Source organism: Malus sylvestris, chromosome 7 (assembly GCF_916048215.2).
Source record: "Malus sylvestris chromosome 7, drMalSylv7.2, whole genome shotgun sequence".
Taxonomy (NCBI): domain Eukaryota; kingdom Viridiplantae; phylum Streptophyta; class Magnoliopsida; order Rosales; family Rosaceae; genus Malus; species Malus sylvestris.
The window spans coordinates 27983644-28040979 of NC_062266.1; the positions used below are offsets into that span (position 1 = coordinate 27983644).

A 57336-nucleotide genomic window follows, 5' to 3' on the forward strand; every position below is an offset into this window, starting at 1 on the left:
TTAACTGCCACCTATTTCTAGCAATTGGCGGAGATCCGACCATCAGATCGCAATGAGAATTTAGTATGTGGTTCTATGAGTATAATATGGACTATGGGAAGTTATGGATCAGAAATCTGATAAACAGATCTTCCGAATAGAATTACGTAGGGTTGTAGACCCTACCGTTGATAGAGAGTTGACTTTTGGTCAACATGTCTCGAAACGTTTTAAATACTAAATCTAGTACCATGGAATATTAAGTGAAGTCTAGTGGGACCACTTTAGTCTGTGAGTGACTTGAATATATGTGATATAGTTATTGCTTTGATTTCTTATATTAATATCATATGTGAATATGATTTGGGTTATAAATGAAATTTCTATTGAAATGTGAATATTATATATATATGCCATAGATCTATGGCTATTAAATGTGAATTCTATTGAAGTGTTATTTTTATTTCTGGCTATTGATCTATTTTTATTAAGTATGATTTGACTTGTGCATTGGAAATATGGTTTGTATTGTATGATTGGATTGATGTGATGAAATGTGAGGGATGGTAGTGGACCGTTAACCCATTGTCATGAGGTTTGTTGCTTCGAAACATGTTTCACCCCTTGTGTCATTATTTCATTTCTCGTTTCGTTGAGTCTTTGTAACTTGAGTAACCTAACTTGATCCATGTCATGTTTCATTGATTGGTGTTGTACATTGTACTTTACAATTCCGTTGAGTGATGATCCGGAATCGTATCCGCTTAGATTTCGTTGAGTGATGGTCCGGAATCCCTTCTACTTCGCGATTCCGTTGAGTGATGGTCCGAAATCGTATCTTGGTTTGGATTCCATTGAGCAATGGTTCGGAATCCCTTTTACTCCGCGATTCCGTTGAGTGATGGTCTGGAATCGTATTCTGGTTTGGATTCTGTTGAGTGATGGTTCGAAATCCCCTTTGGTGTCTTGGTTCCGTTAGGTGGTCCGAAATCCCCTTTGTCAAGAGATGTAGGCTTCGGTCGAACTGTGTTGCTCTAGCCCTGCATTTCAATGTGTTGTACGTGTTATTATTTGGTGTGATTATTGGATAATGTTGGATGTAATTGTTATGATTATGATAGACTGTTGACCATTATGGCCATGGATTATTATTGCGCTTCGTCGATTGCTCTTTGAGATGTTGCTCGTGCTGAATTGTGTATTATGTTGAGACATGGCAGTTTATGTGAGGAATATTCAAGTGTAGTGAAAAGGGTGAACTACAAATGGCTTGATCCCTATTGAGGGTATGTAGGCAGTCTAACAAGAAGGTTAGATGCAGCCAAAGTATACAAAAATTACAATGCAATTCAAGTATTGAATTAGGCTTGTACATATCCCGGAGGTGAGGTATGTTAGAGAAACGGGAATTTGGTTATGTCACGTGTCGATCATGGACGTATGTCGGGATCAGGGCATGACAATCCCTTTCCCTTTTCTATAATCTATAATTTTGCCCAAAACAAAAGAATTATACTTTGAACCACATTATATCTGACCTATTGTAAGACTTAACCTAGATAATATGATTGTTAAAAAAAAAAATCATACTTGGATACATTACCGTACAAATTTATCCATAAACATAAACAGACGAAAGTACGAAATTACCCCGAAATTACGCGTAAACTATTAGCGCCAAGCGGACGTGACCCCGAAATTAGAAGAAAATTAGAATTAATATTTTAATTTGAGATCCGCCAGAAAACCACGTTCGTTAATATCAAATCACCCTCCCCTCCGCGCGTATAAATACAAATCCGATGCGGAAGCATTCTCCTCAACCAAACGTCATTGCACAGCTCGGACCCTGACGGATTAACCGTTAGGGTGGAAAGGCAATACCACTAGCGCCAACTCGCTCCCGGTGACCCGGTCCCCACACTCGTCAGAGTCCCAACCCGAGCAACTGCGGCGACTCCCTTCGCGTTTTGATCTGTTGAGATCCGAGGTAATTCAGTGCTCTTCGGGCGTCGATTCGATCGGACTTTTTGGCAATGTGTTTGGTGTCGGTTGGATTGAATTGTTCAAAAAGTTGATTGATTTGATTGCTTCGATTCGCATGTTTTGGTGAATTTGCTTGGGATTTTGAGCTTTGAATTCGTCGTCGAAGTATTTTTTAGATTAACTTCATGTATAATGACAGATCCGGTGGAGTTTCTGTGATTAATTGCGTTGGTAATGTCAGCACGTAGAGTTTCTATGATTTCTGTTGAATTTTTCCGGTTAAAGTTGCTCGAGCCGTGTAATTTTGCGTAATTTATTTGGTTAATGGGGAATTATTTAGGTAGAAAGTATGATTGTGTCTTTCTTTAGATTTTGTTGGTGTGAAATTTCTGCTTTTTAGCTTCTTTGGTAGCTGAAGTTTCGAGCTTTTCGGATGTCGGTGAACGGGGAATGTGAATTTCTGTGATGATTAATGTGTTTTTTTTGGGGGGGGGGGGGAGGGTAAAGAAATGATCTGAACTAAGTTGAAGTTGCCTGTAAGATTTTCTGACTGTACTAATATCCCAGGGAAAGCAGAGGGCATATCAAAATGAAGGCACTTATTCTTGTTGGAGGCTTCGGGACGCGTCTGCGGCCGTTGACACTCAGTTTTCCCAAGCCACTTGTTGAGTTTGCTAACAAACCCATGATCCTGCATCAGGTACAATTGCTCTAGCAATTGAGAAATGTTTTTTTTTTAATCCGTTTGTTGGAGTGGATTTCCTTTTGTTGATCTTGAGCCTAAACAGTATTACTTTTTGTATAAGAGGAATTGTCAAAAACCTCAAAATATAGTGCTTACCTCAAATCCTCACTCCGTGTTTTATGTACGCATGCTTTTGTGATCATATAAATCACGAGTTGATACAATTTTGTTGTTTTTTGCTTTCAGATAGAGGCTCTTAAGGCAATTGGCGTGACAGAAGTGGTTCTGGCTATCAATTACCAACCAGAGGTAAGCGAGGCCATCGTTTTGCGAAAAGTTTGATTTTATACTTGACGAGATTCATGCTACCGAAGGTTCTTTGAATGCTTATGCTCTTTATCATTTCTGCAGGTGATGATGACTTTCTTGAAGGAGTTTGAGGAAAAGGTTGGCATCAAGATCACATGCTCACAAGAGACTGAGCCCCTTGGCACCGCTGGACCTCTGGCTCTTGCTAGGGACAAACTGATTGACGATTCTGGCGAGCCCTTCTTTGTCCTTAACAGTGATGTTATCAGCGAGTACCCGTTTAAGGAAATGATTGAATTTCATAAAGCCCATGGAGGAGAAGCTTCCATTATGGTGACCAAGGTAACATTGAGATGTTATTTTGCTTATACTTTGCACTCAGCTTCCTTCCAACCTTGATATCACTGAAAATAACTTCTTCTTTTCATATAGGTGGATGAGCCGTCGAAATATGGAGTGGTGGTTATGGAAGAGTCTACAGGGAAAGTTCAAAAATTTGTAGAGAAACCCAAGTTGTTTGTTGGTAACAAAATCAATGCTGGAATTTACCTGCTGAACCCCTCGGTTCTTGATAAAATTGAACTCAGACCAACCTCAATTGAGAAAGAAGTATTCCCAAAAATCGCAGCAGAGAATAAGCTCTTCGCAATGGTCCTTCCAGGGTTTTGGATGGACATTGGGCAACCAAGGGATTATATTACCGGCCTGAGACTATACCTGGATTCGTTGAGGAAGAACTCTTCATCCAAGTTGGCCAAAGGCGCCCACATTGTGGGAAATGTTCTGGTGGATGAGACAGCCAAAATTGGCGAGGGATGCCTGATTGGACCGGATGTGGCAATCGGTCCAGGCTGCATTATCGAGTCGGGAGTCAGGCTCTCTCGCTGTACAGTAATGATTGGAGTCCGCATCAAGAACCATGCATGCATTTCCAGCAGTATAATCGGATGGCACTCCACCGTTGGACAATGGGCTCGTGTAGAGAACATGACCATCCTCGGAGAAGATGTGCACGTGAGCGATGAGATTTACAGCAACGGAGGTGTGGTTTTGCCCCACAAAGAAATCAAGTCGAGCATTTTGAAGCCGGAAATTGTAATGTAGGGTGGACGCTGTCCCTTAAGTTCAAATTACAGAACAGAATTTGGTGTCAAGAGATGTAGTAAGTAAGTTATGTTGTTTGATATGTATTTGTTATTTTAATCCTTCCCGTTTATACAGTGCAGGGGCTCTGCTGCTCCTTCATTTGTGATGTTTTTTGAAGTTTTGGGGCCGTTGGTTGTCCTCTGTGACTTGGAATTGTTGTGAATTGTGTATTGTTTTTTGGTGTATATAGGAATAAATTTATCAGTCACTCTGGCTGTGTAACTTATTAATCAAGCTTGAATTCTTTTTTATTAATATTAATAATATTTTGTTTTTTGCATTTTTTAATTAAGTGGGTACTTTGCTTCCAGTGTTGGTATCTCTACTAGATCTGGGAAGATTCCATGACCATTGATCAAAAGTGTCGGCAGCATAGATTATGTGAATTATGTCAGCGGGTCAAAGTAATATGCAGCGTGCCTGTCTCTTAGTTTGAATCGTTTTTCCGGCGATTAGAGTAGTTTTATTCTGATTCCTGTCAGACTACAAAGACAATGCATTTCATGGGTGTATCCCAAACGTTTATTTGTTTGTCACAAATGATACCAAGAGAGGGGAAACTTAAACACAAGATTTCGAGTGCATGAGTCAGTGTTCTCAGCTCGTTCCTTTGCGGATTTGAATATTTTGCATTTTCTGGTCCAATCAAAATGAGAATGTGAAATCATGGACCCGTTGTCATCCATCCCTATTTCCTGCCACACAAGGCAAATCCTATGACGGGCTTCGTCCACAACAGCATATTATTCTACTAAGTGAGTGAGACTGAGAGGGACATAAGCAGAAATATCAGCGATTTGAAGAACCAAACAAAAAGGTCTTAGGTGTTGTAATTATTGTCACACATTTATGCGTGACGTGAGTGAGCACCTCAGCCATCTTTTATCTCCCAGAAGTTGACACTTTGACGGACAATGAAGGCTTTGATTATGTATCACTAGTTAGTGATAATTAAAGACTTGTTTGAAAGTGTTTTTTTTTTTTTTTTGTCCAAAGAGTCGGAGACGCGGAATTCATTAAAGATAAAACATATTACAAAACCAACAACAGATAAAAACAGTGGGAGGCCCAACCCACACCGACAAAAGCCTAGAACAGAAAACAAACGACAAAAAGAAAACCTAATCTCTATCAAGGAGGAGCAGCCTGCCGCCACCAAATTCTCGCCAGCAACCACCAGAGTGACCGCCATGTAGGAACCAAACAGAAGGTGGATTCGTAAAGAGTCCTGCACAACCAAAGTAACCCATAGAACCAAGTAGACACAATACCAGGGGGGGGGGAGGAGGGCCAAGGGGATGTGTAAAACACCCTTACTACGATGGAGGCCGCATAACACTTCGCCCAAATTTTCCGGCATGCCGGTAAAACAAGGGGCAATGGGGTAGAGATCTACATCCCAAATCGAGTCCAAAACTCGAAGATTTTATTTTTGGTAGGTATAATGGGGAAGTGATGGAGAGGTTGAAGGTGGAGGTGCCAGGGGAAGGAAGGGGAAATCAAAGAAATGGATGTGAGAGAAAACAACTGAAGAACTGAAATTTGGGTTTGAAAAAAGGGCAAGATGTAGGAGGAAAAGAAAGAAGAGCTGGTAAACGGCGAAAGACGCCGGACAAAGAGGTCTTGACCTCACAATCCGACAGCCATAGACAACGGAAGGGCAGGTCATAGACATAATGAAAGGAGAAGAGAAGAAAAATGAAGAAGAGAAAGGAGGACTGCTTGCCAACCCCAACCAAAGCAAGGAGTCGGCGGTGAAGAGTTGGGGAATTCGGGGGATCTCTACGAGAGAGAGAAAAAGGGGCGGCTAGGGTTTTTGCGTATGGAATAGAGGTATCGGAGTAGATTTGTTTGAAAATGTTTTTAGAGAAAATTTTTTTAGGTTTCAAAAACATTTGAAGTGCTTTATGTAGTCATTTAGCACTACGATCTAATAGTATCCGTCTTCACTTGTAAGTGAGAAATCTTAGGTTCGATTCTCGCCAAAGACAAATATGAACCACATTATTGCTAGTCCATTGTGAGGCTAAGCCAAACCTCTTCCCTCTTAGTGTAGATAATATTATTTGTTCAAAAAAAAAAAGTACTTCCTGCAGGAAACACAAGTGTTTCTTACCATAATCACTTTAAGTGCTTTTCAAATATTCATTTGTATTTTTACTAAGAATTGGTTCCAAAAACAATTTTTACCAAAAACGTTTTCAGTCATTTTAAAAACACTTACAATCGAGACCTAATTAAAAGAAAATGAAAGAAACAAGGGTAAAATGGGAAATTAAAAAATGAAACGACAAAAGGAAAAGCAACTAATCAAGTGTGGTCTACCATGTGAAATTCCACCAGATAAAATAAAGCAAAGCAAGAGAGCCAACAGTACAGCAAAATGATTACACTCTAGAGACAGCAGACCTACTTCCATTACAAAAATTAACACACATGATGATTTTCAAGTCATGGACCCCACACCTCTTGTCCCAATCAAAGGATGGAGCTGCTCAAGAATTTTGATTGACAAGTGGAAATCCATCCAGAAGATCAAAACCTTACGAACCTACAAGACGGAGAAGGATTTCCATGCAACAGGAATGCCATCAAAACAGTATCTCAAGCTAACTACACCTTGTGCTGCCACATAGAAAAGTTAAAATGTGTGACACTGCGCGGCTGGCTCGGGATACTGCTCTAGTGGCATCCCCGTAGTTGTAGATTTCTCTCCATATAGGGACAACAGTTCTCAGATGTATTTACAGGGGCAAATTGAAGAATATGTAGAATTTTTTCAAGCTCAGACTGCGCCTAACAACCGAAACATGACAATGGACGAAACAGCAAGGAGGAACCATGAAATGAAAGCAAAGGCAACGGCGATTTGGAACCTGCTGCATGGAAGATGAATTGGCCTGCTGCAGTAATTCAAATCTCTCGAGTACAGAACTGTCACCCCCGCTGATGAGCATGCAGCGGCTAATGACAGAGTAGACGTCACCTGCATTTTTCATTTTTGTTAAACATGAATTAGTTGATAAGGAAATCGCTTTGGTTTTTATACACCGAACCATAAACAGAATCAAAACTCTGAAGTAAACAATCTGTTAGTAGAGATAGTGCAATAGCTACAAGAAACGGTTAAAGCACAATGAAACCTTTCATTTGGGAAGGTGATACTTTCTTTCCAGAAAATTTTAGTAAATATCATGTTGTAGTCTTAAGTGTAGCAAAGGATCACCCGAAAAGCTTTATTCATTTCTAAGTTAATCAGTATCCTGAAGATCACACAACGGAATTGAAGTTTTCGACTGACCATGTTTTCTCAAACATTTTTCAGCTACTTAGTTGTCCCGATGATCCAACATTTGTTCCACGTGATCAGAATAAGTTTCAATTAATAAGTGCATAAATTCTCTGAAAACTTCTCCCAACATCTCCAGTCCATCAGAAATAATGCATAACCCTTAAAATTAACGATGACACACACACTTGTTTCTGAAAACTAAATGCGAAAAACAATCCATAAATAAATGAAGAAACTTACCCAATCCCCAACAACAAATAGGCTCACTAAAATGGGATTCTGCAAGCTTCTCTTTGACCTCAAAGCATGTAAATCAAGGCAAGCAAGTCCAAAACTCCAAACAACTTGAAGCCCCATTGATGCAATTAAATAGCTGCATCCAAATAAATGCAGGTAAGAATTATACAACTATTCAAACCTAGAAGCATGTAAACTTCAAACCATTTAGTGGAAAGGATAACAAGAACAATCTTATGCATGACAGAGGCAGCAACCAATAAATTAGCAGATTACAAGTCCTAACGCAAGTATGCACCAACGGACACATAGTGGACATATAGGCAAAGACATGCGACTCTATGCACCTTAAAAGTTAGGCTCACAAATAACACTTCCAAGTTCTATGAACACAACTGATCAATAAATTGAGGTGGGAAGGTGTTACTACTTATCAGAACACATACAAACTAAGGAAAGGCTTTATGAACCGAAAATCAATTAAACACACGTTAACACGTGAAAACTACATGGTCACAATATCTCAAGAAATTTCTTCAAACCTCTCTATAAGTGGGAGAAATGAAATCATCGTAGGGGAAGAAAATCATTAGCTACCAAGGAAGCAGAATGGTACGGAAATCCAGAATGATAGGAAAGACTTCATTGACTTGTGGTTATGTGATAGAGAGAAAGAGAGAGGGGTTATTGGGATGACGTTTAGGAATGCTGCAAAGAGAATTATAGCTTCAATTCGCCATTGTCACCGTACAAAGACATCTTATGATGTTCAGGTTTCTGCAAACAAAATAAGGTGGAATAACATACGATTTTTGATTCCTATGTGGAAGGATTAGGTTCAATAGGAGGAGATTCTTATGCTTAACATGTACAGATTTAAGCTCAGAGATCAACCATAGAAAAAGTCAAGAACCAAGCATACATTAGTAAGTGATTAGCTTAACATTTTACGACAATACCTTGGTAAGTGAATAAATAAGAGCGAAAACAAGGTTAAGGCCAACAACATGAAATTTGCTTTTACCACTTTCAGAACCATTAACCACATCTCTAAATACTAGGAGACTTAAATTTGTTCTCCTTTACTTCCTCCTCATTAATTTCTATGTAATTGGTGAAGAGAAACGCTAAGAAGACTCTCTCAAAAGTGGAACTCTCCGTACTCTCTCTCACCTCATGTTTTTCGCAGTATTTTATAATTTTTTGGCACGGAAATTGCGTTAAACTGTGGGGTGGCAGAGAATCAAGTCTCCTTAGCATTTTTCAATTGGTAAAACTTAGCAAGGGAATCCGATCCACACCACTTTCCTTTCTAATTAAACCCATTTTTTTTTTCCATTAATAGAGAATCCCAGCCGGGTTAAATTTTGCTACAAATTGAACAAATCCGAAATCGATCAATAAAAACTCAACCATTTCAAAATACCCACCAGGGGATAACAGAATCTACGAAAGTTTTCTTGTAAAAAATGTAAAAAAACAGAAAGACATAATAAGAAGGGGAAAACAAAATACCAAAATGCAGTGGCATTGAAGAATCCATGAGCAGAAAGCATCACCCCAATAGCAGCAGCAGCAAAACAGCACTGCCCAATTCTCAGTGCCAGCCCACTCACCTTCCCTGGGCTCCCAAACAGCTTCTTCATCCCTTCCCTTCACTCTCTCTCTCTCTCTCTCTCTCTCTCTCTCTCTAAGCTCAAGGGGACCGTTTTCTGAGTCCTACAAATGAGCCCTAACTTTCATATAATTCCACCATTAACGCAATAAGAGCTAAAGAACTCAACTTTTGGAGGGGAGGCTTAAAATGTGGGATCTTCAGAGATAAAGTTGAGATTTTGGGTTGAAGAAGAAAAAGATGTTTGACATGGAATGGGATGGCAGGAATGGAATGCTCTCATCATCTCTCCGAGAGGCTGCTTTATCTCTCTCTCTCTCTCTCTCTCATGGGTCTCTCTCTCATTGGTCCTCCATCAAATATAAAATATAGTTAGATTTGGGCCCTCAATGTGAAGAAAGTAGAAGAAAAGAATTGTATTCTTGGAGGAGCCCAATAGGTAGATTGCATTTTATATGAGCCCACTCAATTTGTTTTTTGGATATTATTATCTCTTACACATCATTGTTAATTTTTAATCAATTTTCTTCAATTCATCTGATTTGACGTCCAAAAAATAAAAGAGACGAGGGAGAAATGAAAATGGGCTTGTATCTTACCCTATTCTTTTTTTTTTTTTTTGTGGAGAAGAAGGAATCAAATTTGAGACATCAATAGCATTTTTACGAGATTGTAATCAGAATCAAATTGCGGAATTAGATTCTGATCACGAGATATACTTTCGTTTATAAACTTGGGAATTCAATTCCTCGTTTTGAAGGAATTGGACTCCATAAAACATTGGTCGCAAAAGTCTATACGATAGATGAGACCGCAGAGAACCAACACCCACCTCACTATAAAAGCCACCGACTTCAACGCATTTCAACCCTAAACCTCTCAAGGAGTCAAGAGAGAAAGCCCTGTTTCTAAAACCCTAGCTAAACCCTCGCCTCGCTTCTCCTCCAAACCAAATGGCTTTCACTTCAATTCTCCGCCGATCGGCCTCCTCCCTGGCCCCACTCGCCAGCCGCCTTGCTCGTGGCCAGCGGTCTTACCACGGCGCTGTTGTCACCGCCGTCAACCGCTTCAATTTCTCCCGAAAGCACACTCAGCCGACCCCTTTCGTTCCCACCCCTCGATACTATTCGAGCCACAGTTCGGACCAGTCTCTGATCAGGGTGATCGAGTCGGAGATCAAGTGCGCTGAGGAGACCGAGGATCTCGACAAGGTGAGGTTTTTTTAGTTAACTTTCTCTTGCTTTGTGGACTGTTTGGTTTCTGAGAAAATTTAGGGAAATGGGCAAGAAAATGAGGTTGTGGGTTGTGGTGGCTCTCTTGTGTTTGGTTTCGCGGATTATGAAAACCCCATCTCAATTAAATTGAATAATCGTGCTTGGGAACTGCTAGTTTGAAGTGAATTGCAGAAATTGAAGGGTTTCTTGAGTTAGAGTTAATATTTCCTTAATTTAGTTCATATTTCCTTATGTTTGTTTACTTGGTTTTGATTTGCCCCTTGAGATGTATATATTTCGAAAAATTGTTTCTTGTAAAAGAACTACATGATCTTCTAATGTTAGTAATGGATGTTGGATATTTTGTTTATGTTGGTATTTGTTCATGGATTGTGTGAGTGTTTTTGCTCGTGGTTCGATTCAGCAGTAGATGTTTGTATGTGTGTGTGAGAGAGACTTTTAATAAATTATTGTTCAGTTTCTCTTCTGAAGCAGTTGGGAAGTGCCGGATGTGTTAGTGATATTTGAATTATGTGAGATCACCATAATTATCGCCACTCGAGTGCTCAATTTGTAGGTTGAGGAGATTCCATCATCCTTCCCCTTTAAAATTGAAGATACTCCCGGAATCCAGACAGTGACGCTGAAAAGAACATATCAAGGTGAAGACATACAGGTTGAAGTTCACATGCCTGATCTAGTCACAGGTGAAGACGACAACGATGATAACCAAAATGATGACAATGATGAACACGCCAACCAATCCAGCATCCCGTTGGTTGTAACCGTCTCCAAGGGTAACGGACCAGTTCTCGAGTTTAGCGTCACTGCTTACCCTGATGAGTTTCAAATTGACAGCTTGGCAGTGAAAAATCCCGAAGATTCCGAGGATCAAATTGCCTACGAGGGGCCTGATTTCCAGTAAGCATAAATTACTAATACTTCTGCAGCATTAATCGAAGATTATTGTTTATGTAATTCTGTCGAATTCACGCAAATGTCTGCTGTATTGCAGTGATTTGGATGAGAACCTTCAGAAGGCATTCCACAAGTATTTGGAGGTGAGAGGAATCAAGCCCAGCACAACCAATTTCTTGCATGAGTACATGCTCAACAAGGACAGCAAAGAATATGCAAATTGGTTGCAGCAACTTAAGCGCTTCGTCGAAGCGTAAAACTTTTACCGTAAGATGTTACCTGCTAGAAAAGATTGGGGGGCATGGTTTAGCCTGCGTTTTTGGAACTCTTATTGAACTTTGAGGGATGTGGTCTTTTGTTGGGAGGCTTTTATGCAAACAATAGTTGCTTTTCATATGAAAATAACCATTTAGGCAATCTCTTGTGCACTCACTATTTCATCATAAGAAATGAAATGATTTTATTATTTTTCTTAAAAAAAAAAAAGAGAAAATTTTTATGAATTTGCTACACTTACATGAGTGGGGATAAACTACGCATCATAATTTAATAAGCAATAATACATGATAATTTATTCTCTCTCCATCTCTCTCACAAGTGACCACCTGGGAACATGGAGATGGGAGATGGACGGCTGTGATTGATGACAAATTTAGGGCTCAATTGGGAGGCCCTTGTGTGTGTAAGTAATCTCCTTATCACCGTCCACAATCTGTCCATTTCCTCGCAGAATCCTGCACGTCCAATCAAAATACTAAAAAGTCAATATTTTTGCTTTAGGCAAAGGGGGGAGTGCCTTCTTCAAGGTGCTTCTGTACTTCCAACTGAAAATGTACTGACATGAACTGAGGTTTCTTACCATCGAGTTGTTAACAATCCTTCTACTCCTACCGGACCCCGAGCGTGAATTCGACTTGTGCTTATCCCAACCTGTTGAGCAAGGGAAGATAGTTAGATACAGGACTCAAAACCTTGGCATGTAACTGTCTTCAATAATTACTGCAAGATCATCTTTCTACCTCTGCACCAAGTCCAAATCGAGCACCATCGCAGAATCTTGGGCTTGCATTGTGGAAAACAGCAGCACTGCCAACGTTTATACCAATCAACGTTACTTGCCAACATCACTAAAGAGTGAACAAGTAGGACCTTTTTTTCTGTCCAACCATTTTAGTTGGCCTGACTCTATGTAATTGCCTCTGATTACAGAATATTCTGATTGATATGGAAAAGCATAGATCCTCTGAAAAAAAGACCGGAATCATTCATACCTGTCGACTTGACCTAAAAACGCATCCACAACTTCTTGGTCTTCTGCAATGATGCAATCGGTATGTGCACTGCAAAATGGAGAAAAGATAAATGACAGCTTTATACAAGTGATTGACATGTAATCCCTTCAAAAAAGGAAACTTTGACGTGCCTTCCGTGTTCATGTATATGACCAATCGCTGCATGCACATCGTCAACAAACTCAACAGTGCAAGCCATTGAACTGTACTCATGATGGAATGAATGCGCCTCTGGAATCCTGAGCAAGGCACTTGCCCTTGGTCCACCATATAAAGTAACACCTGCAAATGATACCCGAGTTTAATTTCTTTAAATCCTTCTGATGGCATGTTTCCCTGAAACAATTTTTGTTGGCTTCTCTTTAAAAGTGTGTCCCAAGCTTGGGTGGGGGGTAACAGAATATTGTTCTGTTACATGCCCGTGATTTGAAATTTTCAGTAATTCTCGTTCTCAACAGGTAAAAGGCATATGAACAGTATCAAGTATCGTCAATTCTGATTGGAAAATTTAGTAACTCTCATCCACCTCAATGCCCTTGTTTTAAACAAAAGAAGTTTTTATGCATGAAAATTGTACCAGCAATGCAAAGCTCAACAACAAGATCATTAAACGCAGTTGTACTCTTCAAATCGTTATGGACAAGAAGTGTTTCCTGAGAATAACACACACAACAACAATGTGTTACAAATGATAAATTAGCAATTACAAAGTAAGTTCTCAACTGCAGTAGAAAGATTGTAAGATGCCATCAAAACATATTATCATCCAGAAATTGTAAATTACAGATAAATTACCATTGCATTACACGCTGCTGGATAATCTATTTTTGCATCCAAAACAATTCTCTTTGCCATATCCATATTAGCAGACTTATCAATATACACATGGCATATTCCATCTGCATAGAAAACAACGCATTTGTTCTCTTTACTATGGCAGCCGCCATCATATTCTCTCACAAAACAAGAAAACAGGAAAAATGGAGCACATAATGCAATTATTTACAAGTGAAGAATAAATTTAGTAGATCTAACCGGCATGACCGAGAACTGGAATCTTGGTCGAATTCTTGACTTGAGAAACCAGTTTATTGCTGCCTCTTGGGATCACAAGATCAATCACGTCATCATGCTGGAAATAATTTTTTAGTTAGTACTAATTATCATCTGAAATCGACTGAGTCGGGATTATCAGTCTATGCTCTACTCACCTTAAGCAAATCTGGAATCTCTTCTCTTGAAGTCACAAGCCCAATTAGTTTTCCACCAACACTCTCTGGGATGGCTTCGGCGATAATCTACATAATTTTTTATGAAAAATACTTTTAATAAAATGATTACTTCACTGACAATGCAAAAAGGGAATGCAAATATAAATTCTCTACATATTTTGTACAAATCATTAGATTAAGAGAAACAAACCTTGTGCAAAATTGCATTTGATCTCTTAGCCTCCTTTCCCCCCTTCAAGAGAAGTCCATTCCCACTTCGGATTGCTAATGAAGCTATCTATTCAATCATAAAAAAAAATACAAAAACCCTTAGGCGTATGATGAGGAAGAAATGCAGGTCTTCTCCAAAGCATAAAACTAATGACAGAGACTCAACATGAGCTTCGTGAAATATTTAAAATAAAGAACCAAAAAAATTCTTCCTCAAAGTCCTTGTCTTAAGGTTTTTAAATGAGATCTTATTTCCAAGCTGTTAGATTACAGATGGTATTGAGCTGCATCTTTCCCACTATGCATCTCAATTGTCCACATTTATTTTACACTTTCCACACACGACAAACAAAATTTAAATGACTTAAGATAACATGCAGTTTGATATTCCAAAGTTTCACTGTATACCTGTACTAGCGCTTCAGGACGAGACTCAAATACAATCAGAAGAACACCCAGTGGGCTTGATGTTTTCTCCAAGACAAGACCATCTGCAAGCTGGAAGCACGTGTTACCAACAGAAGCATCATTTATTAGTTATCAGCACAACAACAGATTATGGTGCCAAACTTGACAAAGATAAATGATTTCAGTTGCATATTCTAGACTATGTATTACAGAAATGTCAATAATCGCAAATATCTCTAAGTAAGAAATTGACAGTGGAGTTAATACTTTTGTATTTTATCTCTATCTATTGTTTTATTTGTTTGTCTTAAATCATTGTCCACAATCTTGAGAGCATTGTTGTGTAAGAATATCATAAGCCAAAAATAATGATCCTTATACCACATCCCATACCTCGGTTTTTTTCAAAACACGACCAATTGGATCTTCCATGTTTGCAAGCACACGTACAGACTTTGCAAGACTTGTAATCTGCAGTATGAGCACATTGCAGAAAAGAATTAGAGGGGACCCCAGTTTTCAGAAACAAATACACAAAGTCTAGTGAGCAATTGTACAGATTGGCATCAAACATAAACCAAAAGGTAGTGATTAGTAACAATAATACAAAAACGAATGAAACTAAACGTTTATCTAAAATAGCAAAGAAGTTGGCTCTCTTGCCTTCCCAGGCTTCAAAGCCAGCCGAGCTATAAGTGATTTTTCATATCCCGCTCGTTGTGCCTCTGAAACATCAGCTTCATTTTCAACGTTGATCAATTTTACATTTGTTTCAAGGGCATCAGCTACATCCAGAAGAATTTTTTTCCTTTCTTCTGAAGTCATGGCCTGCAGAGGAAGAGTTACCAAGTTACTTGTTTTGTTAAACTTAGTAGATATCCATTGCTAAATAATTATGGGAATAAGATTATCCACATCTGCAGAAGTATTTATGAGCAGCAGTAAACATATTAAACTTTGTAATCAAAGCAAACAAAGCTACCTGAAGGCGTCTGGAACTTTCCCTGGCTGCAACTGCCATCCCTCTTGCATCAATTTCTTTAACTGGTGCCCATAAGTGTGCATCTTGATGAAAGAGGGTACCAATACGTTGCCCTTGAAGAACTTTAAAGATGTTTCCAGCAGCAAACCCACTTAACAAAGAAAGAGATTAGTACACAGTCAAGGGCAGCATATCGAATTTAGATTGCAATGCCATTAAAATCAAAAACTACAAGTATTAATTTAGAAATTTGGAGTGTTTGGTACTCTTAACTTGTAAGAAGGATGTGAACCACATATTTCTTATTTATCATGAATTTTCACCAACCAGAAAACTAACACTGCCTTTGAGTTTTCATAAACCCTCCCATATAACCTCATTATCATAGACAAGTTGAATAATGATTTTTCTTTTAAACTATAACGAAATGATATAAACAATGACATTGAATTTGTATAGTTAAACTGATGCAACAGAATAGCGTAGTTTATCACTCTGATGACACAACCAAATATCAAAACACACCTCGTGATAACAACAGGGATGCCAGCAAAAGCTGCATTGACAGCAGCTTTTACTTTAGCAGTCATACCCCCTCTTCCCACTCTAGATTTGTCTCCAAAAGTAATTTCAGTCTGATGCTTCTCCTTTATGTATGTATGGATAAGCTTTGAACGTTGGTCACTTGGAGGCCCACTATATAGACCATCCACATCACTCAAAAGAATAAGAAGATCAGCCTTTAGCTCCAAAGCCAGTAGAGCTGCCAAACTGTCATTATCCCAAAATATACCAGAAGAATCCTGCAATGAGTGGAATACATATCGCATGAATACACTTAAATTCCTTAGTGTTTAGAAAAGGAAAATAAGTATGAGATAGTGTAGGTAACATATTGTGTTCTTAAGTAGTCCCAATATTTCTTTTCTTTCTTTGTAATCACTTTTTGATTCCCATATTTCCTTTTTTTCCATATCCATAATAGCAAGACTAAGATTGTGATAGTCCTGCCCACAGAATATCATTACCACAACAAAGTGATAAACACATCAACCATAGAAGAGTATTATACCTCGTATGGAGCTCTCCTTGTACTTACTGCGTCGTTTTCATTAAATATAGGAATAACCTTCAGAGATAACAACGATTTCATAGTTTCACCGAGTTGCCTTCTGAAATCTCTATCCCTAAAATCGCTGTCTGTTACAAGAAGTTGAGCTGATGACACATCCAACTGCAAGGCAGAACAAATGAGGCTTGAGAACAAGAAAAAGATAAATTGAACTGAATTGGGCAATAATTAGAAAACTCATATATCTGACGATCCAGCTTTGCTTGTAAGAACTTAAACAGAGGATCATTGTGTTCACCTGACTAAACAAGGTATCGTAGAGAGCCATCAGACAGTTCTGTCCAACAGCTGCACACGCCTTCCCATCAAGTTCAACTTGTGGTTTCTGGAGATCAGCAAAGCTGCAGCAATTCAATAACTACCGATTAGAATCGAAAATTTTCGGACATAAGAGCCTCTAAAGAAAGTATCTTTAAAGTTATCCAAACAAATGGCAGCAATGTCAATTAGGGACACGATACGAACCTGCTGTTAACTAATTTCCGGTATCTGAGCCGCTGTCTGCCGAGGCCCACAGCACCAGATGACACCAATATAATCTCATATCCTTGAGAGTTCAACTCCTTCAGCTGCATTTCATATCAAATTAACATTTTCAGACCCGAAAAATGCTCAATTGCATTAGCAACCAATACAAGGGTAAATCTAAGTGTATTGTTCCTCAATTTGCATACCTGCTCACAAAGTGCGCCTAATCTTCCAAGAGCAATTCTTCCGTCGTTTCGAGTCACAACGGCAGTCCCGACCTTCATAATCCAACCAAAACATCAACAAAACATTAATCTCATTACTAATCACACTACAAAAACTCTGAAGATATCAAATTTTCTGCTTCAAATCTTTGGGGAACTAATATTTCAATAAATATCTACCAAAAATACTTCAAATTTGCCAAAAATAAGCTTGTTTCAAGATCCATTCAGTTCAAAAATGGAAATAAAACTATCAATTTTTCGAAAAATGACAAAAAAATTGAATTCAGAAATGAATGATTAATGCGGGAAAATATGTACCTTGATAACGAGGCGCTTAACGTCTTTGAGGAAAGCTCGAGAATGATCCACTTCCTCCATTTTTGACTGGTGGAGGTCGGCAGCGGCGAGTCAAAACTCAGTCGTCAGAACGAGGCAACTCGGAAGCGCGCGGGTCCTTTTTTTCGGTTATCTGAGAGATATATTTTGGGGATATTTATAACAAAACTAATGGAAATGATCAAAGTAAAAGATAAAGTGAATCGAACTTGTTTTTGGTGTGATTTTTTATTAAAATAAACAGTATTTAGAGCTTTTCGTTAAAGTTCTCATATTTGCACTAGGCAAGCAGAGTTGGAGAGACGTTGTCATGCGGGTTGGTGTTTTTATTTGGGGTGTGATATTCACCCATCCTATTTTACTTCTCACACACCTTTATAACTAGGCGCTTAACGTCTTTGAGGAAAGCTCGAGAATGATCCACTTCCTCCATTTTTGACTGGTGGAGGTCGGCAGCGGCGAGTCAAAACTCAGTCGTCAGAACGAGGCAACTCGGAAGCGCGCGGGTCCTTTTTTTCGGTTATCTGAGAGATATATTTTGGGGATATTTATAACAAAACTAATGGAAATAGACAAGGTAAAAGATAAAGTGAATCGACCTTGATTAACTTTTTTGTGTGATTTTTTATTAAAATAAACAGTATTTAGAGCTTTTCGTTAAAGTTCTCATATTTGCACTAGGCAAGCAGAGTTGGAGAGACGTTGTCATGCGGGTTGGTGTTTTTATTTGGGGTTTGATATCCACACATCCCATTTTACTTCTCACACACCCTTTTAATTTTTGGCCATCGGATCAGATGAATTAAAGAAGATCAACAGACAGAAATTAACAAGAGGTGTGTGAGAAGTAATTTGGGGTGTGTGGATAGCACATCCCTTTCCACACACCCCTTTTTATTTTTGTCAACCATGAGCGTTGGTCGGGTCTAGGAGACGTTGTCAATTTCGCTACTATACGTGATTAAAATTGTTCTAATTCAAAGCATATTATCAACCCTATAACCTATTAAAATATGTTTTTTAAGGCTAAATAGCTAAAATGATTCATGAGATTTGCATAACTCATCACTTTGGTCCCTAACATTTCAAATCGATAAAAGTGGTTCCTAAGATTGTCCACCATCCATCATTTTGGTCATTCCTAAGATTGTCCACCATCCATCATTTTGGTCATTCCATTAAGTGTCCCAGAGCTCTTGACCGGAAGTTTGGACAATTTTCAAAGCTTCGTAACTCAATCCTTTCTTAACCAAATTCGACCCATAATATATCAAAATGAAAATAGGAAAGAGTGAAATAAGATTATACCAATTTGAAAGCCCAATGTCTGCCGGAGATAGCCGGAAAATAGCCTCAAAGTTGACCGGTCCAAAGGAAAACTAGAAAACTCGCCGGAAACTGGATAAACTTTAAACGTTCATAACTTCTTCAATACTCAACGAAATCAAGTTATTAAAAAATGAAAATCATACTTCTCGATGATACGAAGAGAATTGTACCTTTTTTGACGGCTAACTCACCGTGGTTTGTCCGAAAAACGGCTCGAAATTGGCTATCTTGGTCTCAAGTTGACCAATTTCGAGCCGTTTTTCGGACAAACCACGGTGAGTTAGCCTTCTAAAAAGATACCATTCTCTTCGTCTCGTCGAAAAGTATGATTTTCATTTTTGAATCACTTGATTTCGTTGAGTATTGAAGAAGTTATGAACGTTTAAAGTTTACCCAGTTTCCGGCTAGTTTTCCAGTTTTCCCTCGGACCAGTCAACTTTGAGGCTATTTTCCGGCCATCTCCGGCAGCCATCGGGCTTACAAATAGGTATAATTTTATTCTACACTTTCTTATCTTCATTTTGATATATTATAGGTCGAATTTGGTTGAGAAACGATTGAGTTACGAAGCTTTGAAAATTGCCCGAACTTCCTGGCCAAGAGCTCCGAGACACTTAACAAAGTTTTTAACCGAATGACCAAAATGATGGATGGTGGACAATCTCAAGGACCACTTTTATCGATTTGAAATGTTAGGGACCAAAGTGATGAGTTATGCAAATCTTAGGGACCATTTTAGCTATTTAGCCTTAAAAAATAATTAACGTAACCCTAGACACATATTCTTAATTTAGTATTACGGTGTACTTATTGTGTGGTTTAGCTCAATTTCATTCTTATTATGGTAATTATAACCCTCTCTTTGTATCCAAAAGCTATTTCTTATCCCTTTTGATAAGTGCATTATTTGATATTATTTTATATCATTTATCCCTATGTTTTGTTAACGAATTGGTTTTAAAAGAACCTCATTACTTTCCTTTTTTCAGTTTCAGCCAATCTGCGCACACATGACGTTTTTGGTGATAATTCGACTTTCCGGATGAGTTTTGATGCAAGGCCAATTGGAGAAGGAAGCTAAGATGATGAAGATCGTTGTGTCCAAATTTCATAATTTTCCATGAAGCCAAACATTCTAGTTTTCAAAGTTAATCCAGCAAAAGTAGTTTTCCCATCAGAACTGCACAGCTGTGGGAGAATGACGAGTTGAAGGCTTTCACGATTTTGCCTAGTGGTGTGCGATGTATGTCTAGAAAGCTAAGAGATAAAGCTACGTTTTCCATATTTTTACAGAATTTTCCAAAAGAGAAATCGACCTCAAACTTGGCGTGCAAGTCAGATGACGTGTTTCCCAAGCCAATAAAGATTCTTTCCTAGTTTCTCTCATTGATTATTTAGGAATTTGTTTTCTTTTAGGATAGTTTCTACCAGACTTTTTAGGGCTTTACGTGCTTTGACCATTCTCTTCCGGGTTTTATCTTCTTTCACGACTTATTTTGTGATTTTCATTATGACTATGTGTAACTAAACTGCTTTTCTAAGCTTTATGATGAAACCATGACATGATTATTTCTGAAGTATCTTGTTGATTATTGTTCGATTACATTCCATGTTTAATTCTTAATCTTTGTGTTTAATTTGTTCTAGTTTCATATGTTCTTGTGACTGGCCATCATTGTGAACTTGTTTCTAGATATTTAGATAAATCTAAGAGGATGACCAATCAATTAGATTTATTGGAACTAAGATTAAGAAGAGTAGACAAACTAGTGAGGATCACCAATATCAAAGTAGTCCTACTTGGTTGACATGATTCTTCAGTACTTAATGGGTTTTTATGTGTTTAACTGTATGCCTAACCAATAGGATATAGTTGTCACGTATAGACACACAAGTTGATGTCTAACTATGGATTAATTCATATCTTATAAAGAACAACCTTAAATATTGGCATGGTAATTGGATAGTAATCGACTTGAAGAAAAGGGAATATGATTGTTATTGGTGGATTCATGACCTTAGGCTTACATCATATTAATTTGTTTAAACCTTCATTCGTTATGTTTTCATTATTCATATTCCTGATTTGATTATAAGTTGGAGTTTTAATTATTTTTCGTAATCAATTAATCAATCATTTGTTTCTTAATTAAGTTAAGTTTCGCGTAATCAGCTGGTTGAATTGGTATTAAAAGCAATTCCTGTGGGATCGACCTCGTATTTGCATATATTTCTACAATTGATTCATGCACTTGCGAGTTTAATTTGGTTTAAATTAACCTATTGTTTAGGTTAGTTTAAATATACATCACCTTTCATTGGAAGAGTTCAATTTTCGTGAATGTTAAATTACTAACGAAAACTAATCATGCTTATGCACCTTGTTACGGGTTCGATCTTCATCAATACTCTTTTCTCCTATAAATAACTGTTTAATCCACTAACACCATTATTCTACTAAGAATATTAAAATGATTAAGAGTGACCTGATACAGAACAAAATAAAAAAGAACCATTCTAAAAGTGCTCAGGAATTGACATCTAAGAGCATCTTTAGATGTCAGAATTTTAGGTGAAATGTCACTGTACATATTTGACATCAAAAGTCTATCCAACCCAAGTATTATTTGTTGAATGGATTTGAAGGCTCTGTGATTAGGAGTCAAATTGGACATCAATGTCAAATTTATTTTTAATTCGTTTTAATTCTGGGTCTTTTATTCTACTAACATTTCAACTAATAAAAATTATGTTTCAACAATTTGTTAATAACTACAAATCATTTAAAGGTCTATTTAAATAAGAAACTAACATTTAACAATTCGATCGAAGAAACACAAAATTGAACATAAAACTTTAAATTATCATATAGCCATCAATTATAATTTAACTTTTATAATTTAAAGACGGTCTAAAACATGCATCGCCCACAAAGACACTTCCGTTGTTCTACTCACCATCTCAAAGTCATGAAAGTGGGTTCTTCCCATTGACATTTAAGAAAAGTTGTCTCCATCAAAATTTTAAAAACCAAAAGAAACAACGAGTCAGGAGCTCGAAACTCAACCCAACCATGTGTAAGTAACTGTGTACTAATCAAACCATTAATTTCCAAACATGGCCGAGTTTCCACATCCCACCTCCACTCTATTCGGTATTCCCTTCCGAATAAACTAGTTTACGTAATCGATTCGACCTGTAAACCATTTTTATTTTTATTTATAACCAAACAAACACGTAACGATTTAAAAGGGGTTTAATATCTATGCAAGTGCGGAGTCGACACTTGACACTCGACATCGACAGGGAAGGGCAGACAGCACGTTGGACGGTGGCACGTCTTAAAAGACTCAAAGACAGCATAGTTTACCCACCCTTCGAGTTTTAACTTGAACGATTTGTATTGTGGGTTCATCTGGACGTGTGGTAATGTAGAAGTGTGACGGATATCAGTTGGTTTTTTTTTTTTTTAGGCGACGACAATAACGATAAAATTTTATTTGATTAAGTGAAATTAGATATATGAATTCTTAAACGTTGTTGCGCTTAAATTTGCGCAAAGTCTTTCGTTAGTTTTAAGTACTTCATGTCTTTTCTTAAACTCTCTTTTCAGATCTTCATGGATCTTCCTCTACATTTTGCCTTGAGCTTTTGTTTTATTTTCACATTTTCTACCTGAAGCATCTCTTGGTCTTTGTTTCACATGTCAAAATCACTTTAACTGGTTTTCTCTTGTCTTCAATTGCCGCCACTCGTGTTTTACCTCGGATATCCTCATTTTTAATCATGTTCTTTCTCGTGTGCCCACACCATCCAACGTAGCATTCTCATATTCGTTACACTCATCATTTTTGCATGTGTTGATGCATGACGGCCCGAGATTCCACATCGCAAAGCATGCTAGCTTTAATGTCATCCTACAAAATTTTCCCTTGAGCTTTAGGAGCATACGACAGTCGCACAAACATCCAATACACTCTTCCACTTCATCCATCCAACTTATATTCCATGGTTGAGATCTCTATCAAATTCTCCATTCTTTTGCAAGATGGATCCAAAATAACGAAAGCTTTCACTCTTTGGTACTTCCTGATTTCGTTCGGCATTCTCAATAAAAAATAATAATAAATACTTGAGGAAACGATTTTCGCAATCCATCAATGGATAAGAAATCTACCTGATGCAAAGATACTATAATAACCTCTCTAAAGCAAAAGACACTATTCCATATTTATTTACAAACTCAGGTTTGAAGGGGAAAGTTAGAAGATTAAGAAAAGCGTGACGTACAAATACAAGCTTAGTCCTACTCGTCGGGGCCAAAGTTCTCTCTTCATTGGACTACAATACAACCGAGTGAGTAATTGCGGAATTTGAAAACACACGAAAATCTCGACTCTAGAGAAGTACCACTCTGGCCAACATAAAAAATAAATACCCGAAATCAAGTAAACGCAGTTGGTTGAGGTTCGTAATTCAAAGACCGAGCGCACTTGGTAACGCTCATGGAAAGAAGTAGACCTTAAAGAAGATTGCCAGGGCCAGTTGCAAGAGAAATGCAGCAACCACCACAAGTGAAAAATCACTCCCCTCCATATTGGAACTGAGATTGAAGGCAACAAAGCAAGCAGAGTAGCCACCAATGAGAACTATAATGATCCACCGAAGAGCCTCAACTGGGATAAGCAGCAGAAACTGAAAATGTTGCCGGAAAATAAGTATCAGATGACGGAATAATAGATTGTATGATAATAATTAATAATATTCCGGCTAAAACACAATGTTCTGCTTGAAAATGAATACAAACATGTGGCCTGGCAGGAAAGAGAAGTCCCTGCCGAACATCATTTCCCCGAGTGTCAATTAACTAGCATTCAATAATCCCCAAGAACCGGGAACATGACACATTGTACCCTAAACAGATATTTATTTCCCCTCAATTTGAGCTTAAAAGATAGTACTTGGATGAGTCCAGTTCAGCACATAAATATTTGAATGTATTGAGAGCAACTCATCCAAAAGAAGATTGCTTATTTCTGCTTTTGGCCTTTCAATGATTATCAATATTCGAATGTAGAGTCAAGAAAGGGGGAAATGGCAAAACACAAAAACTGACATAAAGGCAGAGGAGGCAAGTACTTACAGAGGCTGCAACGAAAATGAAGAGAGAGTATCCCCACATACACCAATACCGAACTAGGCTGGCATTTGCAGTGCCCAGATACCGTATCAAGAAATAGAATGCCAATGGCACCAAAATTGCATAACCGTAGACTGAATAGGCTGCCAAACTCATATAACTGACATTAAACTCCCAAGAGTTACTGCTATCTGTGCGCTTGTCCATGAGGTAGGTGGCACAGTTACCAAGTGCAGCAAGCACAAACACCAACGTAGTGGAAATCCAGATTAGCCCATATCTACACATTACAGAAACTCACGCGAAGAAAGCCAAATGTTAGATGCTCACGTTTACATATTGCTATGCACAGATAAAGAACATAATGCCTTAATATTAGCCTTTTTCACAAGTAGCTAGATTTCCTTCTTGTGATTAACATAAATTTTGCAGATGAGACGATGCAAACCTAAAAATCAAAATCCAACCTTACGATGTTACAGAAGAGGACATTGTGTATGTATTTCTCAATATTTTTTATGCACAATATGACATAATCTTACCAGCTATTTATTCTGAATAAAGCATAAAGGTGTCAGCGAACTCTATTCAAAAGCCTACATGAGAATATCAAACTCTTCAACTGAAACTGAGAATCATGATTCTTTCTTTTCTTTTTTTAGTAATGAAATAACATGTACATAAAAGAAACAAAAGGAAAAAAGGGAAATAAAGACCAGAAACTCACAGATCAGGGTTGGCATCAATTTTGCTGAAAAAATCTCCAGTATGGGGATATAAAGAACTAAGCAATCTGGTTAAGACAACGTCTGTATCCACATTGAAGTATTGTGTGTATGATGCGATATTAAATACTCCCCTCCAGTTGTTTGCTGGTTGTTGCTCAAATGTTTCTGCATGGATAGACAGAACGAGAGATCATCAGATACAAAGCAAATAAAGTAGCAGGCATTGCAATTTGCAAATGAAATCAATAAAGAGAATTTACAGAGTTAAGAGAAACAAAAAGGCAGATTAAATCAACATAGAAAGAGAAGAAAATCCACCAATAATCCTTTCGAAATTTGATTTGATGTCCCAAAAAAGCAATAGGTTAACAATGCATTTAGCAAGCAGATAAGGTCAAAGACATTTCTTGATCCTAAATTCCTAATACATTAGTATACCGGGCTCCTACTACCACTCAATCCAAAAGAAAAGTGAAAAAGTATGACACTCATGAAAATCATTTCATAGAACATAACTTGGGGAAGATAATATGCCAGCTACTTTATTTGGGGTAAGAAAGCATAAGAACTTTGATAATGTACATAAAAACTCATGTGCAATGTTACAAAGACACTAATATTAACATCAATCTGCATTATTCTGCAATGAAAAACTCAACTCGGGGTTGGAGGAGGTTCAAATTCTTCCGCACTCCCCAAAAACGAGGTACAGTTCAGGAAATAGAAAATAACTCCAGGATTTGTTCCACTGCTGATTAATTAGGTTTCATGCTTTTACAGCACTCAACTTTAACACTCTAACTCTAATCTGGTCTATTACACATTTATTATAGTGTCCCTAAAAAACAACCAAAATACTAAATTCACCAGAAAATAAATGAGGATGGTTGGTTTTTGCTGTTTTCTTCAGAAGTAAAACTACATATAAAGCACATGAATGTAAATTATCCGTTTGAATGCCATACCACTTGTACTTCCAACAGTTTGATAACCGCCCCCCTTCTCTCCTCCATTAATATTTGGCGGGAAGATTTGCAAATTCGCGTCAGGTGCTGCATGAGTTCAAAGAAAATTCTTCAAAGCAGGAAACAAACAATGATTCCGGTGAACCTTCACAGGACTTTTACTTTGAAAAAGAAAATAAAAAATAATTTAAAACACAGTGAGCAAGTATAATACCTTCATAACTTGTGGTACTCTTTTCTTTATTTTCAGTAACAGCCTATCAAGCCCAAAAGGGGCAAAAGATAGAGCAAAGATAAGTGATTTATTCGACATTTCGAAGGGAAAACAACTTTCATAGCTTGGGTTCATATCGTTAATAATTCTTAGTAATATAATTAAAAATTGCAACTACTACTTAGAGAATGGTTGCCTAAATTGGAAAGTAGTTATATTTAAATGGAAATGCATCAAGAAATATAAATAATTGTAAAAATCACTAAGAAATTCCTCAAAATCTCAATTATAACTAATTGTAAGTAACACTTTGGCTGCTCCGAAAGGGGGCAAAAATTTAATCAAACACTGTCTAAGACATTGACTTTCCCTCATTTTCTCGGAAAACAAACAAACTCTAAGATCAGTCAGCTCACAAATTACATTCATGCAACGAAATTACACCTAGTTGTAAGAAATTATTAAGAAATTCCTCAAAATCTCAGTTATATCAAACTCTAAGCTTCACATTGGCAGCTCGGAAAGGGGGCAAAAGATAATAAAAAAATGTCGAAACCACTGATTATCCATAACTCCAAAATTTTCTTTTCCTTCGCTTTCCCTCATTTTCCCGGGAAACAAACAAGCTCTAAGATCACTTAGCTCACAAATTACATTCATGTACAGAGAATCTAGACGCACCCAATCAACCATGTAAAGTTCTACAAGTTCGATTCAACGATTCGCGAATTGGTGGAAAGAATTACATAAAAAATAAAACTCAAATCGATCAGAGAACTTACAGGGACTGAGCCGAGCAAATGGCTGGTGGCGAGGCCAGCGTAGGTCTCATCCATTTGAGACGGAAACCAAAACGCTGCGTTTCGAAGCTCAGAGAGTCACTGGGTTGAGATTCCGAGTTCGAGGGATCCGAGTCGGGAGCTGGAACTGAGTCAGAGAGAAGAGCCCCAGGAAAGACGTTGCTTTTCGTAATTTGGAAGGAACACAGCTAAAAGACGACTGTACGGTATTAACTTCCCTCCACGCGCTTTTTCTGTGCGCGCGTTTACTTTGCCTTGCTTTCCAACTGTTGCACGTGACTGGATCATGGATATCACGTGAGCTAAAAATATATGGTAAAAAATTAAAAAGTGTCTGAGCCCGGGTTCGAACCGGGGACCTCTAGTGTGTGAGACTAGCGTGATAACCGACTACACCACCCAGACAGATATCCATTAGTTACAAAACAAATTATATGGACAAATTATAAGCTCTTTGGGTTCAAGCATTTTAAGATGATTAAAAGTGTTTTTAGAGAAAATATTATTGGGTTTCTAATGCACTTCAAGTGCTTTTTCTAGATTCACTTAAATTTTCATTAATGATTGATTCCAAAAACATTTTCACTGCTTCTTCAATAACACTTCCAAACGAGTTAATTAGTTTTTTATTTAAGTATATTTCATACCATTCATATTTGAGATGATTTTTAAAATAAGAGATGAAAGTTTTACTTTTCTCTTTGTGCATAATTCAAATGCATTTAATTCAGATTGATTGTTTGATCCACCATTAAGTTAATGACATAATAAGCTTGAGATTCTTATATGAATTAATATGCACCTCATAAAAACAATAAAAAATAAAAATAAAAAAACCCTATCAATCTATGGAGGAGATTGTTAGATGCTTACATTCTATTTAGGTTACACACTTAGGGGGCGTTTGTTTGGCCTCGTTAATTGGGACTGGACTGGACTAGACTACTTACTAACGTAGTCCCATGTTTGGTTTGTATTGGGACTAAGTTAAATGAGACTAAAGGGGACTCGCGTGGATTAGAGGCCACGCTAGGAGTTCTTAGCAAGACCAGCAACAAACCACGGGACTCGCTAAGACCATCTCCGCTTAGCCCATTTCACTTCGCCCTTGCTTCTTTTTCTCTGCTCCCGCATCCATTTTCATCTTCTTCCTCATCTTTGCTTCGCCCCTGTACAAGTTATGGGCTACGTTCTTTTGGATCTCGAAGGAATTTGCTTCAATTTGCAGATTGTTAGGAGGAAATGGGCATCGTGGCGGCGATTTGCTTCGAGCGTTGTCGTGATTGCCATGGATGCCAAGCCCTTACAAGCTTCAATTCCCAACGCTTCAGCCCACAACACATCAAGGCCTCCAATACCCACTGCCGATTTGGTCTCCCCCACCATTTCTAACATGCCGATAATTTTTTCCCGATCAAATCCTTGAAGAAAACTACTCCATCCTCTCCAAGTTTCTTATTCTTCTACAAGCTCTCCCATCAGGTACAGACGATTCTTTTTTTTTTTATATAGGAAAACTAATGCAAAGTCCAAAAAAACTTCCCTTTTAATGAAAAACCATTTTTAAAGGTAAAAATGTGTTTTTTCGTTAAAAGTGAACAGTCCCGGGAGTGTTTTGTTAAAACTCCCTTTTTTCCCTCAAAATTTTATTATTTTTTTTCAAATGGGTTTGCTTGGTGGTATGTTGTTGCTGATTAGCATCATCAAAAATTGGGAATTCTAAGGAAATTAATCAAAATATATAGTTTCTTGGTGCTATGTTGGTGCCATATTGTTGCTTGGTGTGACGTTGTTGCTTATTAGGGCCTTTAGTTTTGTTAATATCTTAATGGAAAAGGAATTAAAATGGAACTTTTTTTTTTTGGTAAAAAAAAATGGAATTATTTTCATTATCCTGTTTTTTAGTCCGACACTACACCAAACGTTTCACTAAGTTAATCATGCTTAGTCTAGTCCAAGCCATTTCAACTTAGCCCCTGAAACTAGTCAAATATGAGATAGTCCGATGCAATAAATTACATTCTTATACGATGCCAGTGATTTTTGTTCATTAATAGATCTATTGATTCCACCAACTACAACACCACCAAATAAGGATTGTTCATGTAATGACGTCACAAACTACAACACCGCGGAAGGAGAATTGTTTATGTTCCAAACACATCACATTGAGATGCATATCATGACCGTTTCACATTGAAGATAAAAATTTAAATTAAGATGCTTAAAGTATCTTTATCGATGCAGTATCGATCTCATTACAGATCCCGTCTTATGTAAAATATCACTTTGTTAGAAATTATATGAATATTACTTTGTAAATCTCTCAATTAACACTAACAAGTACATTCTTAATCTAGTTTTATTATATTAGCACATTGATTATCTCATCATTGTATTAAAGGAAAACTAATGAAAATGATTTGAAAACTTTGAGTTTTAATGATAAGGACAAAATAAAAGGTACAGTGAATAGTACCAGGATTGACTTTTTAGTGCAAAAATATGGTTTTTCGTTAAAGTGAACAGTACCGAGAGCTTTTCGTTAAAGTTCCCTAAGGAGTTTTAACGAAAAATCCGCAATACTGTTCACTTTAACGAAAAACCATATTTTTACACTAAAAAGTCAAACGTAATACTATTCACTTTAACCTTTATTTTGTCCTTATCGTTAAAATTCAAAATTTTCAAGTCATTTTCATTAATTTTTCTTTGTATTAATCATCCAGTCATTGTTCGAAATCATAAACAAATAGACCACGCGTTGCCTCCTGGCGGGTCGGGTTACGCAACCTTGCCAACACGTTACCCCGTTTCGTCGCCATTTCACAATTGACATCTCCTCTTCGTCTTCAACCCCCCGCTTTACCAGTGAGAAAGAGTGAGGTTTCACAGTCTAAGGCCTTGTGTGGCTGTTCCAAAATGTCCACCACCTCCATATTCCGCCTACTCCACCTCCTCCTCCTCCAATTCTCTCTTTCCTCCGTTCTCGCCGCCCACCCCAAACCCCTCACTTCCCCCTACCTTTCACCCGCCACGATCCACCCAAATTACCAAAACATGTTCAAATTCTTCAAGATCTTCATCTACAACCCAAACAGCACCTTCCCCTTCACCTCCCCATCCCAATCGCTCTTCTACACGCGCCTCCAGGACAGCCACTTCCCCACCGAAAACCCTGAAAAAGCCCACCTCTTCTTCGTCCCGTTCCCTTCCGACCTCCCCCCGCGCTCCGTCGCGCGCCTCATCAGATCCCTCCGCTCCGAGCTTCCCTACTGGAACCGCACCCTCGGCGCCGACCATTTCTACCTCTCATGCGCCGGCATCGGGTACGAATCGGACCGGAATCTCGTCGAGCTCAAGAAAAACTCGGTCCAGATCTCGTGCTTCCCGACGCCGGCCGGTAAGTTTATCCCCCACAAGGACATTTCGCTTCCGCCGGTCCCGAGCACTCCCGCGCCGACGAACAACACGGCTAGTGTCTTGGGGTACGCCAGGTTCGATTGGGTCAAGGAGTCAACGTTAGTCAACCAATTGAGCAGCGACCCCGATTTTCTGATCGAATCCAAGCCGTCCGATCCCAATACTTTCGCGGACAGACTCGGCGGGAGTAAGTTCTGTTTGTTCGAGTACAAAGGAGGCGATGTGTCGGGGATCGGGGAGGCGCTGCGTTTCGGTTGCGTGCCGGTGGTGATCACCGACCGTCCGATCCAGGACCTGCCGTTCTCGGACGTGCTGAGGTGGCAGGAGATCGCGGTGTTCGTGAGACGTAGTGGAGGGGCAGTGAGGGAGCTGAAGCGCGTGTTGGGGCGCGCGTGCTGGGAGCGGCACGAGAAGATGAGGGAGTTGGGTGTGGCTGCGAGTCGGCACTTTATGTGGAACGAGACACCGGAGCCGTTCGATGCGTTTTATACGTTGATGTATCAGCTGTGGCTGAGACGGCACACCGTTAGATACGTCAGGAGAGAATGAGCTTACGTACGATGGAAGGATTTTTGTGAACATACCATTTGATATGGCTGTTCGGTCTCACCTTGGGCCTAATGCAAGTTTAGGGTCCACGACCACGGTAATTGGGTTTATATTGTATTTGGATGGTTGATTAATGAGTGCTTTGATTTGGGGGCGGCCCAATCAAGATAATATAATCATGGCTGTAAATGGGCCGAGCGGAACCGGTTCGTATTGTGCTTAAGTTTGGTTTGTTTAATTTTTCCGAGCTCAAGCTAGGTTTGCTTGGTTCTTACACAACTTCAAAAATTCGAGCCTGATACCGAGCTCAAGTTGATTTAAGCTATTTTTTTGTAATAAGTTGGGTTTGATCGTGTAAAAACTTTGCCACGTAAGAATGGAGTCGAGTATCATATCAAATCTTTTTAGGGTTTTTTTATTAGCACCACACGTTATGTTAAATACACCAAATTTTAAAATTTAATATTTAATGAGTTATATACCTTAATGTGAATGACATCTTCGACCTTATAAAATCTTAAAAAAAAATTAAAAAAAAAACTTTAAATACACCCCAAATCATTTTTAACATGTATATCCTAAGATTAATTATCTTCTTTAACTCTCAAAACCATTCTTACCTTTTACCGTGTTAAATTGCTGTCTCAAGTTTGACAATGAGACATGCTAGCTTATTCGCCAGAAACCTGTAGCTTTGTAACAAGAATCATAAGAAAAAAAAATCATTCTTATTAGACTTGTACAAATAGCATACAATTGTCAATTTGCAGATTTTTAAGATTAGTTTGGGCTTACTTTCTGTCAGACCTTTTAAATACCTCGGAATGTTTCTGTTTGGGCCCAAAATATTGGTGTGGGCCGAGTAAGGAGTTGTTTTCGGCTCGGTAGTATAATTCTAGAACCATCGCGAATTCCAGTTGTTATGGGCCGCTTGGTTAAGATCGGCCGAACCCTAGTCTAAGACGGATTGATAAGGTAGGTCGGATCTTAGTATAATAAGGAGTCTCAATAGGATGAGGATGTTGAGATTTGAGAAGTGAATGTGGCCGGATAAAGAGTTTGGTTCAAAGTCCTAATGGAGGTAGGATTGGTCGAGTCTTGGTGAGATTAGGATAAAGAATCCTAATTCGAGTATAGTTCTGTTTCGGCCATGATGAGAGTGGTTGCTATAAATAAGATGGGGATGCATCATTCAAACCCCATCCAATTCAACACACAAACTGTCATGTGCAAACTCTCGCTCTACTCGAAACCTCTCAACAACCTTGAGATTTTTATTTTCTTTTTCACCGACACATCTTCAGTTTGGATAACCAACACTATGAAGGCAACTAGCGAACACATTCAATTTGGATAAACAACACTGTTGCCGTAAAATCAGCCGGCTGCGGAGCACCTTCAGTTTGGATAAACAGCAATGCATTGAGGCCGACTGATTATCTATCCAAGTCTCGGTCGACACGGATTTTCGGATCCTTATTGGCAGAGGTCATCTCATTAGCCTTCTCGATGAAGTAAGGTGTTACATATAACTGGGCTCGGCGCATTGAATGCGGAGTTGTTTTAAGATTGGATACTCACAAATGGGATTTAGAGTTTGGCATTCTGACGACCGAACTACGTTTACGATTAAGATGCAAATTTGCTTTGAGTACTTGTGCCCATATAGTTTGGTGTCGATTATACTTTTACGAATATAATCATTGTGACCGAATATGACGCCAACGATTTGTGAACTTCGCATAACTAGCAGCCTTGTCTTCAGACTCTAAAACCTGAAGGCCGATGCTTGTTCCTTCCTCGGTTGCAATCGTAAGATCAAGAAGTCAACAACGCGCTCAATGCGACATCAACAAATTTACTCCTCGGCCGAGCTTGGCCATCAAGTTGGCACGCCCCCCACACAACACGAAGGACGTAGTTAGCTCATTAGTTACTCAGCCTGCGCATCACGTAGGCTTGGTAGTTTTTAGGGTCAATAGTTTCATACAACAACAATCTTTTATATATGCTTTATTTTATTAGTGGTTTTAATAAATAAAAAAATTGGGTAAACATGGTTTTACAGAAACCCAATTCTAATGGTAAGGGAGGAAACTAATATTAATGTTTTATTTCTTCTGATGCTTTTAGAATTTTGTAAAGCAATGGAGGGAAGTAGCAAATTTTAAAAGGTTTAGGCAATCTCATGCGAAATATTATAGTAGTTTTCTGCAGCTTTTTGCTGATTTTTTTCATGGTTTTTTCATTATCAAAGAGTAGGCTAGCTTTTGGAAAAGTTTGAAGCAATCCAAAAATAGAATTCATGAAGTTAATGCATGACCACTATGCTATGCATTTCTAGATCCCTTTTTGTTACAAAGTGACGGATTGTAAAGTATTTTTTTTTCCGTTAATGGTGGATTCTCAAATCTATATGCTTATTTTTTGAAAGCAAAGAGAAACAACATAGAAACCACATATTCAAAGAAACAAGTCACATATTTGGTTGATCTTATGTATTTGCATTTAAGATGAGAAGAGTGTGGGGTGCAATTAGAAAATGTGGGGTTTATGTAGGGAATTTAAGGTGTATGTTAAGAGTTGGGGTGTGAGGGTATTATGGGAAAGTATGTAAGGTGTATTAAAATACATTTTAATTAAAAAAGTAAATGTGAGGTGTATTAAGTAAGTGAGGTGCATTCAACAATACATGAGGTGTTAGTATAACAAGCTATCTTTTTAATACGGAACAATATAGTGTTATGTAGTAATCACTAATTATGATATGGTGTTCAATGAAAATTGGGCATATCAAGATAGAGGAGAAATTTTTAGTTGTGATGAGAATACGGATAGTACATTATGCGTTTTTATGTTAGTGGTGGAAAATTTTAATTTTTAAGTTATTAACCTTTTAACACACATAACCCACCATTTATATAAGGACACGTGGTGTACCACCTTGTGTGACAGTTATACTGAAAAATCTCTCATGATAGAGAGTCCATTAAACTATATTAATGATATAGTGCTTAGAAGATTTGAATTCCATCCGGATCCACATGTTGGGATTGTAAGAATATTTATATTTTAGTTATTCATCGTATATGTTACAGTTAGAAATCATTTGAATTTTTGTATTTAAAATTGAATTCAAATAGTATCTGACGATAACTGGTCATACAATGGACGATAAATGATTAAGATATGAGATTGTTTAAGAACCTCACATAAAAGATTCGAAGGGGATGCTCATCCGTGTTTAGCAGCCTCAGCCATTACATAAAATAAATAAATTAAATTAAAGAATCCGACGCAGTGGACTGAAGTACTGGTTTTGTTGGTTTGCTAATCACCACGGACGTCACCATGTCTTTGTATACAACCTTTTAAGTTTCAACCCCAATTCCTTGATCTCAGTCCAACTGTTCGTTCGATTCAGATCTGAACCGCCAACTCCACTCGCCATGGCGGAATCAGGTAATACTACAATGTTACGATACAATCCCCGCCGCCACCACCACCACCTCCTCCTCCTTCTATCTATTCATTTTGTTTTGGTTTGTTTGTAGGTGGCGATGGCTCCTCGTCACCGCCTCCGGCGACTCCGTACGAGAAGGCACTGGACGCTCTATCCTCCTTGATCACAAAACGCAGTCGTGCCGATAAGAGCAACAAGGGCGACCGCTTCGACCTCCTCTTCGACTATCTCAAAGTCAAAAACTACAGAGCCTTATTCACTAACTCAACGACGTCGTATTTGAGCTCATGTGTGCAAATTCAAGTAATTATTAATTAACGGTGTTTATGTAACAATATGCAGATCCTGGAGTTGGAGGAGCCAATTGAACGGATGAAGATTATTCACGTTGCCGGCACCAAAGGCAAGGTATTTACACAATTTTACTAATTGAACTTCAACATGTACATGTTCGATGAAATGTCCCAATGAAAAAAATTCTGGACCCGCCACTGCTTGCGAGTGCTGAAAAAATTATAAAATATTCGGTTTAAAGTGCAGACGGTTAAAGAAAAGTATTAAAATCGCTACCCTTTATTGTTAATATATTTGAAGTTACAAACTTTATTTGTAGTAGTGTGATTCTGTATGTATACACTGGCCTTGGTTGCTTGTTTCTGTATGATGTGGGACTGATTGCTGTTTTACTGTTTTTGGGTATTGGAAAGGGATCCACCTGCACCTTCACAGAGTCGATATTACGCCATTGCGGCTTTCGCACTGGACTTTTCACGTCTCCTCATCTCATTGATGTTCGAGAAAGATTCCGGTTGGATGGGTGAGTTTTTCTATTTTGCATAGGCTAAGTAGTTTTATATCTAACATCTATGTTAACAAGTAAGTTTCATGTAATGTTACCTTTTCTTGTTTTCGTCGAATGATGCAGTTTGGACATCAGTGAAGAGAAATTTTTAGCATATTTCTGGTGGTGTTTTGAGAGACTTAAGGTAATCCATGTGTGATATTTTTAATCTTTTGTTTGCCGTATTTTTGAATTAGCACGTTTTCGTTCTGCTGTATACTGATCAATGCAAAAGATTGTCCATTCTTGTATCCTGAACTTTTTTAGTTCAATGCTTTTGCCTAATTTGTTTAATCATGATGGTTATGTCAAATGTGAGCGTGTATTTCAAACGCAGGAAAAATCTACTGACGATATACCAATGCCCACCTACTTTCGCTTCCTTGCCTTGCTTGCCTTTAAGATATTCGCAGCAGAACAGGTTTGATGCATATCTTCTTAATTGCTTCCATATAACATCCTTCCTCTCCAGAAATGTTATTGATATCGATGATGTGAATCAGTAATGTTGCTTTTATTTTAATCTACTATGCAGGTAGATGTTGCTATCTTGGAGGTAGGGTTAGGCGGAAAGTTTGATGCAACAAATGTGGTATGTGAAATGGGTATTTGAGTACGATATTCATTATTTTGATTGCTTTAGAAATAACCAAGTATAGATGCATTAACATTTCAGGTTCAGGCGCCTGTTGTCTGTGGTATATCTTCCCTTGGATATGACCACATGGAGATTCTTGGTTAGTGTTTTCTCAAACCTATGTAATTACATGTGAGTAATTGAGGCATTTAATTGAAAATACAAATATAAAGAACATTTGCAAATGTTCTGTATTTGCAATGTGATACAATTACAATTTGGCATGTTATGGTGTCAAACTGTTCATTTGGGCCATTGATCAAGTGGATAATTGTTTGAATGTGTGGTCCAGATTGTCAATCTGGCGCCACGACATGCGAACATTGATACCCACGCCCACATATGTCTAATACTCATGATTGCTTTTGTTTTCTTTGCTGGATACTATAAATAGGAAATACTCTGGGAGCAATTGCTGGGGAGAAGGCTGGAATCTTCAAGGTTTTCCTTAAATTACATTTTCTAAATGCATATGATGATTGGCCATATGTCTAACAGAATTTACACTCACTTCCGTTACTGCCCATTTTTCTTCTTCTTTCAATTCAGTCTAGGGTTCCTGCCTTGACTGTGCCTCAACCTGATGAAGCAATGCTTGTACTGGAAGAGAAGGCTTCTCAGTTGGATGTAAGTTGCAAGATGTTCCCTTCATTGATTTTGTTTACCTCAGAACTTGAAAATGCATGATACAGAATGAAAGAAATTTGACGTCTCTCTAGAAACTGTAATGTACATGCGGTCATCTAGTAAGTAGATGAATTCCTAACAAACAGATAATTAAATCAAAGTTTTGAGACAGGTTCTGTGCGCATATTTGTTTTAAGAACCCCTTTAAGTACTGACATGCTCTTAAATCTTCACTGGCATCCTTTGCTGCTTAAGCCTCAGCTTCCATTCTTCTGCAGTCCTAGGATACTTTTGATTATCGGAAGTCCTGGGATTCTAAATTTAGGTTCGTTATGGACTACAAAGTTGCCAAGTGATAGCTGCCATGTTCGAAGGAACTTGAGGCCCTTTTGCAATTGAGAGATGCCGTTCTATTTGACCTACACGTATAAGGAGTTTGGCTATATTCTAGGGATTTACCTTCCATCTATTAAGAAAATAATATTTCAACAATTTGAGGAGTCACTATGCCAAGTCAAATTTAGCTATTTTGAATTCGGTATTGAAGTTCTTGTAAAGAAATATAAATAAAATCATTATTGACGCAGTTACTTTGTTTTGAGATAAATAAAAAACAAGAAGAATGTCTTTAATGAACTGAGAAATTATGCTGGTTCCAGGTACCCCTTCAACTGGTACAACCGTTGGATCCCAATATGCTGAATGGCATAAAACTTGGGCTTGCAGGCGAGCACCAATATGTTAATGCTGGTCTTGCTATTGCACTGTCCTCTACATGGCTCCAGAGGACTGGTCACCTTGAATACCCAGAACATACTGTAAGTTCTATGAACAATCAATTCTCTGTTTTATTCTTGATTTCTATGTTGATTGATTTATGTACATATCCAAATGGAATAGACCTCTCTGCCGGAGCAGTTCATAAAAGGACTAACTGCTACAGTCAGTTTACAAGGACGGGCTCAAATAGTCCCTGATCGCTTTATTAACAGTGAAAGCCCTGAAGATCTTGTGTTTTATTTGGACGGTGCACATAGCCCAGAAAGCATGGAAATATGCGCAAGATGGTTTTCTCTTTCTGTTCAGCCACCCGGTACTTCTGGATCATCACATGATCCGGTACAGAGGCACCCTGTTGAAAAAGTTGGGAAGAATTCAGAACAGGTAGATGCTTTATTTTACAAGCCTTGGAGATCTTCATTTTCCCTGGCTGTTACTGAGAAAAATTTGGATAAATACTTGCAGATACTGCTGTTTAATTGTATGTCAGTGAGGGATCCTCAGTTGCTTCTTCCGAATCTGATGAAAACATGTGCTAGTCATGGTGAGCATAAGCATTATTTGATGTAATCTTCTGAATTTACATCCAGTAAGTTTTAATGATCTAAAAGGAATTTATAGGTTAAAAATCATTATTGATTGAAAATTGAAACGCATGGCATTTAGATCTGCAATGAATTTTGGGAGGATCCGACATTGGAAAGTTAAGAGAGACTTATAAGGAATTAGGCCACTACCCTATTACCAATTGGTTTTAGGGTGGTACCTCAACTTCCATCAAGTTTCATGGTGGTGATCCTAGAGTATTGATAATTTCACTCTTGAATGGTGTCAGAAACTTTCTTGAAGTATGTTTCAAAGAAACTTATGAGATTTTGGTTGATATTTTAGGTGTCTACTTCAAGAAGGCTCTGTTTGTACCAAACACATCAGTGTATTACAAGGTCGGTTCGCATTCGTTACCTCCGACTGATTCTCAAGTGGATTTGTCGTGGCAGTTTGCTCTTCAAAAAGTATGGGAAAATCTAATGCAGGGTAACAAAGGTATGTGACTTGTAACATAAAATTCCAATTAAGTTAACTTGTTCTTCAGACAACATATATATATGTGTGTGTACCATATAATTCAGGGGTGCACTGTATTTCTCAGTTGGAAGTGTTTCTATTTTTTTACTTTAATAGGAGGCGCTGACAATAGCGCAGCCACGGTTTGTGAAGAACTGACAGATGATAAGGAGATCGCTGTCAAAAGTTGCGAAAATAGTGCAGTTTTCCCCTCTCTCCCATCAGCTATACAATGGCTCAGGGACACTGTCCGACAAAGTAAATCCGTTCGTTTTCAGGTAATCTTGTTTTTTAATTTTTGGGAGATTTAATTTATTATCTTTCATTTTCATGGAACCAAAGGTTTATATACCAGGTCCTTGTAACTGGTTCGTTACATCTTGTTGGCGACGTGTTGAGATTAATCAAGAAGTGAGGCGTAGTACGAAGCTGAAACCCTAAATTTGCGAAGTCCTTCGAACTGCAAGATGTTCTGTATTCATGGAGTCATGGGAAGAGCCGTGAAACCGTTCTAATTTCCAACAACTCCGAGATGGTTCAGTGCCGCCTGCCCTGACGTGCTTCTGCTACATGTTGTATGTTCTCAACTGCCATAGATTTCGGGTCGGCATTTCTTAGTGACTACAGTTCAATCAAGACAATGACACAAACTTTTTCCAGCATTTTTTTGGGGTGGGGATGTTTCCACCCCTCCCCCCCCCCTCTTCTGTATTGCTAAAACCACACTTTTCAATTCTGTGTCTACAGATTTTTGTATGAAAGACAATAGGGCAAAATTACCCCCTCACTTTCCGTTCAATTTCAAATTCATACGCCTTTCAATTTTTTAGCAGTTTCATACATCGGTTCACGATTTCATATTAATGTCATACAACCGTTACCAGTCTGTCAAATTGGCCGTTAATGTGATGCGGTAAGCGTGGAGCCTACATCGAATTATTAATAAAGTAAAAATTAGAAGATTATCTCAATTTATTTAATATTTTATTTAAAAGTTAGAAGAACAACGAAAAACGAAAAAAATTAGAAAAGCAAATGAGTAAATTATCCCTTAAAGTTCCCTCGTAACCTAATCGACTTAGAGCTCGTTTAGAAGTAATTGTGAAAGTGGCCATAACCACTTCCGCGGATGTGCTTCTCTCGAGAAGCGATTATGGCTCTTCGATTATTCACTTCCAAACGGACTCTTAACGCTTCAAAGCATGAATGCAAGTTCCAAGCTGCCTAGGCCAAGCTCTCAACAAGAAGCGATCTTTATCATCTGTTCCTCCCGAGTGCTGCAGACTTCCAACATTACCGCACTCGTCCATTGGGACTACGATGCTATACCTTCTTCGATACTCGATGCAAGGAAGGATCTTCTACCCCGAAAGCACGTCCAACGGATATTGTGGGCGAGCACGAGCACGGTCGTATAACAGGAGTGGAGCAGAAGAGACAGTCCAAGATGGGAACAGGTAAAAGGAAAAATGAACAAATAAAACCAGGTAAAAACTGAAACATCGTAATGCTTGTAAATTTCACCCCAATCAAAGCCTTCGTTCATTAGCAGGAAATCATCATTCTGTACATATGCTCACAAACTCTACTTCCTATTGCACTTGCATTTCTACCTTTTCTTTAGCCCCCGCCCCCGGCCAGGAGAAGCAATTCTAGTCAACCTATAGAACGAACACCGACTGATGGAGAGCAAATTATGACACTGAAACAACATGCATATTCCAAATCCACAAAAAAAAAAAAAATCAAAACAATAACAAATGTCACCGATGCTCAAAGCAATTGCCGGAGCTGCTGGTTTTCTTTCCGGAGAGACTTAACTTCTTTCATCAGCTCAGCTTGGTTTTCCAGCATTGCCCTCATCACATTTGACATTTCCATCTGTGTAACGATTCCAGAAAATGCATGAGGAACTAAACAAAAATGAAAGCAACAAGAGAGAAGATTCGTACCTCTTGCATATGGAATTGCCTTAAAATTTCTATATGAAGGTTCCTCATATCTTCGTGTATGGATTTCTGAAAAGAATCCAGAGTTTCTTCTAGAGTGCGTTGAAAAATCTGAAATGTAAAGGAGCTTCCCTGCTGTGCATCTTGTTGGGGCGCATTTTGGAGATGCAAGCTTCCTCCCTGTCACAATCATCATCGTCGAGTTAACTAATATAACCTAGTATGACAGAAAAGGGGAACATGATAAACATCTGTGGAGGCTTCTCCTAACAAATTTCATCACTGGTTTCCCATTCGAATAATAGCGTAAAATCAAGAGCAACCATTTCAAGTGGGAAACACTTGTTATATAACACAAAAGGTGAAAGCATGTATATGAGCAAAATCATTAAAACAACAATTCATGCTCTAATGTTTTAGTTTCCTTTTTTTATTCAGAAGGAGCATATTTAAATGGTATGTCGGACCAAATCAAAGAAGACAACTTATCCAACAAATCTGTCACCCATACGTTAATTGCTGGAAGAGCCCCTAATTCTGTGGCAGTTGATGCATCTGACTTTGACAAGAAGCTATTCAACAATTCTTCTCTTCCTTCGGCTCCTGTTTTCTTTGTTTTCGGTGAACTAACTGCTAGGGATGTTCGATCATTGAAGTTAGATGTAGTGCTTATCCTCTCTGCATAAGTAGAGAATCTCCGAGAAAAGGTCAAAGATGTTGGTGCATCAAGGTTAGGCTGTCCCAAGAGGCCTTTGTTACCAGGGGACATAGGCATTGCACTCGAGGAAATGTGTTCGGGAAATCCAAATGAAGTCTCCTGAATGGAAGACAAACCTTTGGTGCGCAAACTTTGCAAGTTTTCTGTTAAAGACATATCGGGCAGTCCAGATAAAGTTGATCCTGATGTCTGAGCTGACGTCCCAACGCGAGATAGAAAAGTGGTTGGCTGGTGAAACTTATCAGAAAATCTCTCACCACCCCAAGCTTCTGGAGGGGTGATGGATGAGTCTTCACTCTTGGAAGATGGAGCAGGGGTTGATTCTAATAGTGCAAATGTCGATTTTATGTCATCCTGCACCAAGGAACAAACATGATCATTCAGAACAATTGAATACGTAATAAAGACATCAAGAAATTTAACACCCCCACCCCAACAAATAGCAAAATCACTTTGCTTAGCTTACAACTTACATAGGAGTAACTACAATCTAGCATACATGGTTACGTATCGATCTAACATTTCATTTGGTTTTCCATTTATAGAACAATAAAGACTAATGCTAGTCCAGAAATCATAATGGTAAGAAAATTTGTTGGTCGAAAAAGCAAATGTGAAAAAGATTAAAATAGTTATACTTACAAAAACAGCATAAACGATGAGAAATTCCAGGTTTACATACAAGGTTGCTCTTTATAATCATAAGATGGAACATTTCACATTAAGCATTCATCCAAAAAAATTAGAGATATGGATAAGTGAGACCTGTTTAGATGTTGAACTGGGTTTCCAGTCAAATATTGGATGATCAGTGGGCCCATCTTCTGCAAAATGGAATCTCCCACCGGACGAAGGAAATAAAAGTGACGAAGGTTTCTTATCTGGAAACAAATTATCCTTCTTTGATTTGTCATCATCCCACAGCTTGTCAAGTGTAGGTGTGATTGGATGAACATCCACAAGAGGGGAGAACACCTCCATATCATCCTTGAAGTTATAAGTAGATCGAGGAGGATGTAACCTACGCAATGTTCTACCAGGCCACAAATGGTCTCGTTGTGGTGTATCCTCTGTCGTAGATACACAAAGTGTGCTTGATGTTAATCCATTGCCAGCTGCTGATGTCTCGGCAGATGAACTTGAACGGCCTGGATTTCGAGAACTAGATACTACCATGGATGGAGGAAGACTTGATGAAGTCACAGAAGGAAGTTGGTCAGGCATAAGGATTGAATCTTCAACAGCATCTCCTAAAAGAGCAGTCTCAACAGTACAATTGCTTTCGTTTACAACGACAGGTTTTGACCTTTGCCAGCATAGACTTGTAACAGCCTGATGAATACTGTAAACGATTAGTACAAACAAAGTTAAACACCCAACTGTGTCATTCATGTAGACTGCTTGTTAAAAGCTAAACACCCTATTGTGGGTCCCCATGAGAACATCCTCGTGATAAATCTACCTAACCAGGGATGATCGAAAGTTTGAGCCAGACCATAAGGAGGATATGTCTGACCATGTATACCCGTAATCCTCATGACGAGGTATCTTGATACTTAGTGATGGAAACGACACCTATAGTGTTACATAATTTGGAATTTACAAAGGATAGGAAATTCAAAAATATTAGAGACAACACAAGTTTTTCCAAAATTCAATGTTTCAAGGAACAGTGCAGAGAGAGAGAGAGAGAGAGAGAGAGAGAGAGCTACCTCTGAACTACTATAAGCACGAATACCAGTGAAAGGCTCTGGTTTACCACGGACATCGTAGAACACCACATCACCACTGCTTGTTCCAGCTGCCAATACCCAACCATCATCTCTAAATGCCAATGAAGAGAAAGGTGCTTTATAGGAAATACAATGTGAAGGTTGTCTCGACCCTGAGTCGTAAGTATACAACTTCTTATCAAGCCCAACGGTAGCTATCATCTATCAAGAGGAAAATATATTGAAAATCAGAAGGCTTAATTAATACCTCTCTACATATTCTGACCTTAAAAAAATCCTCACAATTTAGTAGCACATGGTCAAATAGCCTTCTTGTCTTATAAACATAATCGACTATAAAATGTAAAGTTACATGTACTTATGAGACCTTGTCATTAGATGGAGAGAAACTGATACCAGCAGCTGGTGCAGAATGCTGCTTCAGCCAAGAAACCTGCGTAAAGGAGTTCGAAAAAGGGAAAAAAAGAAGAAAGAAACAAACCAATTCAATTACAAGTAAAACACAAACTAAGAGAAACAAGACTAAATGGGTAAGTGGTAGAGTATTTTTCAACTTAACAACTCTGCCTAGATTAATAAGGCAAGTGATAAACAAGGAAGTTAGCAAAGGGATAATATTTGACCGCTACTGCTATCAAAGGGCAGGATCAATGCTCTCTTTGGGTTTGGGGTTGAAAGTTGTAAAAAATAAGGAAATGTAATTAATGGATATGCCTGTTTTCCATATATGAACTGGGAATAAAATTTAAAAATGGGAATGCAAACACAATAGCACAAGAAAACGCAGCACAGCATCAATATTTGATTAAACATGCTGCAAACCTTTGGGCTACGAGCGGTTGTGTCCCACAAATGTACAGACCCGTCATCACCTGCTGTCACAAGAAGGTGTCGACTAATCCGGGAATAGTCAAGCACTCTTAGCACCTGGTCTTAAAAACCGGCAAACAACCAATTAGTTTGGAAACTAAGAATTCAAAGCCACAAAGACCATGGCAATAATCAGCGGAAGGATGCAACGAGAAGACAACCTGTTGATTGGGGTCCTTGAGTTCAGTAGTCCTTGTACCAGATGCAAGGTTGTGAAGTATGAGGTTCCCATTAAGACTGATGGAAGCCAAGTGCTCATCTTTGCAATTGTACATTGCACCCGTAATTGTACTAGAGTGACCCCTCAACCATTTGATACACCGCTTTCTCTGCAAATCCCATATTCTTACAACCTGACCGGTTCCACCGGAACAAATGTATCTAGAAACCTTGTTACCAAAGCTGAGAGCCAATATAGACTCCTGCATAAATAGTTCCACCAGCAGAATATCAACTACTAACCCAACACCTTCTCTCAAGCATTCATTCATTTCACATTACTGTCACACCAAATATACTTCAACGATATAATTGTAACTGAATTACCTCAATGCCGTCTCCGCTGTCGGTCCCGGCCACCGGAATGGTGCCCATGCTCTTCCCATTCTTATTCCACAACGATATCTTCTTATCATCTCCAGCACTAGCTACCACCATATCTGCAAAACACAACCCAAATTGAATAAACTAAACCCACTGTTTGGCAGCCAAGAAAATGCAGGAAAAAAGACCCAAAATTTTCTCATCTACAAAGATCACATTTTGTTTCAATGCCTGTAAACACAGACAGCAGAATGCAAAACCCATCATCCGATTGTGGAGAGAGAGAGAGAGAGAGAGAGAGAGAGAGAGAGAGTGGTGACTGACTGGTGTGATTCCACTTGAGGGAATTGACATGGGAACCAGGAGAAGGAGTGTAGCTCAAAACCAAGGGATCGGCGGACTTGTCCGATACATCGAAGAGCTTCACGGTGTCGCCGCCGCTTGCTGCCAGCAACGTCATCGACGGATCCAACCCAGTATTCATTCCTCCCTCTTTCTTCCCAACTTCCCCGATTTGGTTTTTCTTTTTTCGAATCTACCAAACCCCGAAAAATTCAGTAAAATGAGTATTTCTGGAATTGCCTTTGAAATTGTGAAATGAAATTACGAAAAGGAAGAGGTGGTTTTTTTAATTTTTATTTATTCGTTTGAATTTAAAAATAAGAAAACTAATGAGTAATGTTTGAAAACTTTGAGTTTTAACGAAAATGATAAAATGAAAAGTAATGTGAATGGTACCAAAATTAATTCTTTAGTGTAAAAATACGATTTTTCATTAAATTAAATAGTACTATAAGTTTTTCGTTAAATTTTTTTTTTAAATTGGATTTTGTTTTGTTGAATGGAAAAATAACCCTACAGAGAAATTGAAAAAAAAGAGGGCGAAGATTTTAAATCTGTACGGCCCATAGGCCCACAACTTTAGCGCGTATTCCATTTTATTTCACAATTTCTCTCTCTCTTTTTTTTATCAATATTAATTTTACATTTCTCCATTTTTGGGTGCATGGAAGCTTTTCGTTTTTTTTTACATCTCAAATTTTCTGATATCAAAACCAAAATGAAAGTAGTTTTGCACATCCCTCCACTATTTGTTACTTAAATGAGTATTGGAATTTTTCTGATTCACGGTTTTTTTGTGTGATTACTTATACATAATATCAGGTCGTACCCAGTGCACAAGGCTCCCGCTTTACGCAGGGTCTGGAAGAGGTGAATGTCGGCTAACCTTACCCCCATTTATGGAGAGGCTGCTCCCAAGTCTCGAACCCGAGACCTACCGCTTATCGGCGAAGGCACTTGCCATCGCACCCGCAGGGTCTGGGCGAAGGCACTTGCCGACATTCACCTCTCCCAGACCCTGCGTAAAACGGGAGCCTTGTGCACTGGGTACGACCTTTTTTTTTTTACTTATACATAATATCAATGCGGTAAAATAAAAACACAAACTAAAATGTAACATGATTTTTAGTTTTTAGATTACAACTCGTAATCCGATACTTGAAAAATATGAATTAATTTAATTAGAGAAAAGAGACGGTACCTATTTTTTTATCTACGATAATCGATACTCTAGAATTATTCTAAATAAAGAAACATGGCGCATAAGTAAAGCAAAATTGCCCACCATCTTTTGAACTAGTAAGTTCTAAAACTACTAATATATTTTCACTCAGGTGTAAAAACCTTCGTAAGTAAGTGGGGGTTTATGATAAATGAGGTGAACAATTGGTGACGAACCACTATTACTCACCTCTTCGGAATGGGAGAAGGCTAGTTGAATATTGCACTCTACCCCTGCCACCACGAACAAACAAATTCATAGCTTAAAAAGTATCAAACCCAAGACCTCTCCTTTTTTCTTTAGGAAGCTGCGGTCTGCATTTTTCTACTGGGCCACTTATGGTTACATCTAACTTAACTAAAGCAATGTGAACTATCAGCAATTTGACACTCAATGTATAACCATCAGCTAACATAAGTACATCTTTCTTGGAGGATTTTGGCTGTTCGGGCCATTTAATGTAAGGAGTCACTATTTCTTACTTGCAAATCACAGTCTGACACGCGCAAAATTAATTTGACAATCACAATGGAAAACGTTTAGGCAAACATGTCAAACTGCGGTCCGTTGATCCTCCTTACATATAAAGCGCCACACATAAATCAGAAGTTTGGAAGAAAAAAAAAGTTCATGATTCATTGACCCAATTAATAAGATGCAACACAGCCACTAATGACGATTGATCATCTCTTAACACGAAAGTAAGCTTGAAGCGTCGTTAACAAACCGTTCAATCAATGAGTTATATTACCTGATAATCTATGAAAACTGGAGACTTCTTTGGGGGAGCGAAACGACGGGATTGCTGTTGGCCTCCATGGAAGGCACAGCATTCAGTTGACGGACCAAATTATATGTACACAAATGTTGCAGACTACGCATTACAGAGAAAGGTGAACGAGGAAATATAAAATTCTACTGCCTCAGGCGACTCCAGAGTATTTCTCCCAAACCACCAACTTCTATAGCTCCTCACACCAGCTTACATACTTGGAGTCTACTAGACGTGAACGAAAGTTTTCGAGGCTGGCCGACCTTCATTTTCCGCTAAGTTGCTCAAGAAAAAAATGGGGGAAAATGCCTGCAAGAGGAAAAATAAGTAAATAATGAGGGAAATGGGATGAAGTGAACACAAATTGATGTGTTGCGGTGGGCACAACTAGACTAGCACACTGTTCAACACACGATAAACATTTCGATGTTACAAAGAATATGCAAACCACAAGGTTACTGCTGGAACTACAGGATCTTTTTACGAGCACAATGTTCAGAATAGTTAAAAAGCACACTGGCATGAGATTAGGCTCATTAAGATGGGGCCAAAATGACTTGCATCAAAAAGTGCATCTTGAGATGCCTTGTACACTGGAAAAAACAACCAACTCATACCATGATATTATAAAACATGTCTTCGTGTTTTCAAACCAATGATTGTTGCGTGCATTCTTTTATTATGAGAGTGTGAAAAGTTCATTAAATTTTAAAACTCGAAAGGACGTGAGTTGCAATATTACCAGTCCATATTATTGAGGGATTTGGCTACAATACTTACATGTATTTATTACAATCACTATCTCGACAGTCAGACGGTAATTGTATCAAATACATATATTCACATAAATTATATATGACCGTTAGATGGTGATTGTATTAAATACATGCAAGTATTGTAGCCAGATAATTATTGAGTAAGGAAATTCGATCCTGACTTGCAAGACCCAGAGTATACTAATGACTTGTAACAGATCATGAGTCAACAAGCATGTAAGGTTATTCATAGTTTGACACTAGACGGACAATGATGAAGACATGATCCAATGATTTTGCAAAACAAAAAGTGCCTTAACAAATGATTTTGGTGTGCCACCGGAGAAATCCAAATCATATTCATTGAAAGGCCAGTTATTTCCTTCCATTCTAAAAGAAATACAGCAATGCATGTCAAACTATAAAATGTATCTCCCAAAGTTGAGAAAAAGGACCCTTACCTACATTACGGAAAAACATTATCTTCCAATGAAGTGGCATAAAAACTGCTGAAATATGTTAATTTCTAAAGTACAAATAAAACAACCTACCTTTTCAAAGTAGAAATTTATAAGTGCCTTTTCAAAGTAAAAACTTACAAGTGCCTCTTCAATGTTTTCATTTTCAAATAAAAGTGGTCCAAAATGCTTGAAGACAACTAGGAAAAAGAAACATAACTGATTGAAGACAATATAGGAAATCAATGGAGCTTGAATTTATAGATTAATAAACAAATTAACAGAGCTTCTGTACTACACAAGCCTTCCAAGGATAAGAAGAATAACAGAAGAATAATAACAATCACATATAGGTGCACATGAACCTTCACACATCCAGAAAATTTGCAAAAGAAGTACAGCAATAACATAGATGGCATATGGCATGGCACACACACTCACACAGAGAGCGTAGTAAGTAATAATATTCCCAAATAGCTGCACATTCAATTGCACACATACAACAAGAACTACAACAATAACGTAGACATGACGCGCACGCACACGCACGCACATGGAGCTAGTGAATGCAACAATAATCAGCTGACCTGGTTCAAGACTGGAGCAGTGGTAGTGCAATCGTCACATTTTTGTTGACATCATGAACTTGGCTTTTTTCTCAGCTGGCTTAAGAATCTGGAAAGAGCACATTAAGTTTTCATCTACACTCATCATCGCACCAGCATTGTCAAACTCACCACAGTAGTTGGGAGCTGAAAAAATTGTAACAAGTTGCCTGTCCGCAAAGAATTCATAACCATCTTCCACAACCTACAGAAAAAGAACTTGTTTCAGTTCCAAGCCAAGTTAACTTGAGTAGAACAAAGGGTGAAGAAGGATAGTCACTAACCTGATGGGCACGACAAACAAGGTCCAAATCATGATTCGTTAAAAATTCTGCCACCTTATCAGGGCCGAATGTATATGAGACTCCTCTGTCATTCATTCCCCATCCCTTAACATCTCTACCAGGATCTGACCAGAGCAAATCGCAAAGCAATCCAGTATCAGGAACAGCAGTTGGACGAGATAAGTTTCTGATCTGATCCAAGTTTGTCAAATCAGGGGAAAGACCACCATGCATGCATAAAATTTTGTCATCTATAAGAGCTGCCACAGGAAGACAGTTAAAGCTGTCCGTGAAGGATTTCCAAAGTCTCACGTTAAATCGCCTCTTGCACTCATCATAGAATCCATATATACGATTAATAGAAGCACATTCATGATTTCCTCTCAGCAGAAAGAAGTTCTCTGGATACTTAATTTTATAGGCGAGCAGGAGGCATATTGTTTCTAAACTCTGCTTGCCACGATCCACATAGTCACCTAGGAACAGATAATTTGCACTAGGGGGAAAACCACCATATTCAAAGAGCCTTAAAAGGTCACTGTATTGCCCATGAATGTCACCTGTAAATAAAAACGAAAACTCAGGTCAGAAACATAAAGCCTAGGACAAAGGGACGAGTATAATAGTGAACCACAAACCTATGAGCTGCAGCAAGCAAACTAGACACTATATCTAGAGATATATACCTGGAAATTTTTAATATAAATAACTCCCAAAGCCTTGGACGGATCTACTCACTCACTAAACAGTCATAGTGCGATGCAGAATTTTTTATTCTTCAACCCTTAAGCTGTCGTCATACAAGACATGACAAGAATTTCTGGTTCAGATTGCATGCACCAAATCACCTGTGTCAATGCTTTATCATGCTTACATGATAAACCCATGAATCCAGAGCTTATGAATGAAATTATTCAACTCTCTTCACACTTAATCATGCCCTCCTTACACCTCCCCACTAGATAGAGAATGGAAAAACATGTGTACCCCCCCCCCCCCCCCCCAAAAAAAAAAAAACCCCCCATCCTAATTCCACTAAACTTTTTCAAACAATTTAGTCTCAATAATGTTCAAATTAAAATATAAATTACCTTATTTTCCCCAAATGAAAGTAGAAACCACCATTACTTTCAATCTCAATGGCGTTCAATCAACTAAACTAACCTTATTTCCCCAAATGAAGGTAGAGAGCACCATTAGTTTCGATGAACACAATATACAACTTTGCACATCAATGATTTCAGTTTAAATGTACAAACGGTTATGAAGAGAAAACACACATGATAGTTCAACATTTTAAAGTTTCAAGCTTTTACTTCTACGCAACATGGGTTAACCAACTTACAGAACACATAACACCATTAACAAGCCACAATCTTGTCACAACTACATTAAATACAGAACTACTATCATATCATTGTATGAGAAAAACGAGAACTTGTTTATCTGAACATCTATAAACAGAAATTAAAACGTATATTCACCGTATATATTGTTTCTAACCTAGCTTGCCACTGATATCTGTTAAGCTGAGCTACTTCTGCAACATATTTTATGTTCTCCCTTTCAAAGTAAAACTATGACAATTGAAAGAAAAATACATATGGGTACCCTTAAACTATAATATCACCGCAGATAACTTCAACCCTAATCTGCCACAATATTTCCACCAGTAATTTCATAGCAGACAAGTAATAAACGAAAACCCATCAGAAAAAATAAAACAAAAAACCCATCAAAACATGCAAAATCACAAAAGGGGAAAAATAATGTCAATAGAATTTAGTGCCAGTAAAAATTCAGGATTAATAAACCCACATCAAAATGTATGTGGGTATGTAAAAACCCTACCGCAAATTTTGATTGGGGCCTCAAGCTCGAGCAAATTGGGCTGCTGAAGAAAGATTTCCCTGGAAGCGACACAGAGCTGTTTGATCTCTGACTCCGAGAGCTGAACCTGCTTCCCCGGCCTGGCCAGTCGGACCTCGGTGAGCCGCCTGATTATGTCGTCGAGCACGACAGGGTCCATCGCTCCCTGCCCCTGCGATGCCATTCGATTGGGTTCTCAGATCCTCCCTCGAACGGCTCGGATTTCTCCTCGAAAGAAACCCTAGAAATCCCAACTGCGAAAAAGGGTTGGTCTGAAGCTGTTATGGAGGCTCTCTTCGAATTTTGGCTTTTGGGTTTGGTGGGTATTTTTTTAATTATTTTTATTTGTAAAGGAGAATATATTTGTATATAACATAAAAAGTGAATTTTCTCGGGAAAAAAAGGGGGGAAATGGGAAGGGACAGAGAAAATTGAGGGGGGAAATGGGAATAAATAATTAGGGTTTTTGATTGGGGGGGGGAAGAACGCGTCAAAAGATTGAGGATGCAGACGGCTACAACTCCAACGTGACGGAGGTTGGGGACGACGTCGTAGTCTTGTTCCTCACACAGCTGTAAACAATTTGGAGTTTGTTTGAAAATGCTTTGAAACTCACTATAAATATTTTTAGAGAAAATATTTTAAGTTTCAGGATTTATTTATATTTTTACCGAAATTAGTTTATAAAATATTTTTATTAAAAACGTTTTCAGTCATTTTAAAACAAGCCAGGTTAGAAAGAAAATAAGATTAAATTGTAAAGCCCATCCAAAAGTGTAATTGGATTTTTTTTTTTGAGGAAAAGTGTAATTGGGTTGGTTGAGGACCGGATGTACTGAGTTAAGGCCAAAAATGAAAAAACATTGTCGACATGTTTATATTTTTTGTTTGGTAAATTGTCGATTTAGTTCTTAAATTATCATATTTGTAAAAATTAAGTTTTTAAATTATTTTTCGGTAAAATAAGTTGTTAAATTCATAAAAAATTGCTAATTTCATTCCTAATATAATAATATCATATTGAAAGTTATTTTATCTAATTTTTCGTGAACTTAAGTCACTTGACACATTTTAGAGGGTAATGTCATCATTTTCTTACCTATAAAACCTCAACATTGCATATAGATTGCGAATCTAGCATCTTATTTACCCTCAAAAGTTAAGTCCATGTGTAAAATAGTTTCAAATCTAATATTAAGAATGTAAATGGAAGACTTTTATTAGTTTAATGACTAATTTTTCTGAAAAAAAAAATAATTTAGAGATCTAATTTCACTCGGGTAATAATATAGAGACTATATTGGCAATTTCCCTTTTTTTTATACAACGATATTGAAGAAAAAAGATTTGAACTAAGTACGCAATGAATTAGCTATAAATAAGTATCGAAATCATAATATATGCAAGTCAAACTTACAATTTAATATATATATATATATATATCAGTAAATTGTAATCAGTCGAAGAAACTTCTTTTGACATTTTAACATTGGGGTTCGTTTTTTTATGTATTCTAGTTGTTTGTTCATATATCTATTTTGGTTGTATTACTATTTAGTCAAATAACTAGTTTGTATAGGCACCATTGAAAGCGACACATTGAATTGTTAACTTACTGATTCCAATTTAAAACAACTTTTAAAATTTATAATGACATTTCAAACTTATAGACTATACTTTGTTTTTCAATAAATTCATTTTGATTCTTGAGAGTTTTGTTCTTTAACACTATAAAATGCCCACACATTATGCGCGTGTAAAATTTTAAAGAGAGAGGGAGGTGGGGTGGATGATTTGATGACATGCAGGTGAGCAAAGAAAAAATAAAATAACAAAAAAAAAATTGTGCAAAATCTTCTTAATGTCCATACATTGTCATTGTGTGCGTGTAAAATTTTGAATTTTACGGAAGCAAATGAGGAGAGAAATGTCCTTTTATTGATATTTTTTTTTTTTTGAGGGAGGAACGTGTGATTTAGAGAGAGACAGAGGTTGGGTGGAATGATTTCATGACATATGGGTGAGGAAAGAGAGAAAAAAAAAAATTTGTGCGAAATCATCTTAATGTTCATGTTTTTTAATTTTTTTTTTTCAATATGCAGTTGTGAATAAAGGATTCAATCGTTTTATCACCATCTTTTGGCTGACAAAAAGAATTTGTTAATAAATATGTGACATCCCACATCGTCCAGGGAAGTGGATTATGTAAGGCTTATATGTATATTTTTATCTCTACCTAGCACGAGGCATTTTAGGAGCTCACTGGCTTCGGATTCCATTGAAACTCCGAAGTTAAGCGAGTTCGTGCTAGGTCATTCCCAGGATGGGTAATCTCCTGGGAAGTTCTCGTGTGAGTTCCCATAAATAAAACCCCGGGTTGAGATGTGACAAAATAATTAGCAAACTATAGACATCTTTGGTGTGCTTCAGAGAGGCTAGAATAAACATTTTTATTTAATTTTTAAAAAGACCTGCTATGTTTACATGGCATTGAGGGTAGTGTAAAAAACAACAAAATTCATGTTGCATGTAATTACTAAATTGCCCATAATTTTTATCTTTGTTCAATTATGTAATTTTGATAGACAAAAAGTATCATATTAATAAGTAGTTTAGATATAGATTAGCAGTTGCCAAAGTGTGATACTAATTAAATGTAGTTGTAAAAAAAAAAAAACCCACCTAAACTGCATTCAACTTTGTCTTTGCTCTTCAAAAGCACCTTGAATACAACAAAAGATCATGAAATAATTTGAAGAAGAAGAAGAAGAAATCCTTTGCACATGATTATTATTCCACCATGTATTATAAGTGTGTTGTTTTCTCCATATAATTTGATTCTTTTGGTGTTTTTCGATAATGTTAAATTTTTTTAAGGGGTTACACAAATTAACTATAATTTTAGATGCCTTGTCTACATGTTTGATCTAGCTATCTGAAAACACTCTACAGTAGAAAAAAAAATCGCGCAAAATTTATAAATAAAAAAAAAAACTGTTTTCACCATTCAACTTTGTATTTGGCTCTTCGAAGTACCTTGAATGCAGATCGAGGAGAAATGGGAAAAAAAAATTGGACCATGCGTGTCAAGAGCCATGCTAATCTCTTGTTCCAATTTTATCGAATGTCCCCGAAGGGACAAAGCCTACCGCTTAGCAATATATAAAAGGCGTTTGAAATGTATCCTGGTCGATGTGGGATTCGCCTGGTCTCTTTAATACTCAAATTGCTGCCCTCAATTATAATCCCAACGTATTACCGACTTAAAAGCCCGACAAGCTTTCATTTCAGACATTGCTTAGATTTCTTCATTTCTTCATTTCAAACATTGTTTAAAAACGCCGTAGCTTCGCTCGAACACTTTTGCTAGTTATACATGATAGTTGAAACTTGAAGTCTTGGAACACAGATTTCGATTTTCAAAACTAGAGAAATACTACACAAACATGTTTCTTTTTTGCAATGGATTCTTATCCGCACCATCAACGGGTTGAAGAAAAACTTGTGTGGGAGCTCTTTTTGGCGCGTGGTAGTGCCAAGTAGCAGAACAATCCAGTTAGATTGTTTGCATCCAGATTCGACGCTAACTTTTTATTTCTTGCATAAGTATCGTCTTTTAATTGAGTTGTTGTGCCACTTTGCACTGTCACTTGGCAGGAACAACTACACATAAGTCTTTCTTCGGCCCGTTTAGGACCCCAGGGCTCACTCAAATCGCTATCGACGATCTCGTTCTCATGCACAAGTTTTTCTTCGGCCGGTTTGGAACCTCGGGGCTCACTCAAACTGCTATCGACGATCTCGTTATCATGCACTGTGTCAGCATCCAAAGTTGTGGAGCGTTTCACAGCGTACCTCTTCACGTTTGAGCGAAGCCCACCGCCCATAGTGTTACTTAAGAATTGTCAACAATTTCCAATGTCAAGAAACTGAAACCAACCCTCATCAGAAGTAATCACAAATCATTAGCAGTCTCAGAAACTTGTAACAGAGCTCGAGATTCATCTAATTAATCAATAGAAATCTTTATTCTAATCCTTGACAAAGATGACTTTATTCTATTAATGTATTATATAATTTTAGTCCCTTGATACATTAATTACTTCATTTATTAAATGGGAACTTTAACGAAAAGCACCCGGTACTGTTCACTTTAACGAAAAACCACATTTTTACACTAAAAAGTCAATCCTGGTACTATTCACTTTACCCTTTATTTTGTCCTTATCATTAAAACTCAAAGTTTTCAAGCCATTTTCATTAGTTTTCCTTTTATTAAATACATTTTGATTTTTTAATTATTTCTCTTTTTTTCTTCCTAATTTTATTTCATTATAATTATAATTTTCATTTCATTTATCGTAATATATTTTGTTGTAAACATTTAGATAAACTAATTTTTATTATACAATATATTTCGATGTACTTTATCTTTTTTATTTAGGTACATTAAATTCATTATAATACATTTCGGTGCATACAAATAAGGTACATACATTTTGGTACATACATTTCGATACAAACATTTAGGTATATTAATTCAATATAATACATTTCGGTACTAACTTTTCGGTGCATACATTTCGGAACACACATTTAGGTACATTAATTTAATATAATACATTTCGATGCATATATTTTAGTACGTACATTTTGGTACTAACATTCAAATACATTAGTTCAATATAATACATTTTGGTACTAACATTTAGGTATATTAATTGAGTCTTTCAAGTTTGAAGAATTTAAGATAAAATTAAAAAAAAAATGTAGTACAAAAATAAATTAAAATTTGTATATTAATAAATTTAAATATTTCATGGGAGACATTAAATAAAATGCAGATTAATTATTTTGAATTAAGGATACATCAAGGGACTATAATCAATATGTAATCTAACACCAAGTTTATTTAAATTTCAATCTTCTTAAATGATTAAAGTTAAAAAACCCCATTAATAAAATACCATGAATGGATGAAAATATGAATATAATTACCCGGTCATCTAATTTACCGGTTATTTATGAAAAAAAAGAAAGAAAAGAATTACCTCGTTTTCTCTTGGGGATCCCTAGTAGTTAGCAGTAGTACTGAAGCTCGAGGTCTTCAAATAAATGAAGGAGACCGTGAGTTCATGAATTAGGGAAACCAAAACCAAACATGCAGTTATTTACATAAAATCAAAATATTAAGATAATATTGACGAAGCCCAAAAAGAATAAACTGTAGATATGCATAATTCATTAGAAAAATGAAAAATATACATTTATATGTAGTCTAATAGATGGATCGTGGAATAAGAAGGAAAACTCACAGCATATGATCAAGGATAAGAAATGCAGAAATAATGAGAGATCGAGAAAAGAGAAAACTAATGGAATGAGGAGGTAAAGAGAGAGAGGTAGACTTTCCCGTTGACCAATTGACATATTTTATCGCGTTTGTAATTAAAGGGTTCATTTTACTATCATCTTCAAGTGGTGGTAAAAATTATCATTCTATTTATCATTATTACATAAGTTAAAATTTTGAGATTTGTATCTATGTACTACACGCAAGGATTGAAATATCGGCCGATACATCGATTTATCGATATTTTCAACTGTCGATACCGATATTGGGGGGTAAGGCCATATCTTCCCCTATATCGACAATATATCCCCGATAAGTGCAATATCTCCGATATTTTGCCGATATTCTCGATATTTCCCGATACCTATAACAAAACCCAAAAAAATTCAAAAGTTTTGAAGCAAATTGAAACCCAAAATATTTTTTGGAGGTATGTGGGCAGTGATTAGATATGTGTGAAGGCTTTTGGCAATATCCAATTCAAAAGATTTTTTGGAGTATCCATTAATTATTACTATAAAGAATCTATGCACAATGAATTGAGGGGACATACGTGTCTTATCTGAAGAGAAAGAAATACACAAATTCAAATATTAAATTTCTGGTCAAATATATCTTTAATACCTGCAAGAAAATGATGCACATGTGTCTGAGCTTCTTGTGGAACTCTTTATCATTTAATATTTGTTTTGTTTTTTGGTTGTTTCTTTTTCACTTTTTGAAGTCAGGCAATTGGCAATATGCAATGCGCTGCCCATATACCTAAAAAAAAAATCTGACTACCTTTATTTCCATCAAAGCCAGAGAATCATCCAAATGGAATCCATAAAATAAAGTCTGCAAAGCCCATATACCATTGTCCCCCAACCCCCAAAACTTCCCATTGTTATCACGAGAGAAGCCCTCTTTAAATCAGAGGTTGTTTTACTTTTTTTGGGGCACCAAATCTTCACTTCTCTTCTTTCTCTACGAGCTTTTCAATTTTTATTTAGTCTGTGAGCTTCTTTCCTTGTTTGCAAGTTCTCTTTGGCTGCTGTTTCAGGTATGTGGCTTTCCCTCATGGTCTGTATTATTTTTATGATAGATTTGATATTGTAAGTTAATTTAATATATTTAAGTGTGATAGATTAAAAATGGCAAGTAGTAGTAGCCCGAATGGAGCTAGTGTGCCTGGTGGTCTTGATGTGGCATGGAAATATGCTCGTCCAATAGAAGGCAATAAGCATGGCACAATATGCACATTTTGTGAATCCACATTTCAAAGTGGTGGAATTACACGATTAAAGTATCATTTAGCCGGATTTGATCCACATAAGAGTGTAAAGAAGTACCACCAGATATTAAGAAGGAGGTAATTGCATGGATAAAGGATAAAGAGTCTAGCAAACAACATAAGAAATCTGTTGAAGAAAACATAAGATCTACAACAAGAGGGGGATACATGGGCAATAAAAGTAGCAATCCTATTGATGATGATGATGATGATGAGGATGGATATGCATATCTTCCAGACATGCACCCTGCGGAGAAAGAAGATTACCTTGCTGCTATTAGAGCGTCGAAAGAAGAAGAATGGTTTAGACAATGAGGAGTTTACGGAATGGGAATCAAACGATTTGCAAGGGGAGCAAGTG

At 37.6% G+C, this 57336-nt stretch overlaps 10 protein-coding genes and 1 non-coding gene across 13 annotated transcripts; 4 read left to right on the top strand and 7 right to left on the bottom strand.

Moving 5' to 3' along the window:
• Positions 1-1769: 1769 nt before the first annotated feature.
• LOC126629396 (mannose-1-phosphate guanylyltransferase 1) lies at positions 1770-4393 on the top strand. The gene is made up of 5 exons (XM_050299429.1): positions 1770-1969; positions 2533-2665; positions 2897-2959; positions 3062-3301; positions 3392-4393. The coding sequence occupies exons 2-5, from the start codon at positions 2555-2557 to the stop codon at positions 4061-4063; spliced, it is 1086 nt and encodes a 361-aa protein (XP_050155386.1). The 5' UTR covers positions 1770-1969; positions 2533-2554; the 3' UTR covers positions 4064-4393.
• Positions 4394-6427: 2034 nt separating this feature from the next.
• Positions 6428-9589, bottom strand: LOC126629399 (CASP-like protein 5B2). Its single transcript, XM_050299433.1, has 3 exons — positions 9150-9589; positions 7638-7770; positions 6428-7091 (listed from the first exon to the last, which is right to left on the bottom strand). Exons 1-3 carry the CDS (start codon positions 9278-9280, stop codon positions 6891-6893), a joined length of 465 nt encoding a protein of 154 aa, XP_050155390.1. The 5' UTR covers positions 9281-9589; the 3' UTR covers positions 6428-6890.
• A 517-nt stretch (positions 9590-10106) lies between these two features.
• LOC126629398 (uncharacterized protein At2g39795, mitochondrial-like) lies at positions 10107-11874 on the top strand. The gene is made up of 3 exons (XM_050299431.1): positions 10107-10460; positions 11041-11384; positions 11479-11874. Exons 1-3 carry the CDS (start codon positions 10203-10205, stop codon positions 11636-11638), a joined length of 762 nt encoding a protein of 253 aa, XP_050155388.1. The 5' UTR covers positions 10107-10202; the 3' UTR covers positions 11639-11874.
• Positions 11817-18199, bottom strand: LOC126629391 (delta-1-pyrroline-5-carboxylate synthase-like). 2 transcript variants are annotated; one of them, XM_050299423.1, is made up of 20 exons: positions 18042-18199; positions 17312-17383; positions 17103-17206; positions 16876-16978; positions 16578-16739; positions 16031-16308; positions 15506-15656; positions 15187-15351; positions 14917-14994; positions 14524-14613; positions 14096-14182; positions 13885-13971; positions 13709-13805; positions 13469-13572; positions 13251-13326; positions 12805-12955; positions 12653-12721; positions 12401-12467; positions 12241-12311; positions 11817-12115 (listed from the first exon to the last, which is right to left on the bottom strand). In XM_050299423.1, exons 1-20 carry the CDS (start codon positions 18099-18101, stop codon positions 12034-12036), a joined length of 2154 nt encoding a protein of 717 aa, XP_050155380.1. In that variant the 5' UTR covers positions 18102-18199; the 3' UTR covers positions 11817-12033. The 2 variants fall into 2 exon arrangements, with proteins under 2 accessions (XP_050155380.1, XP_050155379.1); XM_050299422.1 differs by lacking the exon at positions 18042-18199 and adding an exon at positions 17651-17800.
• A 5004-nt stretch (positions 18200-23203) lies between these two features.
• LOC126629397 (uncharacterized) lies at positions 23204-27031 on the bottom strand. Its single transcript, XM_050299430.1, has 6 exons — positions 26827-27031; positions 26045-26087; positions 25831-25917; positions 24865-25030; positions 24141-24417; positions 23204-23692 (listed from the first exon to the last, which is right to left on the bottom strand). The coding sequence occupies exons 1-6, from the start codon at positions 26878-26880 to the stop codon at positions 23501-23503; spliced, it is 819 nt and encodes a 272-aa protein (XP_050155387.1). The 5' UTR covers positions 26881-27031; the 3' UTR covers positions 23204-23500.
• Positions 27032-27175: 144 nt separating this feature from the next.
• TRNAV-CAC (transfer RNA valine (anticodon CAC)) lies at positions 27176-27249 on the bottom strand. The gene has a single exon. It is a non-coding gene; the product is annotated as a tRNA-Val (tRNA).
• A 2517-nt stretch (positions 27250-29766) lies between these two features.
• LOC126630252 (probable glycosyltransferase At5g03795) lies at positions 29767-30816 on the top strand. The gene has a single exon (XM_050300352.1). The coding sequence runs from the start codon at positions 29767-29769 to the stop codon at positions 30814-30816; it is 1050 nt and encodes a 349-aa protein (XP_050156309.1).
• A 3276-nt stretch (positions 30817-34092) lies between these two features.
• LOC126629392 (folylpolyglutamate synthase-like) lies at positions 34093-39054 on the top strand. The gene is made up of 16 exons (XM_050299424.1): positions 34093-34278; positions 34371-34513; positions 34622-34687; positions 34987-35096; positions 35205-35265; positions 35458-35541; positions 35656-35712; positions 35797-35857; positions 36152-36198; positions 36307-36384; positions 37044-37202; positions 37285-37548; positions 37630-37708; positions 38056-38208; positions 38347-38507; positions 38585-39054. Exons 1-16 carry the CDS (start codon positions 34266-34268, stop codon positions 38642-38644), a joined length of 1596 nt encoding a protein of 531 aa, XP_050155381.1. The 5' UTR covers positions 34093-34265; the 3' UTR covers positions 38645-39054.
• A 693-nt stretch (positions 39055-39747) lies between these two features.
• Positions 39748-44655, bottom strand: LOC126629390 (protein NEDD1-like). The gene is made up of 10 exons (XM_050299421.1): positions 44367-44655; positions 44046-44158; positions 43661-43921; positions 43452-43556; positions 42997-43062; positions 42609-42830; positions 41662-42228; positions 40690-41250; positions 40182-40358; positions 39748-40110 (listed from the first exon to the last, which is right to left on the bottom strand). The coding sequence occupies exons 1-10, from the start codon at positions 44524-44526 to the stop codon at positions 40003-40005; spliced, it is 2340 nt and encodes a 779-aa protein (XP_050155378.1). The 5' UTR covers positions 44527-44655; the 3' UTR covers positions 39748-40002.
• A 1560-nt stretch (positions 44656-46215) lies between these two features.
• On the bottom strand, positions 46216-50773 carry LOC126629426 (serine/threonine-protein phosphatase PP1 isozyme 4). The gene is made up of 4 exons (XM_050299465.1): positions 50332-50773; positions 48481-49040; positions 48179-48401; positions 46216-46687 (listed from the first exon to the last, which is right to left on the bottom strand). Exons 1-3 carry the CDS (start codon positions 50531-50533, stop codon positions 48213-48215), a joined length of 951 nt encoding a protein of 316 aa, XP_050155422.1. The 5' UTR covers positions 50534-50773; the 3' UTR covers positions 46216-46687; positions 48179-48212.
• A 2856-nt stretch (positions 50774-53629) lies between these two features.
• Positions 53630-55735, bottom strand: LOC126630227 (uncharacterized). 2 transcript variants are annotated; one of them, XR_007625939.1, is made up of 3 exons: positions 55665-55735; positions 55401-55454; positions 53630-54278 (listed from the first exon to the last, which is right to left on the bottom strand). XR_007625939.1 is itself a non-coding variant. In XM_050300337.1 (3 exons), the coding sequence occupies exons 1-3, from the start codon at positions 55667-55669 to the stop codon at positions 53832-53834; spliced, it is 471 nt and encodes a 156-aa protein (XP_050156294.1). In that variant the 5' UTR covers positions 55670-55729; the 3' UTR covers positions 53698-53831. The 2 variants fall into 2 exon arrangements, 1 of the variants encoding a protein (XP_050156294.1); XM_050300337.1 differs by having other exon boundaries at positions 53698-54243; positions 55665-55729.
• Between the last annotated feature and the right edge of the window lie 1601 nt (positions 55736-57336).

Bases quoted from the DNA above. Each gene is read 5' to 3' on its own strand.
- LOC126629396 (XM_050299429.1), top strand. From the start codon at position 2,555: ATGAAGGCACTTATTCTTGTTGGAGGCTTCGGGACGCGTCTGCGGCCG. The intron at 2,960-3,061 runs GTAAGCGAGGCC...TCATTTCTGCAG, and splicing joins CTATCAATTACCAACCAGAG to GTGATGATGACTTTCTTGAA. The intron at 3,302-3,391 runs GTAACATTGAGA...CTTTTCATATAG, and splicing joins CTTCCATTATGGTGACCAAG to GTGGATGAGCCGTCGAAATA.
- LOC126629399 (XM_050299433.1), bottom strand. From the start codon at position 9,280: ATGAAGAAGCTGTTTGGGAGCCCAGGGAAGGTGAGTGGGCTGGCACTG. The intron at 7,771-9,149 runs GTATTTTGTTTT...ATTTGGATGCAG, and splicing joins TTCAATGCCACTGCATTTTG to CTATTTAATTGCATCAATGG. The intron at 7,092-7,637 runs GTAAGTTTCTTC...TGAAAAATGCAG, and splicing joins TATTTGTTGTTGGGGATTGG to GTGACGTCTACTCTGTCATT.
- LOC126629398 (XM_050299431.1), top strand. From the start codon at position 10,203: ATGGCTTTCACTTCAATTCTCCGCCGATCGGCCTCCTCCCTGGCCCCA. The intron at 10,461-11,040 runs GTGAGGTTTTTT...CTCAATTTGTAG, and splicing joins AGACCGAGGATCTCGACAAG to GTTGAGGAGATTCCATCATC. The intron at 11,385-11,478 runs GTAAGCATAAAT...GCTGTATTGCAG, and splicing joins TACGAGGGGCCTGATTTCCA to TGATTTGGATGAGAACCTTC.
- LOC126629391 (XM_050299423.1), bottom strand. From the start codon at position 18,101: ATGGAGGAAGTGGATCATTCTCGAGCTTTCCTCAAAGACGTTAAGCGC. The intron at 13,573-13,708 runs GTTAGATCTACT...TTTTCTATGCAG, and splicing joins TCCAGTTCTCGGTCATGCCG to ATGGAATATGCCATGTGTAT. The intron at 12,116-12,240 runs GTAAGAAACCTC...TTGGACGTGCAG, and splicing joins GGATTGTTAACAACTCGATG to GATTCTGCGAGGAAATGGAC.
- LOC126629397 (XM_050299430.1), bottom strand. From the start codon at position 26,880: ATGGATGAGACCTACGCTGGCCTCGCCACCAGCCATTTGCTCGGCTCA. The intron at 25,918-26,044 runs GTATTATACTTG...GAACTCATGCAG, and splicing joins GAGTACCACAAGTTATGAAG to CACCTGACGCGAATTTGCAA. The intron at 25,031-25,830 runs GTATGGCATTCA...CTATCCATGCAG, and splicing joins AACTGTTGGAAGTACAAGTG to AAACATTTGAGCAACAACCA.
- LOC126630252 (XM_050300352.1), top strand. From the start codon at position 29,767: ATGTCCACCACCTCCATATTCCGCCTACTCCACCTCCTCCTCCTCCAA.
- LOC126629392 (XM_050299424.1), top strand. The intron at 37,203-37,284 runs GTAAGTTCTATG...CAAATGGAATAG, and splicing joins TTGAATACCCAGAACATACT to ACCTCTCTGCCGGAGCAGTT. The intron at 38,209-38,346 runs GTATGTGACTTG...TTACTTTAATAG, and splicing joins TCTAATGCAGGGTAACAAAG to GAGGCGCTGACAATAGCGCA.
- LOC126629390 (XM_050299421.1), bottom strand. From the start codon at position 44,526: ATGAATACTGGGTTGGATCCGTCGATGACGTTGCTGGCAGCAAGCGGC. The intron at 44,159-44,366 runs GTCAGTCACCAC...TGTGTTTTGCAG, and splicing joins CCTCAAGTGGAATCACACCA to ATATGGTGGTAGCTAGTGCT. The intron at 43,557-43,660 runs GTTGTCTTCTCG...TTTTAAGACCAG, and splicing joins TCAAGGACCCCAATCAACAG to GTGCTAAGAGTGCTTGACTA.
- LOC126629426 (XM_050299465.1), bottom strand. From the start codon at position 50,533: ATGGCATCGCAGGGGCAGGGAGCGATGGACCCTGTCGTGCTCGACGAC. The intron at 49,041-50,331 runs GTAGGGTTTTTA...TTTTATTTACAG, and splicing joins GGCCCCAATCAAAATTTGCG to GTGACATTCATGGGCAATAC. The intron at 48,402-48,480 runs GTTAGTGACTAT...CTTTTTCTGTAG, and splicing joins TTGTTTGTCGTGCCCATCAG to GTTGTGGAAGATGGTTATGA.
- LOC126630227 (XM_050300337.1), bottom strand. The intron at 54,244-55,400 runs GTAATTCTTTTC...ACAATTCTTAAG, and splicing joins GATCCCCAAGAGAAAACGAG to TAACACTATGGGCGGTGGGC.